This window comes from Dama dama, chromosome 1 (genome assembly GCF_033118175.1).
Source record: "Dama dama isolate Ldn47 chromosome 1, ASM3311817v1, whole genome shotgun sequence".
Lineage (NCBI taxonomy): Eukaryota > Metazoa > Chordata > Mammalia > Artiodactyla > Cervidae > Dama > Dama dama.
Genome location: NC_083681.1, coordinates 63,321,652 through 63,382,599, shown reverse-complemented (window position 1 = coordinate 63,382,599; position 60,948 = coordinate 63,321,652). Strand labels below are relative to the sequence as shown.

General features: G+C 38.8%; 1 protein-coding gene across 1 annotated transcript; it reads right to left on the bottom strand.

The window, feature by feature from the left end:
- Nucleotides 1-267: 267 nt before the first annotated feature.
- CAPRIN1 (cell cycle associated protein 1) lies at nt 268-35,976 on the bottom strand. Its single transcript, XM_061151723.1, has 19 exons — nt 35,796-35,976; nt 35,020-35,229; nt 22,286-22,348; nt 22,090-22,176; nt 19,486-19,724; nt 19,319-19,401; nt 16,654-16,791; nt 15,372-15,424; nt 15,208-15,294; nt 13,992-14,147; nt 13,800-13,908; nt 11,861-11,922; nt 11,288-11,398; nt 10,944-11,093; nt 9,734-9,884; nt 5,647-5,841; nt 5,056-5,159; nt 4,600-4,663; nt 268-3,062 (listed from the first exon to the last, which is right to left on the bottom strand). Exons 2-19 carry the CDS (start codon nt 35,227-35,229, stop codon nt 2,998-3,000), a joined length of 2,127 nt encoding a protein of 708 aa, XP_061007706.1. The 5' UTR covers nt 35,796-35,976; the 3' UTR covers nt 268-2,997.
- Nucleotides 35,977-60,948: the final 24,972 nt, after the last annotated feature.

Sequence of the window (60,948 nt, the reverse complement as noted above, 5' to 3'; positions counted from 1 at the left end):
TGATGGGTTTTAACTTTGTGCTTACCTGTATCCCATTCCCCCCAAGATATATTATTGAAAATATAATGAACAATATAAATCTCCTAAGACATTTAGGAGGCTGAATATTCAACTACTTTCTACATTTTATGAACTGCTTGTTAACAGAACATCTGTTAATTAACCTTCTGAGAATAAATACACATTCTCATGTCTCTAAGTGACGTCTCCCACATCACGGAGTCATATATATACATAGGAGGTTAAAGAACAGCAGAAGCTAGCTGATTAAAAATACTTAACAGGTTTTGTTTTAATATTACAAGAACGATGATCAGAAAACCTCTTTCAATAATATTCTTTAGGGATATTAAGATCTGAAAATAAAACTGCCCTAGCCAAGGTAATCAATGACACTGTACCTTAAAGCTTTAAAACAGAAGTCTCATTATCCACATGAGATGATTGATACTGTGCATTTAAATGAAAGTACTTTATATATGGCATCTTGCTATACCAAGCCACAATGCCACATGTGACAACCATCTCTTTTCAACTCTGCTAGAATATGCATTCGCCCACCCAAGGCCTCCTGCAGGGAGGACAAGCATCAAGCATCCACAAATTATACAGAACACTTAGTACCAAGACTCGGATCTTAATGGGACTTTTTAAAAAGTTCTCTGTCCCATAGAGAGGCGCTCCTTTAAAAAATATAGTCTGAATTGAGGCATAAAAGTTTTAGATTTAGACTACAATGGTAGAATGCCAAAAAAAAAAAGGTATAATATGTCAAAAAGAACAAACGATTCTTTTAAAAACATACATAGAAATAATAAACCTACTAATACCTTTACACATTCATGACATCTGTACTAATGCATAGAAGTTTGAAACCTAGAAAGCATTTCTCCCCCATCCCATCTCTGAACTGATTCAGAGAGATCACTGTATAAAGAACTTATTTCAATTTTGACTTTAAATGTCATGAAATTATTTTCTACACAGATAGCAAAGTTAGTTTTATATATAGAAAGATTGTAAGCACACATCATCTAGGGATTACCCAGTAAACCACAAATATTTTATCTATCCGCCTAAAATAAAGCAAACATATGGTTGTGGTACATCCCAGGCAGATGTCATTTAAAGCACACAAGGCGAGGTGCTAGCAGTAGAAATACTTATTTGCAAAAGTAAATAGATAACCCTTCCAATATGATGTACCACAACCACACATGAGAAAAGTCAAGAACTTCTTTTATTTTAAAATAAACATTGAAGTTTCCCCCCTTCCCCACCACCCTACAAAACTTTTGAATGTGGAATGTTCAATAGCCTATCCATTTTAGAAGGTTACAAAACCAGCAAAAACTCCAGTTGTCTAATGATGAATGTTTGAGAATAGTTTTATGGGATTAAGTAGCTGAGCACCTACTGGAAAAAGTCTTTAGCTAAAGGCTGAAAACTAAATTCAATTTCTGCACAGAAAATACCATTAACTTAGTAGCCTTTGCTTAATGTAAGGTGGGATTAATTCCCCATGAAGTCAAAGTGGGATACAACAAGCAGCATTAAGTTCATAGGCACACAGAACTAGTGCTCCAACTGCTAGCACAAATTTCAACATCGTACATAAATTACTAAACTGTCCATTATCATCAGACTTGGGACTCTCCCTATACATTTATGGGAGGGAATCACCACTTTGAATATAAATACCTCCATGTGAAACAGATAATTCAGTTAGGGTTAGACAAAAGATAAGTGCAAGTACTGTAGAAATAGCTGCTGGAGATAACCATAAAATTTGTAACACTAAACTGCATGGGATGAACCACATAAGCTGCTAACTGTTGAACACCAGTGTTTCAAGATACAACTTTTATAAACATGTTTTATTTGTTTGCTTATACCATCAGAAGTGAAACTATTGACTGTCATTTCCCTAAAATAGGGAAATCAATCTAAAACACATACTGGTGCTTTTCAAAAGATAGCAATTTAAAAGGGTGGCAGCAGCAGGCATTTGATGTCTTTTTCTTTTAAAAACTTTCAGGCTGCAGGAAAAACATGTGACCAAGAGTGTTACGATTATCCATTAGATTTTCATCAGTACCTGTACCAATTTAGGTGACAATACAGCAAGATCCAAGGATTAGTGACAGACAATGTACGTCATAAGGAATGATATATACTACCAATCCTTACAAAAGTCATTGTCAAAGAACTGTTAAGTGTTCAAAAGGTATCTAAATATTTCACATTAAGTACAGAAGCGGCCATCCAGATTATATCCCTTAATTGTTGCATATTTTTCAAAAAGTGCCAATCAAAGCCTAGTTTTGCATTTTGGCTTTGTCTTATACAGTATCAGCTGTTAAAAAGCAATTTACATGTGTCTTAAACCACAGTCATCTGGCCAGAGGATGAATAGTGCCGTGTCAAAGCCTAAGGCTGGTACCCAGCCTTGTATGTGTGATTAAGGGCCCATGCATAATTTGGTATGCATCTAAATGTTCAGTGCTCCAATTTAACCGGAAAAGGTGTGAAATGCATTTGTTCTGCCGAACCACACTCCACTCCTTCCATCTTCCTTTCAAGGGAAATATTTTAGTTTTGTCAGTTACCATTGAATGACTCTAGGGCTGATTTGTAGATTTTATCCAATGTCAGAAGTCAATCTTGCTTTATCCAAGCCACTTCAAATAACTATGGAGATATCACCCCATTAAAGTATATTGTGTTTTACTCCTAAGCAAGGGTGAGGAATCTGAGTATCATGTGCAAGGCTCAAGATGACGCTTAGGACAGAACATGCAGAGTAAAAATAGTTTCCTTCCATATCCAGGTAATATAAAGCTGACAATTGTAGTCCTGTCTTTATGGGATGAAAACAGTCCCTTTACAATAAGTTTCCTGAAAGGGAGAACAAATAGATAATAACTCTTCTGGTAACATATTATGGTACACTGGCCAGTGTGTTTTTGGCGATTAAACATAATCCTGTGAATCAGATTAATTCACTTGCTGAGTGTTCATTTGCGGCATCCCTCTGTTGGGTCTTGGGGGCCCTCCACGACCTAGAAGACAAAAATGGCATTTGGTTTTTCTTTCAAATATAATTTGTTTTGCCTTCAAGCAGATTTTCATCTGAAGTCAAGAAGCATGTGGGCAGCTTGTCACCACATTATTAGGTTTAAGAGGTCAATTCTTCAGTGTTCAAGTTTCACCTGTCCTGGAAGTTGTCATGCGCAAATTTGCTCATGTTCTCTAGTTAAAAGAAGAGTAGAGCTAATGGAGTATTCCACCAGTACTCATTCATTCATTCATTCAACAAGTATTTATTGAGTGCCTACTATGTGCCAGGCACTGTCATCAGGCGTTGGAAATAGATACAGCAGTAAAGACAGACAAAGTAACCTGCTCTCATGGAGCTTACATTCTAGTGTACACTCTAGCTTACATTTCAGTAGTAACATCATACTATCAAAATTAATAAAAGCACCAGAATGAAAAACAGACCTTATTACCTAAACTGTTATAAAGAAACTACATAACATTCAAAATTGTATAATGACTTGTAACAGATAAAGTAACTTTTTACATGCTGTTAAAACAGATTTTTAGCTACCAGTCAACTCAACTTTCATTGAATATGCTACAAGGTGAGAAAGAACATAACCCACATTCACATGCAAATATCCTTTGATACTTCAAGTCAGTAATTCCCAAGTGATCCATAATTAAAAAAAAAAAAAATGCACCTTTTTTGCTGGCCAGTTTCTACTAGCATTGAAATTAAAGAATTTTGTAATTCCTCCTTAATATACATTTGTATACATATTATGGCCAATATCTAGAGGAAATCAATTCAACTTCCCTCAAATCAGAGAACCATTTAGAACTTCAGATCATATGAAATGCTACCTCTAATTGTTACACAGATTGACTTTCTACCCAAATAGGAAGTAGTTTTCCTATATTAAGAGACAAAACAAAAAAACTCTTAAAACCTGTAATTTTTAAGTATAGTTCTGCAAGTTGGTTATGAATTTGGAGGCTTTGTTTTAAAAGTCAGAAATAATGACATTTATATCCATAATAGTGGTCCAAAAGGCATTGAAATTTCAATTTTTTCTATCACTTCTAAATGGTTCTCTAAATGTAACTATGGCTTATCCGGCCATTAAAGGGTTTCTGGCCCTAAAATATAATAAGCATGTTTCAAAAATGAAAGAGGAATAATAAATTTATATAAATGTTCAATCTCATTCCAAAAATGTCTTACAAAAATGTTTCAATAAGTACTTCCTAAAAACATTTAGCAGGTTTTAGGACCTGAAAAATAATTTGCAGTTGGAAAAACACTTTCTGAGGAGGAGAAATGTTCTAGTTTTCAAGACAGTTTATATAGTAACAGGGATAATCATTCAAAAAATTAAATTTGGGTTCAAGATAAGTTTTAGAAACAGAGCATTTCATTTAATCCCTAGCAACAACTCTGGAAATGATAAATGTACTCCTAACATGTAACCTACATGCAGACTATGAACAGCTCTTCCAAGGCCAGAACAGAAGCTCCACTTAGGAGCTAGGATCACCACCACAAAATATTACCTCGTGGGGCTCCCCGTGGTCCACTCTGCCCAGAGCCTCGCTTGAAATTCTGCTGATATCCATCCTAAAAGACAAGCTCGTTAGTACTGAAGAAAAGGTAATTTTTAAAGCTTACTCTATTCCTACAGTCTTTTATAGAATACAAAATTGTTATTCTTTTAGACATTTAAACATAGCATTGCCACATGATATTCTGTAATAGTACTTCTCTTATTTTCAAGATCAGTGAGATACACTTCTTTGCTCATAAAAATCATTGTCTATCAAACTCTATTAAATGAATCCCTACATTGAGTGCTAAGAAAAGCAAAAGTCATCATTCTCCACAAAGAGGTATCTTGTACAGAGGTTCAAAATTAGCCCCAAATTACTTACTCTAGTTCGTCAAGCAACTACATTAGTCCCTTTCATTGCGGTACTTAGGTCAGATTTATATTTTTAAACAATTTCACCTACCCGCTGATAGCCAGAGTAGTCCCGGGGAGCACTGAACTGAGACTGTGTATAACCACTGTTTGGAGTGTTAGTAGAGAATGAAGGGCGGTAACCATCATATCCTCCTAAAATGTAGGACAAGAAGAAAAAAATAAAATTTTTTTTCGTTATCTTCTTAAGGAGTTTTTACCTTCTCACTACTGACCAAGGAAGAACTGAAAAATTGTAAGCCATGCTAGTTATTCAAACTAATTTCTAATTTCTTATCCTGATCTAATTTGTCTCTATTGCCTTAGAAGATGAAATAGTTACCCATCCTTGCATACATACACACAGAAAACAAGAAATCTCCCTAAGGTCTCATAATTTATAGAAAGCACTATCCTTTACAGGACAGTGGCAGATATGGGTTTAATACATACAAAATAGTCCCAATTCTGCCGATTTAAATAACTCTTATCAACACATACCAAAAAAAAAAAAAAGTTTACACTGTACATATGAAGCTAATGCAGAGAGATACAATTTTTTCATAAAAAACATGACATATTTCTATATACTGTGCAAATCAGAAAAGAATATGAACTTTCTTTTGGGGGTTTTCGTCTTTACCTCTGAATCCATTAGCAGGTCCTCTGTATCCATTCATCAAGCCTCGAGCACCACGGGAACCTCCACGAGACACACCACGACTGTTGTAATAGGGCTGACTGCTACGTGGAAATCCAGTGTTCTGCTGAGGAGGCTGCTGGTGGTTACCAGTCACTTGATGGGGCTGGTCCTGGGAACCATGGTAAGTGCCAACCACTATAACAGAAAGAAAAAAAATACATATATACATGTGTATACACACACACACACACACAGCTCATTACAATTTGCCTGATTTCTATATGCTTTCTCGCTTAAGAAATGTCTTTAAAAAAAAAATGAAATGTCTTACACAGTCTCCTCAAAGTTTAATTCTGTCCTTAAATTTTCATATTAATAACAGAGAAAACTGCACATTAATGAAATCCCTGTCTTGCTCCTACCCCTGTACTGCTGCTAAATCACTTCAGTCGTGCTAAGAGAATGAAGTTCTCCAACAATAATTCCAAATCTCTGAGAGCACACATGGTGTGAAAGCACACCATTCTATCCTTCCAAATGACTTGAAAGGCTGTATTATTTAAACATCTTCTGAGAGGCACCTCTGTGTAGCACAAATGACTTACAATCATCAAAAGATTTTATGTACTGAAATATTTAAGATTCTGTACCATTTAATTATTTCTTTTCATTATAAACCTCCCATTGCTAGTTTTCTTATTCCTCTAAATTTCCCTTGATATTTGTTAAAACATACAAAACCATACCTTCCCATAGCTAAGCAGCTATACTCAGCAGAGTATAAATAAATCAGCAGAGGCCTTCAACATATACCTTGTCATAGTACATTTCAAGTATTTTTAATGCACAGCCAATTTAGAAAAGAATTAAATAGTACTCACACTGGCACTTAACCCCCAGAAGTGAAGGTTCTACAAGGTCCATACTATTATACCTTAGATCCCTCCTCCTTCCACAATGGGGAGAAGCCTAAAATCTAGAAACCTTCAAAAATAAAATAGCAAGGTACATTCCTGGTATTACCCCAATGTTCATAATTCACAACAGAGAAAAAACAATGCTAATAGTAACTTTGTGAAATAAGGAAGGGATAGACCAAAGGAAGGCCCATACTCCAGGAAGAAAAATAGCAGCCTCCAGGCAGCCCAAATCTTGTATGTTTGGGCAGAGAGAAAAGGTAGTGTGAGTCTTGAAAATTTCTCTGACCTACTTTGTATCTTCAAGAAATCCATCATGTTTATGAGTTCTTAGAATGCTATTTTGCAACAAAAAAACTAGAGAATGCCTAGTAAGAAAAGGTTCTTTTTTGAACTATGTAATGGATCAAATACACTAAGCACAATGTGATCTTTCTATATCAATTATCTTTTACTATATTCTCAAAACATAAAGCAAATGTCACAAGTACCAGTAACATTTTCTATCTGTAAAGATTCACTCAGGAAATTCCCTGGCAATCCAGTGGTTAGGACGCGGGTTTGACCCCTAGAGTAGGGGAACTAAGATCCCGCCATGCCACATGGTGTGGCCAAAAAAAATTTTTTTTTTTTTTTAAATAAAAGGATTCATTCATACGCAAGTAGAAAATGGTCAGAAGAAGTGAATTTTCGACTTTTTTTGTAAGAACTGTATTATCCTTGGTCAAATCTCACTGCAAGAAACTCAAAGCAGAATAATTAAAGTGTGATCTTTATTTTAAAGGTCCTAGTTAAGTGCACATAAAGCATAAGCATACACTTTTAGTCCATTTAAAAAAAAATCAAATATCCTTGCAGATCTTTTTTTCATGTCGTTCCTGATGAGATACTAATTCAAAACTTCTGCAATGATGGGGGACTTTCCTGGTGGTCCAATGGCTAAGACACCACGCTCCAAATGTTGGGGGCCAGGGTTCAACCCCTGGTCAGGGAACTGGATCCAACATGTTGCCACTAAAGATCCACATGCCACAGCTAAGACCTGGTGTGGCCAAATAAATATTAAAAAACAAAAAACTTCTAATGGGATACACTGACTTATTCAACAAGTATCGTTTAACGCCCTCAACATGCCAAGCCAGGTCCTAGACACAAGGGATGAGATAGTTTCCAACACATAATCCTTGCCCATAAGGAACTTTTAATAGTAGGAAATAATAAGTGAATAAAATATACATACAAGTGAAAACATCTATGTGTTTCAGGTAATAAGAGATTAAGGAAAACACCAAGTAGGGTAAGTGAATGACTAAAGTAAGCACTTTATATCTGGACAAGGCAATGAAGGCAGGTAGGTCTCTGTGAGGTGGTATCTGAGCACAGGCTTAAAAGTCACAAAGCAAGCTATGCAAACATCAGTGAAAGAAAGTTTCAAGCAAAAAGAAAACAAAGCATAAAGGACTTTTTCTTTACATTAAAGAAAGAAGAGAGTTTGTGTCTGTGACTGGGCACATGATAAAGAAAGCAGGACATACAACAGGATCAAGGTAGGGGGCTAGATCATGGATCTCGTAAACTAAGGTAAAGACTGCGTTTCTTTTCTAAACATAATTGAAAGTCACTGGGAGGCTCTGAACAGGAAGAGAGACATCTGATTTACATTTTAAAATCACTCTAGCTACTGTGTGGAAAACAGACTGGGCTAACTAACGTAAAGGAAAAGTCAAGGGAGAGAGTTGCAATATTCTAGGTAAGAGTTGATGGCAGCCTAGATTGCAGTGGGTAGTGTGGCTGTATTTGAGCAAAGCATATGGGCTGATTTATTTTTTATTGAAAATATCAGGAAATGTTTTGAAGTCAATTTTCATTAATAACATATATTTTGACATGGTAAAAAAAAGATTATCTAGCACCAATGCTTCACAGTCAATTAGTGAGGTTGAGTAGAATATAAGATAGCTTGAACTCAATCGGCACAAAAGGTAAAACTAACCAAATCAAATGATAAATCAATTTATCAATATGATAAATCACATATTGGTAATTCTCGTAATATTTCAAACTGTTTCATTATTAGATAAGTTATGGTGATCTGCAGTCAACAATCTTTGATGTTACAACTCAAGTGAGGTCTTGGAGGATGGTTAGCAATCTGGGACAATAAAGTATTTTTTAATTAAGGCATGTACACTGTTTTTTTAGGCATGATGCTATTACTGCACACTTAATAGACTATAGTATCTATGGTGTTAAGAGAATTTTTATATGTACTAGGAGATCAAAACATTCATATGACTCACTTTATTAAGGTATTTGCTTTATTGCAGTGGTCTGGAACCAAACCTGCAATCTCCTCAAGGTATGCCTTTACGTGGCACTGAATAATTAAAGGAGCCTGAGAATGAGAAGTCCAATTTTATCATTCAGAAGCAGAGACTGCGTAACTGCCAAATTTCTATCAGACTATGGTTGATTCAAATTCTACTGATTAGTGATGCTAACTACCACAGGGATATGTAAGAAAAATTATTGTTGACCCAAGTCTGTCAAGAATCAGACAATTAAGAGTTACTCACATCAGTCAAGTTTACTAGTCTGTTGTGGGTTTCTAATTAAATCTCTAATTATTTGAATTTAATAACCAAAGACCTAAAAAAATATATTTATGTCTTACAAATATTAAGAAACCTACTATTGTGAGAGATATGGTAACCGGCCAAGTTATGACCTTATTTGCTGGCAAGGACTTTGTTTTAACCTAGTCTACTAAATGTAGCCTCACCATGCCTTTACTGCTTAACTTTGTATAACTGACTTGCTGCCAGATATCATGCTACCAGGCTTCAATTAATTAGCAATTAAAACCAAAGTTGATCATGATTCAAATAACAAGTTTAATTCCACTAAAATCACCAATGAAATAGGCTATTATGAAAACTCACTAACCGAAGGAAAATGGGCATATAGTCTCCAAAACCTGCACATAATTCACATACAGCAAATATGGACTTGATTGTACTCAGAATCAGCAATGAAAAATTAATTTGTTTTGGACTACTACCAAAATAAAAACTCTTGGTCACTGCCACCCTAAAGTCCAAACTCGCCTAACAGTGTCAATCACTGCAGTGGAAAGCAAGTAGCCAATGAGGCGACCCTGGTTTTCCTACCTGTTTGAAGCTGTTCTTGCTGAAGCTCTGTTTGTTCTACTTGGTGAGGCTGACTGGAAAAGCTCTGGTTATAACTAGTCTGGTACTGATTTTGCTGTTTTAAAGTTTCTGGTTCATTAACAGGAGGAACTGGGGCATTCATATTGAACACCTATAAGTAAATAAAGTAAATGATTAGTTCTTCCCTTTATGCTAATCATTTTCCTACTTTTAACATGGCAGATCTTAATACTGGTTTTAAATGAGATGTAAACAAACATCACAAGTCTCAAGGCATTTATTTCTCTCTCTCTCACACACACACGTTCTTCAGTTCACACACACCATGTAGCACTTTTTAGCAGAGTATAAACAGATTAAAAATCTGAGAAGACACAGGATCAGAATCCTTGGAAATGCTATTATAAATGAGAAATCTTAAAAGATGCAAACCCCTGATAGACTATCACTTAGATAAATTAAATCTATGAACTTTAAGTTGAATATTTTATTATATTTTAATCGAAAATTAGTATTTTAAGCATTTAACTCTATGAATTTTCCTGTGAGCACTGTTTTAGCTATATTCCATTGATCACAGTATTTTCATTATTTTCTAGAAATCCTACAATTTAAGAGATGCTCACTGAAGAACCATAGTATCATAACATCTATTACTCTGAGATATAATTCAGTAAATTAAAAGGTTCAGTAAACATGACAAAGTGTAAACAACTGATCTCTAGGTAATGCTCTATGCTGTGTGTGTGCTCCACCGTGTCCGACTCTCTGGGACCCAATGAACTGTAGCCCACCAGGCTCCTATCCATGGAATTTTCCAAGCAAGAATACTGGAGTGAGTTGCCATTTCCTTCTTCAGAGGATCTTTCTGACTCAGGGATCGAACCCACACATCTTCTGTATTGGGGGGCAGATTCTTTACTACTGTGCCACAAGGGAAGACCAATGATATATATCCGTCTACTTTTTTCAAATTTAAAATTCTGTTACTTTAAAGGGTGAAACTACAAAACAAGATGTAGGCACATAACTCCTAAGATTCAAGTTTATCTCTGTGAACAGAAAAAAATGAGTTTTATGTTCAATTAAACATACTCTAAAGTTAGAGTAGATGCAGACTCAAGCACAAAGTTAAAGACTTTTTGCTGAGACTCTACCATGAAGATAGTACACACCAGGCACTTAATGTCAGTTTACTTAATCTGCTTACCGTTTGCATGGATTGGAATGGAGCTGCATTTACATTGATTCCACTGCTATGTAAAGGTTTGCTTGTCCCAGCCTGGAACACTTGAGGCTGAGAAGCAGCAGGAAGGGATGATGATGCTGTAGTCTGGTCTGTATTTAAAGAGATCGTTGCCTAAACACAGAGTGAATAGATGCACTTTAATGGTAAACTAAGACCCATACATATAAACTCAACTATTTTATGAAATAAAAATAATATCATGAATGCATTAGGTCCAAAACAAAGAGATACCGCATTAACAGTTATTTGCCTCCACCCAATTCAAGTGCCTCATCAAGTTTATATGACCTAGTAACACAACTTGCCTGAATCTGGTCAATCGGTTCCTTTTGTGGTCGTTGCTCAGTAGCATGAGAAGGTTGGTACAAGGGTTGAGATGCTGTATATCCTTCATTTGTGGATGAAACTAAAGGAACCTAACAAAGAAGTAAAGAAATCAAAGCTTCATTCTGTTATAAACCAACTTCATTACATACAGGGCTAAGAAATAGATATTCATGTTAAAGAGACTATAAAATCTAGCAACTGGAAAAATACATACATTATTAAAGCTCAAAGTTAATAAACCCAAACCCAGTTACAAAGTTCCCGACAAATGTACATAATATCTACACTAAATTTTAAAATTATGAAATCTAAACTATGTCTTCTCAAACTCTGTTTCAAATTTTAAAACTTCATTAAAATTAAAAACCACAAGGATTAACAAATAAATTGTTTTTATTAGTTCATTAAAAGAAAAATAAATGTAAACATGGAAATAAAAGTTGATAGCTACTCATGCCAGACTTGACACTGATCAAACTCACACCTAGTTTTCATAGGCTAGCTAAGAACAGATTAAAAACAAAAACTGCAAAAATATTTATCAGTCTTACCTGTGTAGCTTCTGGTTGTACAGAAACTTGATTAGGTTGAGCAAGTCTAGATTCAGAATGAACTGTAAAATTGACCAAAAAAATACTGTCATACAAAATCAAATTTCTTCAGAGATGTATAAATACCTTTTACTTAAGTCTCTAAAGTCAATTTTCTATAGCCAAATCCTAAATAAACTATTTAGCAATTATGAAAGTAAATGGGGAAGTACAGGAAGGATTTTAGCTTTCAAGTGAGCATTTTCAATTAACTGATACTCATTATTAATCAACTGCTACATGCCTTTCACTTTTTTTTGCAGTGTTAGTGAAATAATACTAACAAATGGGTGTAGAGCAGAATAAAAATCAATGCTAGAATTATCCCTGAAAAAGAGCTTTTTAAAGCAGTTAACTACAAAGGAGCATTACTCTTAGTCAAAACTTTGAGACAGATAATATTCAGAAATATTTTAACTATCAACTTTCAATATAATTTCAAATGCTTCCACTGGAAAAAATAAAAATTTATCTTTAAAAAGCCTATATTCAATTCAGTGTGCATGTTACTGTCAACTTTCATCATTCTTCCACTAATCTTCCAAATCATGGTTAAACAGATAATCAAAAATACAGTATCTTTGGTTAGTCATTTGGAAATCATCCATTTTCACTGGAGAGTCTAGTTAACTTACCATCACCTGAAAATCTAAGTAGCTTTACAGGTTACATCAGTGGTGCACGTGTTGACTGACGTAGCTAAGAAAACTATGTATTTTCTTCCTCTGGTAGAGCTCAAAAAGTAAACACTAGTAACTTTGTGAGTCCCTGATCTGTTTTCTAACTCTTGGTAGAGATATGAGCTCCCCTTCATTTAGAAAAATCCTAACTTACCATTTTAACTGTGTTCATTAAACATGCTTTTACCAGCAACTCCTTTTATAACATTTAAGATTAACATTAAATGTGTTACCTCCATGTTCCATTTTTATGCTCTTAATGCTGACATATTGTAGGAAAAAAACAAGACTCAAAATTACTAACAGTCTTTAAGAGATGCTCCCCTTAACCCAATACGAAAGCACCAACCCTATTTATTGTGCTGCTGTTTCAAATAATGGTGTAAGACTAGTGAGAAACAGAAACTTCAGCTGTCTTCTAGTCCATCTCTTCCACTTTCCTCTTAAGCATTTCCTTACCCACTCACTACTCCATCTCATTTTTAAGTAATGAAATGTTCAAAAATCCTTCTAAAAAGCTGCAATCATCCTTCAGAGAAAGACACCTATCTTTTTTCCTAGATTAATTTTTAAAAAATAATTTGATCTTTCCTTTTTCCAAATATAGCTAACATTTTTTTGGTCATGCAGCATGTGGGATCCTAGTTCCCTCACAAGGGATCAAACCCGCACCCCTTTTAATTGGGTACATAGTCTTAACCACTAGACCACCAGGGAAGTCCATTCCTAGGTTAATTTTGAAATTTAAAAAGCCAAGCAAAACTTCATCACACCAAAAAAAAAAACCCCAACCAGGTATAACACAACTATAGTTGTACAAGTCAGAATGTGGCTGCTATAAGGCAAGGGAAGAGGTAGTAACTAGTGACTACAAGGGAACACAAGTAGGCTTCTGAGATATTAATAATGTTCCACTTCTGGGTGCTGGTGAGTTCAACTTTGTAAAACCTCATCACACTTTAAATTTGCATGTACGTTTCTGTATGTCCATATGCCAATAAAGTTATCAAAAAAAAAAAAAAAAAATCCACCACTAATAACGATGGAACTACATTTATGGTTCGTATTATAGGAAAAAAAGAGTTAACACTTCTTACCAAATTAAAACATTCAAATCTGAAAGTAAAACATTAAAAATAAAAAGATTAATTTTCACAAACTTTACATAACCTAAAAACACTAGTTCTGTATTTCTCACATAAACATGGATCACTACCAACCTGGAGGGCAAACCAGCTGGGGTATGTCCATGTTCTGCGCTGGATTCATCGGCTGTGCAGATACAATGGCAGGATCAAGTGTCTGGTTTTCAAAATCCAGCATTGAATCCTAGGATGTAATGCAATTTATATTTAGGTAGGATATAATGTAATTAAGTTAATGTAAACAACCAGTGTCTGACGAGTACCTACCTGTATGAAGTTATAGGGCCCCTGCATTTGTGCCATAAGGTCCTGTACTCGCTGTCTTCTCACGAGGGGATCAGCCTGAGCCACTGGGGTCAAAGAGTGGGGTTCCGGTACTGAAGGAGATGCAGCCTGAGGCTGCTGCTGGAGTGAGTTTACCACCTAAAGCAGAAGAGGAGGACAGGTTGGTAGAATGACAGAGCTCCATCCATTACCATCATGACTGGTCCCCAAATTACACATACCATGTATATACTATAAACAGAATAACAGATTTGAATGTAGTCAACCTGACCAAATTAAGTCCAAGTTAACATTCTGATCAATGCTCTCACTTCTACAGTGTTCACAATTCCACAGGGCTGCCACATATTAATAGCATTTCAGGTTTACCTTGTAAATGGCTTTAGAAAAAAAAAAGACTACTGTGTCTATGTCCTAAAACCAAGTATTTTGCTTAAACTGTTAAGCCTTCTACAGTAAGTAAACCTATATACCTATATCAATTATATATCTATCTCAGTACCTGATATATACCAAGCATTCAAGAAAATGTTAGCTATTATCATTAAACTGTGAGCTCCTATCATTTCACTCTCCACCAGTACCATAGGATCAAGCTCTATCACACTTTGTCTAAATTGCTACAGAAGCCAAATTTCACTCTACCTATCCTAATAATTTCTCCTAATTATTGTTTTAAGTAATTCCCTGCTCTAAGAAATCTCACTAATTTTTATTACTACAAATTTACATATTTCTCTGCCTGGCTGTTAAGCCTGGGCAAGTCACAACCTTAGTTCCTTTATAAGCAATACTGAGCTAACAGAACCTGGTACTCAACAGCATCTGGGTAAAGGAAGAGTCTGAAATGACACTTCAATGTATCCCCTGTCAGGCAGTCTTTCCGAAGGCTATCCATGCAGGAGACCAGATTTTCACAGTGCAACCTGATTAACAAGTTGTGTACTTTAATAGATTGAGCATGTAAACTACATAGATATTTGTATATTTTCTTGCACTTGGAACAGTAAAGTGGTGATTATATTAAATACCCACAGAAACAAATCACCTTTTAAACAGAACAGTCTTATATAATGAGTTTGTTGTTATAATAAATGTACTTTTAATGCAAATTACTTGAAAATCTAAATTTGTTCTTAGGAGAGATAAAAAGTACTAATTAAAGACAAAAAACAAGCTTCTAACAGAGAACTCTTACCTCAACAGTTTCAACTGTCCATTCATCTACCTGCTCCTTTTCACCACTGCTGAACTGTGTTTCTGCCATAAATTGTCTATTTACATACTGCAAAGCAAAGTAAATGTTTGAGACCTCTGTTTGAAAGACAGAAAGAAAAAGCTAGCATAAAACAAAAATCATACCTCTGTTGATTCAACCTCGTTTTGTTCAGTGTATTCTTCCGCTGGCTCAGGTTCTAAAAGGTTAAAAAATGATACAAAAGAGTGTAAAATATATTTTTTAAAGTTAACAATTCATTTAAATCCACTTCCCCATCATATAATCTGAATTTACAAAGTTATAGTTACTAGTAAGTTTCTGTATTTTATTACTCTTACAATAGTAGAAAACATTTTTTTTACCATGTATTCCAGGCTTACTTCAGTTTCAACAGTAATTATTCTGGATCAAATATAATACCAATAAAACAGCATCCTAGTCTCCACACTAATCTACTTGGTAAAAGTGGTGGTGGTGGGCTGGGAAAGACTACTTGGGAATTTACTGGCAGTCCAGTGGTTAGGACTCAGTGCTTTCACTGCCAGGGCCCAGGTTCAATCCCTGCTCAGGGAACCAAGGTATTGCAAGCCCCTTCCCCACAAACAGAAACACAGATAAAACTCTGACTTAAATTGCTTTTTGTGGATCTGCAACCGTAAATTCCACCAATCTGCAATGGTCCTGTCTAGTTTCAACCTAATAGCTAACACCTGTAAGAAATGCTTACCATTGTATACATATTACTTCCTAAATGAAGAACCTGAGGTACAGAAGTTCAGTAAGTTGCCCAGGTTTTACATCATTAACACGTGTGGTAGCCAAGATTTTATCCAGGCAATCTGATTCTAGAATCCATGCTTTTACCCAGCACAAAACTAATACTCCTTAGATAATGCTTCCAACAGTACTCAAAATTTTATTCATCAACTTATCATAAAAGTCCTCATAGTAACTGTTTACCTACATATTAGTGATACACTAGGTGCTAGAATAGATCTCTGGTGCCTGAGAAATTTTAACTCTCCAGCATAGAAAACAACAACAACAAAACCTCATACCATTCTCCTTAAATACTGGCATGGTAATAAGCCACAATAAATGAGCACCATCAGTCAAAAATCTACTTGAAAAGCCATATATACAATAGTTGCCCCCTTATGCATATTCCAACCGAGCAATAATGCAACAAGAGAAAGACGTTTGTAACAGCGATAAAGGTCAGTAAGATAAGTCAGTAAGATAAGTAGCTGATATTTAATACCTCTGGGAATTACTCTTAATGTGTTTCGTCAATATTTGGTCATGCTTCAAGTTTCTCTAAAAATCTAAGTGTACAAATGTAACTAAATAAATGTCTAGCTTGAACCCGTGGCAAAGGAAAAACCAAGACCCTGAACTAAAGTTCAGAGCCACCTGAGTACTCACCAGCTTCAGCTACCTGGTCTTCAACTGTAGGTGCTGAGGCTGCCTCCTCTTCCTCACACAGACCGTTCTGGTGGTTGTGGGTGCTGTCAAAGTAGTTTGACTGGAAAACACGCTCAACAATTTCCTTTAGAGCTTTATCTAAAAACACATTATGAATTATAATCTTAGACTATCTGACTTAAAAGATTAAACATTCTACAAGATATATCAGTGAAAAAAAAAACCCATCAAATGTTACTTAAAAAATTAAAACATTAAATTCCAAAAGAAATTACAGAACAAAAGAGAACAAGCAATTATTTGTATTAAATTTTAAGTATTTTAATTAGTCCAAAAAAAAGTCCAAAATAAAATCATTTGTTCTTTCAATAAGCATATATCTACCACCTAACTACATGTTATGCAATGTAGTAGGCACTAGCACTACAGAAAGGTATGTAAAAGACATACTATCTGCCCTCCCGATTATCATTTATTCATTCAATATGCATTTATTTTGCACCTAACTATATGTTAAAAAGTGTACCAGGCACTGGGGCTACAGAAAGGTTATGTGAAACACGTAGTATTTGCCTTCCCTAAGCTAACAGTCCAATGGAGAAGAGCTCTCAACTACTCACAAAAACAGTACAGTAACATCTGTGAAAAGAGCTACATGCACTGGACCTCATCAAGCAGAAACCATGAGAAGCTTTTCTGGTCTAAGGATTACAAGAGCTGAGATCTGAAAGATGAGTAGCAGAGAGGAAGAAAGTATTTCAAGGCAGAGGCAACAGCATTTACAAAGCCCTGTACAAAGAAGGGTGCCAAATACAAGTCAATTTACGTATGCATTGAGGCTGAAGCAAAGGAAATAAGGAAAAAGCCTAAGGAAAGATAAGTCTCAAGACTGTTAAGGGCCAGAATCTACAAGGTCTTACAAACTATATATATGAAAAATAAAACCTTTAAAAGATTCTAAAAAGGGATGTATGGTGAATTCAGGTGAGAGACAGCATTACAGAAGAGAAGAAGAAAAGTAGAGAAAGTAGTAGATTAAAAAGATATTTAAAAGGCAAATACATTTGTCAGAACTTGGTACATAAAGGTGTCAGGGCAGCAGGTGCAGGTCTATGTCGGGAGTTAATTTCCTGGCCTTGTATAATAAATGTAGATCAAGAACTACTAATAGGTAACTATACAGAAAAATCAAACTTCAGAGACATTACATCAAAGGAGTATAAAATTAATCCTATACTCCTTTGATATAAAACTATTGGGGATTTCCTGGACATACAGTGGATAGGACTATGTACTCTCACTACCAAAGGCATGGGTTCAATCCCTGGTGGGGAACTAAAATCCCACAAGATGCACAGCATGGCCAAATAAACTATTTAACAATTTTTTGAATGCTGAACAGAACACTTCATGTGTTCTCTCTCCCTCTCCTTCAGAATCTCCTGCCTCAGAGCTGTTTTTAAAAACTTATGAAAGCTGAATGCAAAAAGAACACACTCAATTTGAGTAAATTACACCTTTCTATTAACTATAAAGGTGCTACATTCCTAAGATTCAAGAACGAGGCTAGGTAGAAAATAACATCAAAACAAGTGACAGGCTTAGACTTTAACCCTTATTACTCAACAGAGTTCATGAAAATTTTATCAGACATGACCTAAAGCTACTTTTGAATCTAACAAATTTACACCCATGTCAATTACTTTCTAATCAAACTTTAAGTGGGGAATTCAGTACATATTTGTAGCAGAACTAAATCAAGAAGTTTTTTTTTTTAAACCAAGAAATACAAACACAGGCCAACAAATCAAGAAAATGGATTTCTTACATGAAAAGATACACAAGGATTGGCTCCTCATATTTGATTTACCCATTTCCTTAAAGCAAATACACTCCAAATTATATCATACAGTTTTGCCAAAAAAATCTTTTCATTTCTTTTCAATCATAATAGCTAAAAACAAGGCATACAGATACTTTTGCCTTAGTATGTTCAAAAATCCACTTCCATAAATCAACATTAAAAACAGCTAACAATCCAGTCTCTTTTACTAAGTGGTTAAAATCTAAAATTCCTAATTTACTGAAGTAGTATAACTTAAAAATACCCTTAAAAAAAAAAAAACCCTGCATTTTTACAGTTAAGGTGCTCACATATAGAATGTTGGTCTAGCTAATTAGCTTTTTCAAAATACAAAAAAAAGAATATCCGAAATTAGCAGAAGTCTAAGAAAAAATTTAAAAAAGACTAAAGCAATGACCATGAATAGAATGCATGGGGTGGAGTAAATGTTTTTCACAAGATTTCATCCATAAGGCAAAACCAGTCCCCATTTAACACCAAAAACAATGAAAGCCAATTTGGTGTTAATCTGTCCCCCTGAAACAGAATAAGTTAAGAACAAAACCATGTTAATTTAGGACTCCCATCTTTACCAATTTCTGGTTGTTTGATGCTGATGTTTTGATTTACACATACACAAAAAATTGCAAAAAATAAATAAAAACATACAAAAAGGAAACAAACCAAAAAAGTAAAAAAGTAAACAGTGGATAAATATTACTTACATATTTCTAAAGTTTTCTTCAATTAACATTACTTTTAAATAGGAAATTAAACTTTAAAGGTTCTTAGTCACAAAATCAAGTTGTCAGTGATACTCACAAGTTGTTCCACATACAGGTTTTTCCTTTCCTTCTAGCAAGTCCCACAGGTGAATGGAGGCATGTTCATACTGCTCATTCAACCTAATAATAATAAAACATCTGGTTAATTACTTTTCAGTTGTCAACTCAACACAACATTTCAAAGTTTCTATTTTACCACTTTACCTCAAGCTCATGTCTCGTTCAGGGTCTGCTAATTTGTAGAACTCATCTAACAACGACAATTCCTCTTCAGACAATATTGGCACTCCATTCAAACCCTGCTTCAGGTCAGTTCTCACTTCATCATCTCCCAGTTTGTCCAAAACATACTGCAGCTCAAGTACTGTTTTTAAACGTTTCTGTTCAGCTTCCTCTCTCATAAGCTGCTCCCGACGTGCTGTCTTCTTTATTGTTTTCTGAATCTGCATAAAGACATAAACATAAGACATAGAAGTAAATTTTATAAAAATTCCTTTACTTCAGTTTCAGGTCCAAAGTAAATAAGACACATTTCACTCACTGAGTTAGATGTGACTCTGACATACAAAAGAATGACTCCCAACTTTAACTGTTTTAAGTAGTTATTTATTAGAAATTCAAAACACATCTTTTCCTAGAAGGTATTATGGAAATGGTACCAATGAAACAAATATTTGCTTCAAAATAATCTAGTAGACAGGGAATGAGGAAGTAAGTGTGAGTATAGGTAAAATATAATTGCTCATGAAACAATGCTAACTGTAGAAGCTAAATATAAGGTATATATTTAAATGTAATTTAAATATAAGGTATATATATATATATATATATAAGGTATAGGTAAATATAAGTTCATTATAATCTTTACTTCTTAAAATTTTCCATAATAAAAAGTATAAAAACTCAAAAGTTTCATTAAGGTTCAGAGTCAATTTTAAAAAAGAAACCCTACCACAGCCACAATTAAAAAAAATTTTTTATGTCTATCTATCTTTAATAAAAAATGGTTCAAAATTCTAATTTCAATTGCCTACTACTGACTTAAAAGGAGATGTCAAACCCACTACTACTCTCTTATCCCAAATAATCCACCACTTCCATTCTAGGAACAAAGGCAGGAATGAGAAAATAAGTTGAGAAAGCAAAAGAAGTATGACAATAAAGAAAACCACTTTGGATGAAATGAGAAGTTCAAGTAGGGAAGAACATGAAGACTAGAAAAGGTAGGTTTGAACTAGGTTAAAGAAGCTCTTGAATACAAAACAAAAAACATGTTTAATAACTGTGGAAAATGCAACAAAGGATCAGAGTTAAAATGAAAGACGGCCAACGAAGTTAAAGGCCCAGTGAAAAGTTCCTTTTTTAACCAGTGTTAAAAAGTGAAAGGAAGATACAAGTACCTTCATTTACACTGTGACAGTAGCTTCAGAAATAGATTTTCTATATTAAATTGTATATGGTAATTCTACAACTCATTTAAAAAAAAAAAATTAGAAACAAGAAGTTGGGCAGGGTTCTTCAGGCCTGAGGCTCCGACCTAAGCTAAATGGAACAAATCCCTACTTGGATGTAAATCAAATAACCCCTACTCCATTTTCAGGAATATCATCAATATTTCCCACCTTCAATCAAATTTAATAAGTAACAATAATTAGTGCATAAACCGTTACACTTCAAATACTGTTCTAAGCACAACCCTATAATGAGGTAGGCATTGTATTATTATTATTTTTTACAGGTTAGAAAACTGAAGCAATGTGACAGCCTTGTCCCTCTCTTTTTCTCCCTTTCCTTTCTAAACTACTGGCTCTTTCTCTGGAAAACCTTGACTGATACAGGTATAGGAAAGTTAAGTAATCCTTTCTCTAAAGTCTTACAACTATTAAGTAAAAGTGGCAGAATCAGGATTCAAAGAGGCAGCTTGGTTCCAGAATCAGAACTTTTCCTCTATGTACTACATTGTCTCTTATCACATGATACACTGTTTATTTCAACAAATCAGAGGCAAGTTTATATTTCAAAGTTGTTGCAAGTCTTTCTCCAAGGAGCCAACACTAATTCAGAAGGATATTAACTTTCTGGTCTCAACTCTCAAGGAAGTATTTGACTTTGTTCGTATTTAATTTTTATCCTGTTCCCAAAGACTTTGGTCACATCAAAAGATGCTGGGGAAAAACACAACCCCTTCATTGGATCAAGAGCTGAAACAAGTGCAACATATCAACTGGCCACATACCTTAAGATCCCTAATGGAGAAAGTAGTAACCAATTATATAAACAAGCCTCTTTATATTCTGATAGGTAACAGTATTGTAAGATAGTCCTGAGGCATAAATGAATACATGGAAGATAAAAGTCTACCACATTTACATAACCATCTCTTGGTATCCAAGGGGACTCAACTCCAGGACACACTTCTCCACACCTCATGGATGCCAAAGTATCTACAGATGTTCCAAGTACCTTACAGTACACCTTCTGTATCTGTGGATTCAACCAACCTAGGATATCAATCCTGTGATCCAGACCCCTGCAGATACAGAGGCTGACTGTATATAATTACACAGATAATTTTTTAAACCAATGATACATGTCCATCATATATGAAACTCAGTCCTTTTAAAGGGCATCTTCCAGGTGTTACATTAAACTTTACAGAATTGTAAAGTAACATATATAATTGGATCCAATCCTCTCCACCTTGCAGAGAACTTATCAACAGTAATGCAAAAACTAAAACTCAAAAAATACAACAAAATTTTCTGCCTTCATAATATTTTATAAACATATATGCCACCTTTTACTTACATCTTGGCTTAACGCCATGAAACTCCTCTGTAATTCTTTTGCGAACTCCAAGTTATTTGTGACTTCCTGGTACTTAGATACGGCATCCTAAAATAACAAAAAGAAAATACAACTTTTACTGGAAACACAAAGAAACACAAAATTAATCTTATTAAAGTAAGTTACATAAAATCTAAATAAAATATAACATCTTTACCAGCTGATCTTGATTAAGCCTTTCCCCTTTGTTCATTCGTTCCTGATAATCATCAAGCTTGCCCTATATGAAAAGAAAAAAATAATTATATTCCATACTGGAAGTATATACCAGCTTAACAATGCTCAAATAACAAACCCAAATAATTCTCCAAGTTTGTCTGAAATCTTGCCCTACACATACTTTTTACATACTTTTTAGATAAACTACATTTAAGTTAGTATGTAAAATAGCATTAGTTTTTGAGTTTAAAAAATGAATTTAAATATCCCAGCCATGCTCATACCAAATATTGTATTATAAGTCAATGATAAGTTACTGTTTATTTTAAAAATTATTTTAATTAAAATTACTTTACAATGTTATGATGATTTTTGCCATACATCAACATAAATCAGCCACAGGTATACATGTGTTCCCCCCATCCTTGGGTTTCTCAAAAAAGATGTGCATCAGATAGCCCAAGCACATGATACCATCCACATGGGTGACAGCCACAGTTCAATGAGGATTCCCCTTACACTCAAGGGACCCAATCAGGTACCTTATTTTACTAAGTGTTAAATTTTTGTTCCTCCCTTCCTCACCAAAGAATTCATGTACGTAGTGTATTTGCTTTTCTGAATAAACACATGTGCATACTGTCTTTGATGTGCCCCACTCATTCCCTTTAAAAACGAAGTAACTTCAAGCTATCATATCACTTAGAGTCTCAGTACACTAGTTAACAGCTTTGCTCTTGTTATTTTCTCACAAACGTTAACTAAATGAGCAAGAGTGGGGGAAGAAAATTAAGCCTCTGGTTTAAGATCATTCTCCCATCCCTCCACCCCACCCCCCAACGTTGGAGGTTTCCTAGGCTACTATTCTTAAATTTTAAAAACTCCCCCACAAACATACTCAGGTAATAAGGTATAGTCAAAAATTCAGTTATTGTTTTTAGGGTCAGAGGAGAAATAAATAGAAATCTAAATTAAGGAAGAAAAATTTTAAATAATCACAACAAATTACAAACATATAGTTATTCCTTACCCTCGGGAACAGTAAAAAAAAAAAAAAAAAAAAGAAGAAGAAATCAAGAAAACAGATACAAATTAAAGTTCTGATAAAACTCAGAGGCACAGAAACAAGCTTAAAAGCAATGTTAGAAAGTTGTTTTCAAATGATCCATTTTGTCTGTACCAGAAACAGTATTCAACTTTCATAATCATTTTACCTTAAATTAAAAAGTTTATCACACTTTAGATATACTGAAGGTAAATAAAATCAGTACAATCATTAAAACATTAATGGGTGATGAAACTATTCAATCTTACTTAGGTGAACTATTTACAAAACAGTAAGCCTGCAAGGCTTCCCTGGTGGCCCAGTGGTTATTAAGAATCCACCTTGCAATGCAAGAGATACCAGTTCGATCTCTGGTCCAGAAAGATCCCACATGCCCCAGGGCAATCAGGCCTATGCACCACAACTACTGAACCTGCACCCTAGAGCCTATGCTCTGCAACAGGAGAAGCCCACACACCACAATCAAGGGGCAGCCTCTGCTCTCAACAACTGAGGAAAGCCCGCTCTCCAGAACTAGAGAAAGGCCCTGCACAGCAATGAAGACCCAGCACAGCCAAAAATACATTTATAATAATCAAAACATTAAATATATACATTAAAAAAATAAGCCTCTAACTAAATTCATATAAAATTCAAGTCTAGAATTACACTGTCACCAATTTGAGATTTTCTTTAGTAATCAGACGAAAGACTACTAATACATGTCCATGTATTACCTAAAAAATCTGACACTTTAGGAAAGTGAACCATATTATTCTGAATTTCTTCCAACCATGAGAGACTTTGTGGTACTTGCTCTGTTTAAAAAGAAAGCTTAGTCTTTAAGTAAACGAATCAAGATTTTTACACTGATACGGTACATCTAACCCCATAAGAAAGAAGCTAAACTGCCTCAAACACTGAGGATGAACAAAGACAGCTCATGTTTTTAAAAGGACAAGCTACTTTTAAAAAATAAAAAACTAAACAAGTTAAAGATTTGCTTTTAATTATGATTTATAATGTAATAATAGCATTATAATCTCTATTCCAGTACTTAGAAATATACAAATAGAAAACACGCAAACAGGAGTGCCTGAAATTTAGTGCCAGTACACAGTAAAAATTCTAGCAACCAGGCAAAAGAAAAACTGCTGTTAGCTTATACCTTACATTTTCTCCCCCTTTTAATGGCATTATACATTTTTCAAGAAAACTGTTGCTAAATCAGGACATTAGCACACAATGAAAGTTCTACAAATCCACAGGGGATGGTTTTACATACTTAGCGTTACCATTAAATGTCTGGAGAACTTAAAAAACTCCTAAAAACTGTGTATGTGTGTGTTTATGTACACATACACATAAAGATTTTTTTAAAGTGTTAAGAAAGGTACCTGAGTGGTAGAATTACAGGTAGAATCTTTTCCTTTTGTTTTGTACACTTATTTTGCAAAGACATAGCTTATATAATAGTGATAAAATTAAAATTTTGTGCTACACATAAATGTTAAGATTGTCAGATTTCAGGATACTGTCAGAACTTTCACCTACAATAATCCTTGAGTATGCATCTATATTATCCTAGGATGAGGTATCTTATGGTAGAAAAGCTCCAATTTTCTACACAATAGGAAATTTGCTCTTCATCCAACCCCAAGATGTACGTCAGATTACATTTTCTAAAGACAACTCACGTTGTCCTATGTGACCTTGGCACTTCTCATTAAAAACTAGTCTAATTTAAAGAAAAAAAAACTAGTCTAATTCCTCTGCCATAGTACTGGGCGGGCTTCAACCAAGAGACAGTGGAAATGATCCTATGTGACTTCCAGGGTTGAGTCATAACAGCAACGCATCTCTGCCCTGTTTGCTGGTCACTAAAACCAATCATGTTTGGAGCCCTGAGCCACCATTTAACAAGTCCAATAACCCTGGGGTTGCCATGCTATGAGGAAGAGGAAGCTGAGCTATGGAGAGAGGTCTCAAATAAGAATTCCGATCAGCAGTTCTAGCGTTAGGTCATCCGAGCCCAGGCATCAGACCTGTGAGTAAACAAGGCTGAGTCTTCCCAGCGAGACCCCAGGTATCACAGAGCAGGTCAACCCCACTGTACGCCCTGAATCCCTAACAACATCATCTGTGTGCATGATGAAATGAGGTGCCAGAGTAATCTGTCACACAGCAGTAACTGGACGGTTAAGAGGTCAATGAAAAGAGAAAGCAGCTACTATGTGAAACTTGGCTTCATGGTACACAAATTCTTGAAATACTGTCACCCACAAAATCTCTGTGTAGCCAAAATAAAGATCTATGCATTAAATACAAGTAGAAAAATTGCCCACTTGGGGTTAAAATTTGCAGTACAAACTAAGATCATTACATAAATAAGGATTTGCTTGTCAAACTGATGGGTCCAACATAAACCCCCACAAAAACAGTGGCAAAAATAGGAAAAAGTACTTCAGACAAACACAGCTTTTTTATTCCCTAAGCTTGAAGACCGTTTCTAACATACAGTGTTACAGACAAATTTGTTAAATATTCGTATCATCCACATAAAATGAATATTAAGTTTTTTTCCCAGCAGAATGGAGTTGTTTTTCTAGCATCATATATCTTCGTCAGAAAGCCTACCACAATACTGATGATATAACTGAAACCTGCCCTCTTAGAGTCTATCGTGAAAATTCAATTCAGGGTTCCTTTTTCAACTGAGCATCCCTAATGTTATTAAAAATTCCTTTATAGCACCACATATGAGCAAGATGGGGCAGTGGTAAAGAATTTGCCTGCCAGTGTAGGAGACATAAGAGATGGAGGTTTGATCCCTGGGTTGGGAAGATCCCCTGGAATAGGAAAATGGCAACCCACTCCAGTATTCTTGCCTGGAAAATTCCATGGACAGAGAGGACTACAGCCCACGGGGTTGCAACAAGTTGGACACAACCGAGTGACTGAGCACAGGACACACAAGCAAGATAAAAAAATCGGGCCATTTTCCAGGTTAGTCATAACCAGAATCTCTAAAGCAGAACCATGCAATCAGACACTACCCAGTACATGTCAAGACAATACTGTCTTGTAGTACCAAGAAACCAGTCCCACTCTCCTGTTTCTTTGTTGTCTATAACAGTTCAGAGTATTTGTTATGACAGGCATTCAAATTTAAAGTATCACAGAGGCACTAGTATCAATCACATTTCATCTAAATGGAAACTGAAAGGGCAATTAAATAACTTGCCTAAGGTCATATATGAGATGAGTTGGTGATGAGACAGGGAAGTCTGATGTGTTGCAGTCCATGGAGTCACAAAGTCGGACACAACCGAGCGACTGAACTGAAATGAACTGAAGGTCACCTATCCCAGAAAAATCACTTGTGCCTCAGCACTGTATTTCCACTCTATTCCAGCTATTGCTACACTTCATTTCTGCCCTCCTGCTGCTGTCTTCCTCCTTTCTCCAGAATTGCAGTACACCCAGATCTTCCATTCTCCCCAAAGATTTTTTTCATCACCAAAGCTACTTTATCTAAACAACTTTTAAAAATTCACTACACGCTACAGGGGTATGTGCTAAGTCGCTCAGTCGTGTTAGACTCTGTGTAACGCTATGGACTGTAGTCCCCCAGGCTCCTCTGTCCATGAGGATTCTCCAAGCGAGAATACTGGAGTGGGTTGCCATGCCCTCTTCCAGGGGATCTTCACAAGCCAGTAATCGAACCTGCATCTCTTATGTCTCCTGAATTGGCAGGTGGGTTCTTTACAACCAGCGTCACCTGGGAAGCTATGAGGGTGGCATAAGATAAATATTCAAAATGACTGTTCTCCAGAGATTCCCTTCCTTCCTGTTATAGCCAACAAATTCCATAAGTGAATAACTGGGGGAAAAAATGACAGTTAAACAGGAATAGCAAAAGAAATGAGAGACTCAAAAAACCACTAATATTTCAACCAGACAACTGTGGTGGTGGCCGTTTAGTCACTAAGTCATGTCCATCTCTTGCGACCCCATGGACTGTGGCCTGCCAGGTCCCTCTGTCCATGGGATTCTCCAGGCAAGAACACTGGAGTGGGTTGCCATTCCCTTCTCCAGATCTTCCCAACCCAGAAATCGAACCCGGATCTCCTGCATTACAGGCAGATTCTTTACCAACTAGACAACTATAAACAGTCACAACAAGAAAAATTAGCAGAGACAACATCTTTAGCTTGACTATCTATGAAACTATGTAACTCTTGTTCTCAATTAAGGAAATCTCTTAAGCTGTGGAAGAATACTTAAAAATGAAGCCTAAAATAACAAAAATAGTAGCAACACCTAGCTATATCTCAAATTACTTTCTCTCCAGACCAAATAAATCACTTCTGTAGTACTGAAAGAACCTGTAGAATGACAATGTAAATACAGCAAGACAAAGATTTCTTTTCCTTTCATCTTTCCATAATCTTCAGTGGCCCTTTCTAGACATTTCAAGTACCCAAACCCTGCATTCCTGTTCTTCATCTAGAAACATGAGTTCTGACTTTGCCCACATAGTGGTAGGCAGCTGACTGCCTCCAACAAATGTTCCTCAATTAAACTGAGACTGAGTTGCTAGTAAATTCATAGCAGACAGGAAAGGCGTCAAGAATCAAGTTCCTTCAATTTTTAAAAGGAGGGTAGAGAACATAGAATACAATCCATAGATGATTCATAGCAGCTCTCTTCAAATGCTAGAAGCCTTCACATGTTGCAGCAGTCTGAGCTGTTACAGAAAACAAAATATTTAACAGTGGTGTCAGGGATGTAACTCCAACATCATGAACTTAAGAGATGTCCAAAAAGGAAACAGACTTGCACTGAGAAATGAGCATTCCACCAGGCCCTAGAAAACTGATTAATACAGAAGCTTACTGAGTATCAAGACTGCAGGATTCCTGAACACTAAAAAAGGATGCTCAATCAGTTGTTATCTACTGTCCCATTGGAAGATAATTTTTTAGGCAGGTAATTAACCAGGAGTTATAGTTTGACAAGATTTTTGTCCAACTTCCCTTGTGGCTCAGCTGGTAAAGAATCTGCCTGCAATGCAGCAGACCTGGGTTCTATCCCTGGGATGCGAAGATCCCCTGGAGAAGGGAAAGGCTACCCACTCCAATATTCTGGCCTAGAGAATTCCATGGACTGTATAGTCCACCAGGTTGCACAGAGTCGGACGCGACTGAGCAACTTTCACTTTCACTTGTTCAACTGGAGAAAAAAAAGACAATCCTGTAAAAACTTCCTTGTCCATGGCAATAATTATGTAGTTAAATCTGAATGAAAGAAAGCACCTAACCTTAGTAAGAATATGAAAAAATTTAGAGTTCCAACATCACCTACTTTGAATTATATTCTTATAGTCTAAAGCTTATGAACTTGAAAAGCAAATGATCCAGAAAAACCAGAAACCATTGACCAGAGATAATCTTAACAAGTGTCTTTTGAAGTATTAGTTGCTTTAGCCAAACTACTCAGTAGGATGAGTTGGTACAACTAAATGGTTTATATACTCTTGCTGGGACTTCAATTATTGATAAAAAGATGTGAACCGTTAATTCATTTAAAATGGAGACCAAAGATTTTTTTCCCCCCAATAATTAGTATATTTCAGCTATCTCTATGTTTGGATAAAAGTATTAAGGGGAACGCAAGGAAATTTCTAATAATCTACAATGGTTCAAATGCCAAAAATCATCTGTCCTTCCTAAGACTATTAACAGATCTTGCTTACACTACCTAGATTTTAAGATAGGAGTTTTCCGACTGCTTACTCATCAACTCCACTCACTTTAAAAAAAAAAAAAATCCTTCAGGAAAAAAACCCAATTAAAAAAAAAAACGGTGCAAGTAAAAAAGCATTTTCCTCCTCACGGATTAATCCATTTTAACAGGATTTTACTGATGAAATTACAAGTATTGCTATGTAATGATTTAGTCAATCTAGCAAGTATTTATTTAGCATACGCCATGTGCAAGGCACATAGTAGTAATAGTCTCTGCCCTCCAGCAGTTTACTACCTATTAGAAAAATGCATAAGGTGAGAACATAAGACAATATAAAAATGCAAAAAAAGTGTACAGACAATGGGTAGCACAAGAAGTTAAAGGACAGATTGCATGGTCAAGAAGCACACCTTATCCTTTCCTCAGAAATACCAACTGAGCAGAGGCTCAATAAGGTCTCTGTCATCTGTGTTTTTACACCCATACTATTATCAACTAAAGCGCTAGTATATAGCTAGTGGGAGAAATAAAAAGATAAGAAGTCAAGCACGTTACAATTTCAACTCTGACTGACTTTCTCTTCTGCTACTCCTCTCATTTTCCTCTACTGCATACATACTATTCATTTCCTCCCCCAAAAGGGACAAATTATTACAAAAAAAATCTAGAAACTTGGAATATGAGAATTAAGCTGTAAATATTGACACATCTCCTACTTCTCTCTGCTGGTATTGCTATCCCCAGATTTTCTGGCCTATAACATACCAAGCTTGAGTGTGCGAGTCGCTCAGTCATGCCCGACTCTTTGCGACCCCATGGACTGCAGCTCACCAGGCTCCTGTGTCCATGAAATTTTCCAGGCAATGATACTGGAGTGGGTTGCCATTTCCTTCTCCAGGGGATCTTCCCAACCCAGGGATCAAACCCAGGTCTCCTGCACTGCAGGCGGATTCTTTACCAACTGAGCTACAAGCGAAGCCCCACCAAGCCTGAGTAGAGACTAGCAAATGTGCATCTGTGGCTTAACTAAGCATGAAGAGAAACTTTAAATGGAACTTCACCTGCACTGCTAGTCGCTAGAGGCCATTACCTAGACAGCCTACAAACACAAATTAAGCAATGAGATGTTACTATATAGGTCTACAGAAGAAAAAAAAACCCTTTTTCTTTTGCTTTCACCTTTTTCAAATAGAGGAACTCTAAATAAAAGTATGGGGCGGGGGGGCACTTCTCTGGCAATCCAGTGTAGACTCCATGATCCCAAATCAAGGGGAAAGGGTTCTATCCCATTGGGAACTAAGATTTGGCATGTCACAGTGTGGCCAAAAAATAAATTAAAATTTTTAAAATAATAATAAAGTTCAGTTATTTGAAATAAAAGGCTTGGTTCCACAGGATCAGCTGTAACTTGAAAAATTACACTATTTCGCAAAGCATTACAAATTCTAATTACCCCTCTAAAACATTACAAGAGACCTTGGAATCCACCTATTTCAACCTGGGTCATTTTACACGAGCATCTTCATTTCTTCCTCTGTAAAATGAACTAGAATAAATTCTAAAATGGCTCTAAGCTCTTTAACATATTTCAAGGATTCTGTAACAGTATGATAATAAAATTAAGACTACACTGTTGTAAGTTTAAACTTTTGCAAATATTAATTTTTTTAAAGATGTAGTACTAGGTTAGTCCTCATCTAGTTCTAAACGTAAACTAAGAAATTACATAAAATTATGACAGACTGTACACTTAATCTCTAACTCAGACAAAATTTATACTGATATAAATATCTGATACAAATATTCTGATACAAACATACGAATTATCCTAGAGTAAAATATGGCCAGCTTAAAACAACACATTCTTATTAGCATACTTAGAATTCTACTCTCATTCCAGAAAAACGTATTTGCGTCATCACATGAGATAATTCACATCATTTTCTTTTCAAACTCAATTTTTAAATACTTTTCTATGTCACAAACTCACAGAGCACACCCAGACAAGCAGAGGGAAACAAACTAGGCATTATACTTTTTCTTCTGTGACAAGGTGAAGCAAAACAAAGTAATCTTGCTCTCTGCATTGCAGAGGAATAGTCCATGCAACCAATGGAAAAACTAGCACTTCAGAGATTTTAACTGTCAAGAAAAACTTCAGATGTTATCCCCAAGAAAAGGGTTTGCTTATACAAGTTATAAACATTTTTATTTTAAAAGACTGAGAATTCTGTACAACACCTGCACTGAAAATCCGTAAGAGAGGCACACTGAATTGCTCTGTGAAGAAACGTTACCCTAACAATAAGCAATCCTTTTTTCAGAATAATATGAACTGCAAAGAAACAGAACAAAAAGACTTTAGGAGGTATGAAGAACAGTATACTTGTCTATCACTTCTGGTCATATTGGTTAAAAACTGCCAGGTCATTTTGCTAGACAACACTGATTAATCTTTCATCTACCAAAATCACTACTGTCTAAACTTTCTACACTTGCAATGGAGTATAACAATTTTAAATGTCATCTATTAAAACATACTTTATCCTATCTCAAAAATGATTACCTGTTACCATATAAAAGAGCTCTCCCTTGAATTAAAGCGGCTTCCCTGGTAGTTCAGTTGGTAAAGAATATGCCTGCAATGCAGGAGACCAGGGTTCAATCCCTGGGTCTGGAAGATCCCCTGAAGGAAATGGCAACCCACTCCAGTATTCTTGCCTGGAAAATCTTATGGACAGAGGAGCCTAGCAGGCTACAGTCCATGAGGTCGCAAGGGTTGTACACAACTTAGCGACTAAACCCACCACCTTGAGTTAAAATTAAGATTTGGTTTCAAAATATCATCTTGCATAGCCTAGGGCCCGGTTCTATGCCAATTGATGAACTAGATAATCACTCAGTTCATTGTTACTTGTACTGTAATCAGTTGAAAGATTGGCAAATGAAATTTGGCCTGATTCTGTTTATTATAGCTGCGTTTCTTCTCTTTGCTGAACACTCACATAGTTTAAAAGCCCAAATTTCAAAAAAACCACCAGGCCACTTAGTTGCATTACATAACAGGATCATATTTCATCAAAGTTAAGTATGCATTCTCACTAAACAGATGCTTTGCTTCCCTCTAAATAATTTTATTTTTTCATTGAAGGACAATACAATTATTTCAATTCTCTCTGTCTTGTGGTATTACCTATCAAGCAATAATTTTTATCGGGATACTTAATTTCAGAATCCCTGGAAAAAAGACATTTTGTCCAGAAGGCACCTATGAAAAGGTCAAAACTAAAATACAATTCATATATAACTTGCTAAAGAAACTGAAGTAAAAAGATTGAAAACTGATTTGTAAAGTAAATCCTACTTTAGGTGTATTAGAAACACTATTAAAAAATGGATCCTAGTTAAATCCATTCATACAGTAATATCTAGATATAGAAAAATTTCTATTTAAACTAGAAACTAGATGTGATTATAGAGGAAAACCCAAATGCTCCGAGTTTCTCAAAAATTAAAACCTACAGTTTTAATAGTAAGTCACAACACTGGTACTACCAACTCAACTATTTAACAAGCAGGTAGCTCAGTCTGTGAGTTATCAAAAAGCCTCACCTAACTGAAATTTGACCTTTCTGCTACCTAGCACCCTAACACTGGGAAGACAGGGGAAAAAGACAAGAAAGGCATTTGTTGCTCTGTGTACTGTACTAAATCTCCATCATTACAAGGGAATTTTTCACTACTTACTAGCCTTGTCTATGGTTTCTATAATAATAACTACATTATTTTCTCCTTTATAATTGGGGGGAAGGGGGTAGGCAATGTACAGTACTACAAACCTATACACATGAAAAGACCTGTCACAGTTCAGGCCCTTATAGGGTTCATAAAACTAGCTTACTAATTTTTTCAGATACACTTGAACACCAGAATCCAACTTACCTCACAACCAAGTTACCTGGTAATCAGTGCATGACTTTATATTATAAAAATGTCTTTCAAGAATCATTTTTCAGTCATTAAAACATAGACATATTAAGATGTCTACACTTTACCTCATTAATATTGTTCTTCATTCCGGTATTAAATACCAGACTGACACGGTTAGTTACTGAATTAAGAGGTTTTTATAATGTAGCTAAGTCTCAATTTCAAATACAGTTAACAAAGATGGCAGACTCAGAGGACACTGGTCTTGAGCATGCTTATCACATACTTGAATGTAGCTCCTTAACAACAAAAATGCTTTTGTTGCTTTGGTAGCACTGATAAATTCAGTTTATAATTTCAAGCAGTGATAATAAATTCACACTTACTTAATCAAAATAAAGGATCAGCAAAAGGTAGAAATCCACAACTAGCACATCTCTCAATTTCAAATAAAGTTCAAGTAAATTTCCAAACACAGAAGACAGAATTTAAAAACTCTAAAAATGCTTTAAAACTCCCCCGAAAATGTAAAATGAATCATTAAACAAGCGATCAAAATAATTAATGCCTAAATATAACCAGTTTTCAAGTTATTTCCCACAGCCCAAATTTTAGCCAAGTAGTTACCATTACATCTTAACACTATTTGGTGGCTGGCAAAATAAACATTTTAAAGTGACTTCTTCAAAATTCAAGATGTTACAATATATGTTTTACTAGAGGCAGATAAACAGAAGCTACTAAAGCAAGTTATTTCCTTTTTAAGGTAAAAGGCAAAAGTTTGCATAATAGTCACAGATGTAACTACCCCATTTTTTTGAACTACTGATTTGTTTTCCCTTTCCACCTCCAATCTTACTGAAGGCTGAATTATTCATTCTACTAAGACCCTTTCTCTACACGTATACACAAACACACAGGCGCACATACACACGTGTCCCTCTAAACAGAGCTGGCACAGTCCTGCGCTGAAACGAAATAAAACAAAAGACCAACTTGAAGATAAACCTCAGTGTGACCTAGGAATGGTTAAATATTCAATCCGAAATTTGTGGGTGTGGCTCGATTTTTCTTTTGGAGGGAGGACCGAGGGAGGCCAGTCGGGCGACTGCCTGGTCTCTGCCCTCCCCCTCTTTCGCTTTGTGCTCACAATGCAGCTCCCGTACAGCGCTTCCCTCTCCCCGCAGCCGCCGCCATGTTAGACGCGCTCTCCATGTGCCCAGAGACCTAGCGAGCCCCTCCGTCCAACCCGGACCCACCCCCCGCGAGTGTCGGCCCGTGCAGTCTCCCTCCCAGCCCTCTCCAGGGCGTCCCCAAGGGGCAAGGAGCGGCTGCAGAAAATCATCTCCGGGTCGCGTGAAGCGTGAGGCTCGGGGGGACACCCGGACAATTGAAACAAAGGAGGAAGGGGCGCCCGTCAGAGAGGGGCGGGGGTAGCAAATCCAAGGCCTGCCTGAGAGGAGCCTGAGGGAGAGGCAACTCTCGTTTAAGAACCCCAAACACTTCCCTCCCGAGGGAGCAGAGGGGCCGCTGCGCAGGCCTCAAGTACACGGTAACCAACCGGACAAGCCCTAAGGCTCCAGGACGTAGGCCGTCCCGACTCCACGAGGCAGTCGGTTGGGCCCTGAACGCCCCCCGCCCCAGGACCTCTTCCTTTCCCCCCGCTGACCCCCGTCACAGAAAAAGGGCTTCCGCCACCGAGAGCAGAGCATCACAGTTAAATGCCTGGACACGGGACAGGCCCCCACCCTCAAACAACCCAGTCGCCGAGGCCGGAGGCCTGGCCCCCGCGGGAGGACGGTAATAAAGAGGCCTGGGGGCCAGCGCCGCGTCCGCGTCAGCTGACAAGCACCTCCCCGCGGAGCCCGTTTTCTGGGCTCGAAGCTCCGCTTGACTGCGGAGGCCGGGCTTGGGCGAAGGGGAAGAATCCGAGATCGGGAGGGTAAAGCCTGCGGCAAGTCAGGGTCCGAGCACCAAACCCTCCCTTCCCCGCCAGCTCCTGGCACCTTCTTCTTCTCCAGGTTCCGAAGTTTCTTGTCGATCACCCCGAGAATCTGCTTCATGGCCTCGGTCTGGACAGCCCCGGTGCCGGACGTGGGGTGTTGAGAAGCCGGCGCGGCGGCCCCGGCCCCCGCCTCATTCCCGGAGGAGCCCGACGGCGGTGGCGGTCCAGACGACTTGCTGCCGCTTCCGCTGTGGCTGGTGGCCGAAGGCATCTTGAGACCGTGAAGAGAGAGAAGAAAAAGCGGGAGGAAGGACAAGAGCGGCGAGTCAGTCGGCGGACGGGGCGAGACGCGGGACAAAACGCGCAGCGGGCGGGAGCCTGCGCGAGTGGGTGGGGGTGGGGACCGCCGGCGCGCGCCGCCGGGGCAGGAAGGGGCCGCGGGCGCGCGCGCCACCCGCCAGCAGGGCGCCCGGACGGGCCTCGCACCGCCCCCCGCCCCGCCCCTCCCCCGCGCGAGCCACCGGCTCGGCCTACCGGCCCCGGGGCACCTAGACTCGCGCCGGGGGCGGGGCCTCGCAACGCCGGCCGCCAACGGCCAGAGCAACGGTCCCCACCGGTGAGGGCCGGCCCTCGCCTCCCTGCGAGAAGGGAGGGAAGAGAAAGGTCGGGGCTGAGAGGTGGAGTAGGGTGGAGAAGGGCACTGGAAATGACCGGGGGTGGGGGTGGGGAAGAGGAGACTTGAGGAGCAAGCCCCTCGCGCAGGTCCAGACGATCCGGAGGTAAAGGACACTCGGGGCAGCGGCCCGCTTCCCCTTCAGCGCCCGGGGTGGCGCTCACCGTGCGCGCGCGGAGGCCGCTGGAGATCCCGAGTGGGCGGCTGAGGGGACAAGGGTGGCGGTGCGTTCCGAGCAGTGTCGTGCGCTCCGTGGGCACAGGCTGCTGCGCCCTGTCCCCGCTGCACCGAGAGCCGCTGCTAGTGAGGCGGAGAGCCGGGAGCGGGAGGGACTTAGTCAGCCAGCCCTCTGGGGCGGAGGGGGCGGGAGAAGCGGCGGCCGGGGACCTTCGCGGCCGCTCGGGCTGCCCGGCGCGAACGCCTGCGAGAAAGGGCACCCCTGGCCTCCCGCCCGCCCTGCCCGAGGCCCTGGCCTGAGGGGGTGGCCGCCCGGTACAGATGGACAGGGCCCCGGGGAGGCTGTTGGAGCGGTAGCTTGAGTTTGGGGCGAAATCGAAGCTAGGGTCCTTCAGGCGAAGTTGCTGGACGTCCAAACTGGAACAATAGGTGTCAAGCAGCTGTATCTGGAGCTGGCAACTGCCCCACGGAGAGCCCTCTTGCGGGGGGGTTGGGGGGGGAGAAAAGGGTTTCTGCAAGTAAGGGGTGTGTGGGGTGGGTGGTGCAATCCCAGCTTCTAGAATTCCTTTATATGCAGAGCAGGCAAACCCACACCTCAAAAGGTCTAAAGAGAAGTTGCCGCTTCCCCTACAACACAATCACCTGGTAACCTAGGAGTTCTCTGTAGAACGCGCTGGAAATGAGCAAGATGGATGGTTTCAAGTTATAAAACTCTGGACTCGTGTTACAAATAATCTTCGGCTATCTTAAGATGACATGTACCCAATAGGCCTGAGTATTATGAATCAGACTTTTTTCGTTTTTTTTTTTTTTTAGATTTACCTAAAACTTTTAAGCGAATGTTAAATGAACATGAGATTTTTTTCCTCCTTGGAATAAGGTTGTGGACGGTGAACAAAAGAAAGACGAAATGCTGGAGGAAAACGTATTAAAAGGAATATAAGCAGTGGAAAATTCAGCAACACAGTGTATGACAACAGTAAATGACTCAGTTTATTATTTAAATTCCAAGAAAAGAATTTAGGAAAGGATGCTACCAAACCCACTGTTTACTGGGGAATAAAATGAGTAATACTGGTTGGCAACATGTATCCTGAGGGAGCCTGGAGAAGCAGCAGCCTACATCCTCAGGATATTCCAGTTAGTTGCAGTCTGTTGTCTATTCATTCAGATGTTTATAGGGCACCTTACTATGCGTTAGGAACTCTTTAACGCTAGGGATTTTAAACAATTTCTGTGTGCATGGAGCTTCATTCTAAGGAGAAGATAAGTAAATATATATCAGAGTGAAGAGGTAGAGAAAAAAAAGCTGGTCAGGAAAAGCATTAGTGACATTTGAGCCAAGACTGAAGGAAAAAGGTCACTCACTCATCTTGGAGGAAGAATATTCCAGGTGGAGGGAAAACCATGTGCCAGGATCTGAGATGGGAATGTGCTTGGTGGGTTCAAGGAACAGCAAGGAGGCCAGAATGGCAAGAGCAGAGCAGGAGATGAGGTCGAAGATGTAAAAGAGAGCCAGCAGGTGAAGCCTGATAGACCACTGAAGCACTTTGGCTTTTGCTGAATGAAATGGGGAGTCACCGTGTGCATAGTCCTAAACGAGAGTAACCTAATCAACCTGGGTTTTCAAGAAACCCTCTTGCTGCTATATAAAGAATTTACAGTAAATGTGAGAAGTGAGAGGGAGGATGGAGCAAGAGCAGAGGCTGGGAGCCCAATTAAGAGGCTGTTGAAATAATCCAGCCCAGAGACGGTGGTGGTCAAGGTCAGGGTGTTACAGTAAAGGTGGTGACAAGTGGTTGGATGCTTTATAAATACATTGTGATAGCAGAACCAAAAGGATTTGCTAACTCATTAGGTGTGAGTGAAGTCAAAGTTGACCTGAGGTTATTTAAGACTTAAGCACAGAATTGTGCTTGGCTCTAATCTAAACACTATGCTAAGGGCTAAAAAGGAAGATTAGCTTTTAGCTTCTTGGCAGCAATTAATGTCCTCAGCCTGACCACTATCAATATCAAAATATCAGGCCCCACCCCAAATCTGCTGAGGTAATCTGCATTTTAACAAGCTTCTCAACCAATTTGTGTGCCCAGTGAAATCTAAAAGTTTTTTATTGCTTTATTAGAACTTGATTGTTGTCTTTAAGATCAGACATGAACTACTAGACAAATTCTTCCCAAACCTATAAAATCAAAAACTTAAGGTAAAACCCAGCAATCTCTGCCCTCTGGGTGATTCTGATACCTGCTCAAGTGTGAGAACCAGTGATTTGGTGACCTTTGGTGATTCAGGTTTGAGCTGAAGAGGTCTTGTGATTATGTGTTAAGAAGGAAAGGCCTAAAAAAAAAAAAAAAGAAGGAAAGGCTTTTTTTGCCTTTCTTTGGCACATTATGAAATAGCAGTTACTGAAACATGAAGAGACTGGTCAGTTAAATTAGGTTTCAAGAAAAGAGAAAGTGGATTGTTGAAAGGGAGGATAGATGACAACACATGGTAAAGACTCTGATTTGGGGATTCATCTCAGCCCACAGGAAATCATGATAGGCTAAGTTGTTATACTGCAGTAACAGTTCTAAAAGCTGTGACTTAAAATAGGGATCTGCAAACTATAGTCCCTGAACCAAGTGGCCCTCGGTCTGCTTTTGTAAATAGTTTGGGGAGGTGGGGGACACAGCCACATCCATTCTTGTACATATTTTTTTACGGCCTCTCATGCCACAGAGCAGCAGATTAGAGGAATAATAGAGACATTATGACGTGCAAAACCTAAAATACTGTCTCATCCTTTACAGAAGAACTTTGCCAAACTCTTAAAACAAATGACACATACCCGTCATGGTTCAGCAGAGGGCTCTGCCCACAGCACTCAGATTCAAGTTGATAGAGAAACCATTAGTGTTGCTAATTACTATGCCAGGAGGAGAAAGAGCTTGAGGGTTCCAGAGAGGTAGACATGTCCTGCGTGCTCACACCTCATTAGCTAAGAAGAGTCACATGACCCCATCCAACCAAGAGATGCTGTCCTCAGTTCATTTCAGTCATGTCCGACTCTTTGCGACCCCATGAATTGCAGCACGCCAGGCCTCCCTGTCCATCACCAGCTCCCAGAGTTTACTCAAACTCATGTCCATCGAGTCGGTGATGCCATCCAGCCATCTCATCCTCTGTCATCCCCTTCTCCTCCTGCCCCCAATCCCTCCCAGCATCAGGGTCTTTTCCAGTGAGTCAACTCTTTGCATGAGGTGGCCAAAGTATTGGAGTTTCAGCCTCAGCATCAGTCCTTCCAATGAACACCCAGGACTGATCTCCTTTAGGATGGACTGGTTGGATCTCCTTGCAGTCCAAGGGACTCTCAATAGTCTTCTCCAACACCACAGTTCAAAAGCATCAATTTTTTAGCGCTCAGCTTTCTTCACAATCCAACTCTCACATCCATACATGACCACTGGAAAAACCATAGCCTTGACTAAATGGTCCCTTGTTGGCAAAGGAATGTCTCTGCTTTTTAATATGCTATCTAGGTTGGTCATAACTTTCCTTCCAAGGAGTAAGCGTCTTAATTTCATGGCTGCAGTCACCATCTGCAGTGATTTTGGAGCCCCAAAAAATAGTCTGACACTGTTTCCAGGGTTTCCCCTTCTATTTCCCATGAAGTGATGGGACCAGATGCCGTGATCTTAGTTTTCTGAATGTTGAGCTTTAAGCCAACTTTTCACTCTCCTCTTTCTCATCAAGAGGCTTTTTAGTTCCTTTTCACTTTCTGCCATAAGGGTGGTGTCATCTGCATATCTGAGGTTATTGATAGTTCTCCTGGCAATCTTGATTCCAGCTTGTGCTTCTTCCAGTCCAGCATTTCTCATGATGTACTCTGCATATAAGTTAAATGAGCAGGGTGACAATATACAGCCTTGTATATATACTCCTTTTCCTATTTGGAACCAGTCTGTTGTTCCATGTCCAGTTCTGTTGCTTCATGACCTGCATATAGGTTTCTCAAGAGGTGGGTCAGGTGGTCTGGTATTCCCATCTCTTTCAGAATTTTCCACAGTTTATTGTGATCCACACAGTCAAAGGCATAGTCAATAAAGCAGAAATAGATGTTTTTCTGATGCTATCTTATCAGATGCCTAAAAGGAAGCCAGGTGAACCAGAAATACTTGGTAGACATACATAGCTGTTGTTTTCTCACCTCCAACAGTGTTATCCCAGTCCCATATCCTTGGTTTTCTGACATTCTTATAGTTGTTTATTCAGGTCAGTAGGTCCAGAAAGACCAACAAATTTAAGACAAAGCAGTATCTTTAACCTCTGCTCATCCCAAAGCCACCATCCCAGCAAAGCAAATTTGTCTATATCCCACCTGACAAAAAGGCAACTGAAGCTACGTTTATGTGAATTTTTAATACTTTCTCTTTTTGCCTTTTCTTCTGCTGAAAAGCCACGTGGTACCTGGAGTTATAGTATCACTGAAGAAATAGGAAAATTAAAGGATTTTCCCAGTAAGCCAGAATATGTCTATAAATGGAAAATACTTTCTCCAAAAACCCAGTATTAAAGTTATACCCAGTATTAATATGTTTTAAAAACACAAATCTCCCAAGTTGGAGTTCATTTGTTTAATTCATTAGACAATAGCACTCTGACATCTCCACAGTCTAGTGAAGTGAAAATTGAACCACTTACCCTGATCACTTTGGCAAAATTGTTCAGCTGCTTCAACTCACATCACCCAATAAGCTAATGTTTCAAGCTTATTTGTTGCAGAAGAGAACTTTTGTCTGAATTATTTTAACTGATTTTCTGTGTCAAGTTGACAGAAACCTGGCCAAGTGTGAACCACCCTGCTCACACAGCTAGGATTCTTATTTTTCAATCATTTTATTACAAGTCAGCAGTAGACATTTCTATCATAATTTTTCCAGTACATTCTTTTTTTATGATAATATGTCTCTGTCCCTGAACTCTGAGCTTTTCAACGGAAGAAAACAGTTGTTTTTCATCTCTGTACCTACAGAAGCAATAACATGCCTAGCACAAATATCTTGTCAATAAGTATTGCCTACTAGTATGTCGTCGTATCACTGCAACCCTGCTACCACTGGCCCATACTGCTCCTTTCCCTGTTCTATTGTAATCATCTTCTTTTCCACTTACATTTTCTGATGTCCACTTTTTCTTAATTGTAAATGTTATGCTTCGAAATATGCTTCTTATTTAACAGAGGTACAATATGTCCAGAATAGTTTTTTCAGATTTCACAAAATAGTGGTGTTTCTTCCTGAACTCTCCTAGAAGTGACGCACTTTTCAACATAAAAGCAAAAATACTTTGACCACAGGCATTAAAATGTTCTATATGGCTACTTAAGTGAATTGTACCTTCTTTTAACTTGATGTTTCTATTTCAGTGGTTCTCAACTTGTGGTGATATTGCCCCCCTAAAGATATTTGGCAGGGAGGCTGGAGGAGGGATCGGGATGGGGAACACATGTAAATCCATGGCTGATTCATGTCAATGTATGGCAAAAACCACTACAATATTGTAATTAACCTCCAACTAATAAAAATAAATGGAAAAAAATAAAAAATAAAACATTGAGCTATGAAAAGATTCCATTTAAAAAAAATAAAAAAATGTGGCTACTGGAAAACCTAAAAAAAAAAAAAAATAGATATTTGGCAATGTCTGGAGTATTTATGAGTTGTCACAGCTTGAGGGGGAGGTGCCACTGACACCTAGCAGGTGGAGGCCAAGGATGCTTCTAAATGTCCCGCAGTATTATCAAAGTCCAAATGCCAATAATGGGGAGGTTGGCAACTCTGTTCTATTTTATGAGACTAAAACTGCAGTCATTTTCCCAGTGCTTTTCAAGTAAAAATATTGAGATGACATTGGCAGAAAAAAAATCCTTAGAAAGTGTGAAAGGATGTAACACTAAACTGGGAACAGAAAATCACCTTGAGTCCTAGCAATTGATGCATAATCATGGTCTCTTTCAGGCTATATATATATAGATATATGTACATATATTCATTTCACCGTCTAATATTGATACATACATATATTCATTTCACCCTCTAATATTGATACATACAATATTTGAACAATAATCTAAGAAAAAGAATTTCCTTCACAGTGACAACTGCCACACAAACTTTAGAAGGAATATAACTATGTCTCAAAGTTACTAAGAGAATATAAGTATAGAATAAAGGTACTTTATTCAAGATAGTTTCTACAACTGGTCAGGATATGTATTATTCAAGAATAACTTTCGCATCTAAAAAAACAGCTGCTACATTAATGGTTTACCTTTCAGGTGTTAATAACTTTTTTTTTTTTAATCTTGAGAGTCAAAGAACTTGACTAAAAGATTTCCTAAACATTAAGTCACTAAATTAAAGATATGAAAAAGGTCCTAAAAAGGTATAGGTCCTGTGTTACTTTTTTTTTTAAACTGTAGAATTTTCCAGTGAGTGTCAACTTTGCAAAGGGGAGAGTTCTGGAAGCCCCACCCCCACCCTAAATCTCCTGCTTTGTGCGATGTTTCTCAAAGGGAGCAAGGCCGACCACCTTCAGAATCACCAGGGTCACTTGTGAGCTTGAAGACAGCTGGACTCCACCCCAGAAAGTACATCTTTATTCCAAAATCTAAGACTTAGGGGTATGTATTTTAAAAATCAAATTCCCCTTTGCACATTCAAGTTTGTGAATTGAAGTGGGGCACTTATTTTCACACAAAAAAATGTTTCATAACATTTCATAAACATTCAAACAAAAATACCTCTATTCATGACATCCTCTTATCTTTCTTGCCAGGAAGTGCTGTGAGGATCTCTTATGTAGGGTGTTGTTGGCAATCCCCAGAAACAATGAAAAGCACCACAAATTCTATTCAGGAGCAATTGGATTCCAAGATTGGAGAGAAAATGTTGAGGAAACATTCACTGGAGAGAATCCAGAGTGGTGAATGGACTGCTCAGGGTTAAGGGAAAGGGAGGTGACTCAGCAAATCTATACTGCCTACTACTGTATACTATACTGAAAGGCTGCTGCCTAAGAAAAGGGGGGCACGATTTAGTGGCACTACAGCGCGGGCTGTGCTTCAGAGTCACTGGGAGGACTTCGTAACACTGGGCTCATGGGGCCCCACCCCCACAGTGTCAGAAGCCTGGTGCAGATGTGGGACAGGCCCATGATTTTCATTTCTAACAAGTCCTCTAGTGCTGCTGCTGTGGGTCTAGAAACCACATTTCAAGAAGCACAGGATTAGAGGAATTTTTTCTTTAGAGATTGGAGCAAGGAAAAACTAGGGGAGAAGAAATTTTTAAAAGTCATCAAGGATGACAGTAATAGATTCTAATATATTAGAATATCACAGTTTCTGCTGCTGTTTGTATTTTCCTCTTTAAGAGGTCAGAAGAGAAGAAAATAGATGTTGCAAGAAAAGAATCTAAAAAAGAGTGGTTATCTGTATAACTGTTTTGCTTTGCTGTATACCTGAAACTAACACAACATTATAAATCAACTATACTCCAATAAAGTCTTTTTAAAATAATTTTTTTTTAATGTTAAATAGATGGGGATATTGGACAGGTTTGTCAAACTCCATTAAGCCATTGTTCCAGAGGACACTGAGGGAAGGAGCCAGCCCCTCCTTTGCCTACGCTGCTCTTGTATAAACCAAATGCTGCTTGTTACCCTGTCCTACTACAAGATCACATTCCTTGGCATTCTTCTGGGATAGAATTGGTGACACTTCATGAATGCAGTATTAACATCCACATAAAGAAAAAAGACACCAGGACTTTCTTGGTGGTACAGTGAATAAGAATCCCCCTGCTGATGCAAGGGACACGGGTTTGATTCCTGTTCTGGGAAGATTCCACATGCCTCAGAGCAACTGAAGCCCAGCACCTCAACTACTGGAGCCTGTACATTGTAAGGCCCATGAGCCACAACTGCTAAAGCCCATGGACCCTGTGCTCTGCAACAAAGAGTAGCCACCGCAATGAGAAGCCCAAGTACCACAACAAAAACCCAGCACAACTAAAAATTAATTAGTAATTAAAAACGTAGCCACCAACAAAAGAAAGGCACTAGTGCTTTAGGATTCCAGGCTGGGTTGATGAGAGAAAAAGGAGAGGTGTTAATGTGAAAAGAAATATGTTTGTGCAACATCTTCAAAAGAGGAAAAATACAAATCATAAATATATTTTTAAACTTTTTTTAAATTACAGAAGTTTATACAAATAAGTAAAATATGCAAAAAAATTTAACTTTAATGTGTTGTATAGTAGTTTTATTGAGATATAATTAAAACACCATAAAGTTCACCCTGTTAAAGTGTACCATTCAGTAGTTTTTTTTTGTGTATTCACAGGGTAATGCAATCATCATCATTATCCAATTTTAATATATTTGTATCACTCTAAAGGTAGTATGTACTCATAAGTGATAATTCCCCATTTTCCCTTCCTCTAGCCCCTGGCTACTACTAATTTCTGTTTCTATGGATGTGCCTCTTTGGGATATTCTATACAGATGGGACCATACAATGTTGGTGGGGCTTCTCAGGTGGTGCTGGGCTTCCTTGGTGGCTCTGCTGGTAAAGAATCCGCCTACAATGCGGGTGACCTGGGTTCAATCCCAGGGTTGGGAAGATCCCCTGGAGAAGGGAAAGGCTACCCACTCCAGTATTCTCGCTTTGAGAATTCCATGGACTATATAGCCCACGGGGTCACAGAGTAGAACATGACTGAGCGACTTTCACTTTCCCAGGTGGTGCTAGTAGTAAAGAACCTGCCTGCCAATATAGGAGAACTAAGAGACACTGGTTCGATCTCTGGGTTGGGAAGATCCCTTGGAGGAGGAAATGGCAGCCCACTCCAGTATCCTTGCCTGGAAAAGCCCATGGACAGAGAAGCCTGGCAGGCTACAGTCCATGGGGTTGCAAAGAGTCGGACATGACTAAAGTGACTTAGCACACATACAGTATGCAGCCTTGTGTCTCATTTATTTCACTTAGCACAATATTTTCAAGATTCATTCATGTTGTAGCATGTATTTCATTCCTTTTAATGGCTGAATGATTTTCCATTGTATGTACGTATAACAGTTTAACCACTCATTAGCTGATGCACATTTGGCTTATTTCCACTCTTTGGTTATTATGAATAATGCTGCTGTGAACATTCACATACAAGTTTTTATGTGAACATACTTTCAGTTCTCTAGGTATATACGTAGAGTACAATTTCTGGGTCTTCTGGTAACTCTACCTTTAATTCTCTGTGCAATTACCAAACTGATTTCCAAAGCAGCCACACTATTTTACACTCTTATCAGTCTGGTATGAAATTTTCAATTTCTCCAATCCTCGCCAATATTAGCTCTCATCCATCTTTTTTATTATAGTCATCCTAGTGAATGTGTCTCAGTGAGAAGTGGTATCTCGTTGTGGGTTTGATTTGCTTCACTGGGTATCTTTAAACAAGAATAGCTCCTTCCCTGCTTTGGTTGGCTTGGATTTTGCCAGAAAGCAGGGAAAATACAATTGTATTTCAAGCTGTCTTTTAACTTTGTGTTTAGAACTGTCACAGTTCTGGTATATACATTCCTGGTCAATGCTATAAAGTACCTAGCTAGGAAATCCTTGAGAAAGTACCAGAAGAATAGCACTGGCAGTGAATGTACACTCAAACGTATGATGATTAGCACTTGACTTAAATTTAGGCAGGGTAGATGGATGGTTACCTAAAAAGCTTGATTTTGGCATTTGAAAGTCTTCTCAGATCCTTATTACTTCTCAGAAAACAGTGTAATCACTCAGGAAACACTTCCTTAGTACCTTGTGTGTGCCAGAAACTGTCCATGTTAACACATAATGCTGAATGAGACGTAGTCTCATGGCCTCCAGTAAAGTAGGATTGAAAAGGATAGAGAGAAAAAAAGGGGTGAATAGACAGACATATAAAGAAATAAAAGTGTAATATATCTCATGGTACTACCACACTTTCACTAAAGTGGCTAAAATTTGGAAACTGAAATGGATGAATAATGGTGAGAATGTAAAGAAACTGGAACTCTTATACACTGTTAACAGGAACATACATTGAGCTCACCATTTTAGAACAGTATTTGGCAGTGTCTCTCAATGCTGCATATTCACATACCCTTTAATGGAGAAATTTCACTTTTTGACATACACCTAATAGAAATGCATATATATGGTAACTGAAAGACATGATCAAGAATGTTCAGAGCAACATTGTTCTTAGTTACTAAAAATGGTAGCAATTCAAATGTCCATCAGTATTGAAAAAGGGCACATAAGTGGTATATTCATACAAAGAAATACTATACAGCCCTGAAAATCAACAAGCCACCTCCATTAGAAACAACATGGACCAGTCTAACATCCAGAATGTTGAATTAAGGAAACTAGATACAAGAGTATGAGACTTTTTGAAATGGGCACGCTAATTTGTGATGAAAAGAAATCAGAACAGCGGTTATATTTGGGGTTAGGTAATGACTAGGATGAAACAAAAGAGGGGCTTTGGGGGTCCTGGAAATGTTCTATTTCTTGATCATAGGTGTAGTTACACAGGTAAAATTCACTTTGTAAAAATTATTGAGCTGCTACACGTTTATGGTTTGATCACTTCTGCAGGTATGTTATATAGCATAAAAAATGTCTCCTTAAAATATTTCAGGTTTTTATGATCAAAAATATAGGCAAAACTGGATGCCTGTATATGAAAGAGAGGTGGCTCATAACTGGAATTGGTTAACTCTTTGTAGGAGAGAACCAGGGAAGGCTCTCTGGAGATGTTGCCGGAGCTGGATTTTGAAAGATAAATTTTACAAGCAGACAAAAGTTGATAAAGGAAAGAGGAAAGACATTGCAAAGAGACTGACATACTCAAAAGCACAGTTCAGTTCGGTCGCTCAGTCGTGTCTGACTCTTTGCGACCCCACGAACCGCAGCACACCAGGCCTCCCTGTCCGTCACCAACTCCCGGAGTCCACCCAAACCCATGTCCATTGAGTTGGTGATGCCATCCAACCATCTCATCCTCTGTCATCCCCTTCTCCTGCCTTCAATCTTTCCCAGCATCAGGGTCTTTTCAAATGAGTCAGCTCTTCGCATCAGGTGGCGGAAGTATTGGAGTTTCAGCTTCAACATCAGCCCTTGCAATGAACACTCAGGACTGATCTCCTTTAGGATGGACTGGTTGGATCTCCTTGCAATCCAAGGGACTCTCAAGAGTCTTCTCCAACACCATAGTTCAAAAGCATCAATTCTTCTGTGCTCAGCTTTCTTTATAGTCCAACTCTCACACCCATACATGACCACTGGAAAAACCATAGCCTTGACTAGACGAACCTTTGCTCAAAAGCACATGGAGGCATAAAGTCATATAGCATGTTTTAGGAATCATAGCAGTTCTATATCGTTGGAGTAGAATTGGGGAGAGATTGCGGGGGGGAGACACAGATGATAAGACTGGCCAGGTCATGAAAAAACTTTTTCATCTCAGCTAAACAACTTGAGCTCAAACTGTAGTTCTTAGCTTTCCTATGGAAATAAAGCCCCCTGAAGTTCTGATTAAAATGAACCATCTCATTGGGAAAATGCACACATAAAATATGCATATAATCCACAGTTCCTCTGATGCCCATTCATTTGGACTTCCACTTCATGCTTCTCAGATTAAGAATCCTATCCTTGCAATTGGCACTGGGTGTTAATTTAAAAGTTTTAAAGAGAACAGAGCTGGGATCATTCATACTTTTGAAAGATCAGTGAATGCAGCATGGAGGTTGGATTGAAAGTTGAGACAGGGTGACCTGTAGGAACTGATTAGGAGGTAAGAGAATAAAGGCTTGAACTAAAACAATGTCAGAGTTGAATTCTAAGGATATTCATAGAATCATCAAGGAAGGATTAGTGGCTGATTAGATGTGAGGAGTTAAGGAAGTGATAGCTTCTGGGATTCTCCTGTGAGTTAGTCATCAGACAGCTTACCAAAGACGGGAACTAGAAGGTGACAGGAACATTTTTGTTAAAAATGAGTTTCTTGGTGATCACTTTGAAAGGTATAGAAATATTGACTCACTAATGTTATATATAAGAATGAGTGTGGTGTTGCAGGTCAACTATATTGCAAAAATAAACTTGTAGAAAAAGACTTCAAGGGACTTCCCTGGTAGTCCAGTGGTTAAGACTCCATGCTTTCAATGCAGGGGACATGAGTTCAATCCCTGGTTAGGAAACTAAGATCCTACATGCCTCACAGCACAGCTGAAAAAAAGGAAAAGAAAAAGTCATCAAATTTGTGGTTACCAGAAGCAGAGAGTTGAAGGGAGGGGGAATTTTTTGAAGGCAGTCAAAAGGTACAAGTTATAACTACTAGGGATGTAATGTACAGTATGATAAACATAATTAACACTTACTGTATGTTACCCATAAAAGAGAGTAAATCCTAAGAATCTTCATCACAAGGAAAGAAATTTGTCTTCTATTTCTTTAATTTTGTGTCTATATGAGATGGTGGTTATTCACTTAAATCATCATTTCATGATGTATGTAAGCCAACTCATTAAGCTGTACACTTTAAACTTATACAGTATTTCTCAGAAATAAGTAGACCCTTAAACTAATTCCTTAGCTTCAAGTGCATTCTGATTAGCATTGGACAGACATCACACTGCCAGCCTCTGGTGACACCCTTTGCATTTAGGCCTTAAATGTTATAGGAGTAAACTTGGGCAGGAACAAATCAATTTGCATACACTAATTCACAAAGGCATTAAGGTTTTGCCCCGGGGAAATGTAAGCAATTTCTGACACCTACCAGCACCCCTAACCCATGTTTGTGAAGAAATCAGCTGTGTGAGGGAAGAGCTTGAACGCTTGAGTCCCAGGCCCACCATGGCATTATGCTGTTATAGATGAATATAACACTTGGAAAGAAAGATATTTTCCCCTGTTTCCAGAACTGAAATACTGTTGAACCTAGATCATCAAAATACTCTCTTTTCCTAAATAAGGCTTACCTTATTTGGTGGACATTTGAGCCTGGTCACTGTAGATCATGCAGCAAATGATAAGGACTACACAAGGACAGAGGGCCAGTGGAGTCTGGTGTTTTACTGACAGTCACAGCAGTCAAAAAGAATATGAGCAGGATGAGACAAGTGCTCGGGCCTGGTGCACTGGGAAGACCCAGAGGAATCGGGTGGAGAGGGAGGTGGGAGGGGGGATCGGGATGGGGAATACATGTAAATCCATGGCTGATTCATGTCAATGTATGACAAAACCCACTGAAATGTTGTGAAGTAATTAGCCTCCAACTAATAAAAAAATAAAATAAAATAAAGCAGTAAAGGGAAGGAATCTCTTTCTCAAAAAAAAAGAAAGAATAAGAGCAGGGCTTCCCTGGTGGCTTAGTGGTAAAGAATCCACCTGCCAATGCAGGAGACATGGGTTTGATCCCTGGTCCAGAAAGGTCCCACATGCCACAGAGCAACTAAGCCTGTGTAACACAACTGTGCCGGTGCTCTAGAGCCCCAAGAGCCCACAACTACCGAACCCATGCACCGCAACTACTGAAGCCCACGTGCCCTAGACCCCCATGGTCCTCAACAAGAGAAGCCACCACAAGGAGAAGCCCATGCGCTGCAACTAGAGTAGGCCATGCTCACCGCAACTAGAGAAAAGCCCCCACACAGCATCAAAGATCCAGCACAGCCATAAATAAATAAATAAAATTTGAAAAAAGAATATGATCCAGTTTTCTAGTTCCATTTCTTAAGACAATCTGAACCTTTGGAATGTGAAGTTATCACACAAGGACGACACGTTGAAGGCTCCCAGTCACCTGATTTGAACATGAAGAGGAATGTGACCTTATTTTGAACCCTAGGGAAGTGAAACAGGATATATAGGTTTAATCAGATTTGCATTTTTAAAAGATCCCTCTGGCTGTTTTATAGAAAATGGATTTTGGAGGGAGGCAAATATGGATATAGGAATACAAGAGGCCACTTTAATCAGTGAGGCAAGAGGTGATCATGGCTTGAACCAGAGACTGGTAGTGGATAAAGGAGGAATGGATTTAATAAATATTCCATGTATCTTAGAGGGTGAACAAATAGAATGTGGTAATTGATGGAATATGAGGGGGTGGTGAGGGAGAGAGAAAAGTCACAGATGACTCCTAGGTTTCTGCTTTGTGCAACTAGGTGGATGTAGAACCATCTCTGCAGAAGGACCAGATGGGAAACTAGAAGACAAAAAGTTCAATTTTGTACATTTCACTTGTAGGCTTTATGAGACACCAAATGACTTGCTAAGCACATATTTAAGTTAGGTCTGGAGATTGGAGGAGAGGTCTTAGTTAAATGTTTAATGTAGGGTTCATTCATGTACAGATATTAATTGAAGTCCTGAGGTAAGGATAAGTGAGATCTATTGAGAAAGAAAAGAAAATCCAGGACAATACCAACATTTAAAGATGATGTATCATGGCTAAAGAATACAATCTATGCTCTTTCCCACCAGAAATACTATAAACTTGTAGAAGTAAGACAAAGTCAGTGTTATTCTCCTATTTCTTAAAGCTTGATGACTCCACAGCTTGCCACTGCATGAGAGAAAAGGAAGGTTAAATCGTTGTGAAATTGACCATTCATGTGGATATTATCATTAGAATAAAGGAGGCCTGAATGATCAGAATGACAAACATGATTTTTTAGAAATTTCAACCAGTCAGGATGGTCATCATCAAAAATCTACAAACAGTAAATGCTGGAGAGGGTATGGAGAAAAGGGAACTCTTTTACACTGCTGGTGGGAATGTAAATTGATACAGCCAATATGGAGAACAGTATTAAAGTTCTTCTAAAAACTAAAAACAGAACTACCGCGTGACCCAGCAATCCCATTCCTGGGCATATACCTGGAGAAAACCATAATTCAAAAAGATTCATGCCCTCCAATGCTCATTGCAGCACTATTTACAATAGCTGGGACATGAAAGCAACTAAATTTCTATCAGTGGAGGAATGGATAAAGAAGTTGTGGCACACATATACAATGGAATGTTACTTGGCCATAAAAAGGAACAAAACTGTGTCATTTGCAGAGATATGGATAGACCTTGAGACTGTTATACAGAATGAAGTGAGTCAGAAAGAGAAAAACAAATATTAAACGTTAATGCATGTATGTGGAATCTAGAAAAATGGTATAGATGATCTTATTTGTAAAGAAGAAATAGAGACACATATGTAGAGAAAAACATATGGACACCAGAGGGGAAGGGGGATGGGATGAATTGGGAGACTGGGGTTGACATATATACACTACTATGTATAAAATAATGAGAACCTACTGTATAGCATAGGGAACTCTACTCAGTGCTCTATGGTAACCCAAACGTGAAGAAAGTCCCTCAAAGAGGGGATACATACACACATATGGGCTTCCCGGTGGCTCAGACAGTCAAGAATCTGCCTACAATGCAGGAGACCTGGGTTCGATCCCTGGGTCAGGAAGATTCCCTGGAGAAGGGAATGGCTACCCACTCCAGTATTCTTGCCTGGAGAAGTCCATAGACAGAGGAGAATGGCGGGCTACAGTCCATGGGGTCAAAAAGAGTTGACCAGACACGATTGAATGACTAACATATATAAATCATATGGCTGATTCACTTTGCCATACAGCAGAAAATGACTCAGCAGTGTAAAGCAACCATACTCCAATAAAAATAGATAAATAAAGGTGATGTCAACAAGGAAAGTCAAAATAGGAAACTGAGAGGTACAGGAAGAAAACCAGGAGAATGTAGCATCACAGAAATCAAAGGAAGAGATTGTTGTACACAGCTGACTGTGCTAAATAATTCTAAACAGTGAAGATGGAGTCTGAAAAACGTGTTTTTAACTTGGATGAGTTTTTTTTTTTTTTTTAATGTTTAACAACTGGTGTGGCTGGGCACAAACCAAGGAGAATGCCTATTAGCCTGACACAGGAGTTGGGTAAGGAGACCCTTTCTGGGCCTGGCATTAACCTCTTCGTTATTAGATGATGATAACTAAGGGGAAGGGTCTGAGTGAGAAGAGTGGAAATATTGGGGTGGAGTTGGGGTGGAAGCTCTTTATAAAACTGATACAAATTATTCCAATAATTTAATCTGAAATATAGGCATACTTGTGTGACAAGGCTGAATGCTCTCTATTGTTTTAGCAGCAAGAGCTCATTGGGGACCCTGATGAGAGATTTTCAGAAGAATGGTGGGAATCAAAGCCAGGTTCAAGCAGGTTAGGAAAGTAAGGTGCAACTGCAGTTAGCAGCCCATGCACTAGAGAGTAGTCCCCGCTTGCTGCAACTAAGAGAAAGCCCATGTGCAGCAATGAAGACCCAGTGCAGCCAAAAATAAATAAATAAATTTATTTTAAAAATTAAAAAAAAAACGTAAGGTGATTGTGGGATAGACAGAGTACATGTTCTAAGATGCTTGGCTTTGAGATAGACTAGTGGCTGGTGGTCGAAGTGTATTGGGAAATTATTTACTTTTGACATTCTGGCTGACAAGTCTTCATGAATGCCATTCACAGGTTGAAGGAAAGGCTACAGTTAGGAGAAGAAAAAAAAAAGAAGGAAAGGCTACAGTTAGAAGAAGGGATACCAATTTAGTACGAATAGAAGGAAATAATTTTATAGATATGGTAGCCACAAATTGAAGGAATTTTTGCATGATAGATTCTTTTTCTTTTTTCGGATGGAGCATGATAGATTCTTTTACCACACCCCCTCCCCACCATGAAGCAGAAAGTGAGGGCTAATTGCTGAGAATGAGGGGAGAGGTAAGATATCAGAAATTTAATAAAGGTAGGTAAATGAGTTGGGGGTGCTTTAGGAATTTGCTTTATAAATTTCCAGGGGATATGGATGATGCTAGTTCAGGGTCTGCACTTTCAGAGAGAAGTACAGAGAAAACACATGGGTACTGTTGAGTCCTGCCCCAGGCCACAGGTGCAAGGCCTTGCACCAAGGCCACAGAAGAGGAATCCAGAACCAAGGACACCTCCAAAGCTGACTGAATTCCTTTGTAACCGTTGCCAAAAACCCTCTGATAATCACTAACAAGCTTCCTGACTCCCAATTAGGCAAAGATGCCCACTCCAGTAAGCACCCTAGAGTGCCCCAACCAATCACCTAATGCCAACCTTGAAGCAGGAATTTTCTTTGTCTTGAGGCTATAAAAATTGACTACTAACTCACAAAGATGGTCAACTCTCCCTGGTCTGTCAGGAGACTGCACTTGCAGTGCCCACATTATCTCTGCCCTTTGTTTTTAATTAACTCACTCCCTTCTGAAATGCCCTATGTCTGGTAATTCTTTTCCAACCCACGCTGTGACTGCCTCAACAGTTACCTCCACAGTTGAACACCTTTATCTCCCAGTTGGACCACAGTGACATTCCCATCACTATGTCCCAGCTACATCCATGCTTTCCCCACAGTGTATTTTCTACACAGTATTTTTTTCAAAGAAAAGTCAGACTATTTTGATCAGCTGCTTAAAACTTTTCAGTGGTTTCTTTGGACAAATCAAGTCCCAAGTCCTCATCTGGGTCTACAATGCTTTCATGATGTGGCCTCTGGATGTCTTTCCAAACTCACCTTCTACTCTTCTCTGCATTCCAGGCAGGCTGTCCTCTTGCTCTTCTTCTGACAGGCAAGGCACACTCTCACTGCAAGGTCTTTGCACCTGGTCTTCTTGAGAATGTCCTCCCTTGCCATGGTTCTCACCTCACTGCAATTCTCTGCTCAAAAGCCACTTCTTTGGTGGTTCTTTTCCAGACCGTTGCATCTAAAATAGCACTGCCCTTCCACTCTCTGCCCTCCTATCCTCATTGCTTTCTGTCCCCTTTCTCAGCACTTATATTTCCTTGAAGCACTTGTCATGATCTAATGTGCATCAAACCTCTGTACGTCTATTTTCTGCTACCACCAGCACCACCCACCCCCCCACCCCCGCCCCGCAGGATATAAATTCCACAAGGTCAGGGCCATGATCTGTCTTGTTCATTTTGCATCTTCAGTGTCTATAAAAGCACCTGTCACAAAGTGGATGCTTATTCAATATGTGATGTATTGATGTTTGATGTCAACCACATTGGGTTTGACCAGAGTAGTGATAAAAGGTCAAAAAAACAAAGCAAGTGAAGATAATCACAAGAGACTGATTGCAGTGATAGGCCATCCAGTCAAAGCTGGGTAAGGAACCAAGGAGTTGACAACGTAAAGAGAGTTAAAGGGGAGTTTTTGGGCTGAGGTATCCCAAAGAGGTTGGAGACTGATCATAATGGAAACACCTGACCAAGCAAACTGTAACGCAAGAATCTGTGGTTGGGGAATGGGATGCTTATATTTGTGATGTGAGAGGGAAAGCAATTTCAAAGTGCAAAGGTTCTCAATGTAACTGTGGAAATCAACAGTAGAGGACAAAGGAGAAGGTCTTTGGCAATTAGATGGTCAAGAAATTGAGGGGCTTGGATGTTAGCCATCACTATGGACTTTGAAGTGGCCCAGACTGAACCTGGTACAAAAGACTTGAATGATGAGGAGGGGACAGGTGGATTAACAACAGTGGATGAGCCTCAAAGGAATAGGAGATTTTACAAGAGGGTGACGGGGAGAAGGAGGACAAGGGCCTGTCCCAGGGTAAACAGATATTTGTTTGATCCACCATCACAGAGGGCTGCTCTAGAAGGGAGCAGGTTTCAACTGATGCCAGGAGATATGGAGAACATTCCTGGAACCTGTAGTAGCTACAGGGGGATTTTCTGATCACAGGGCAGATGCTCCAGAGGGCACATTGAAGAGTTGGGGTGGGGAGGTGTGTATTAGAACAGTGGGGAACCAATACAGGAACAAGGAAATAGGGAGGATTATGGGGGTGATGGCATAGTGCAGTCATTCTCAAACTTTCCAGTGCATCAGAATCAGGGGGAGGGCTTGTTAAAACACAGATTGCCAGGCTTCACTCCCACAGTTTCTGATTGAGTAGCTGAGAATTTGTACTACAAGTTCCCAGCTGGTGTGGCTATTTTGATCCAAGGACCACACTCTCAGACAATGGATATAATGGAAGACCAGTCACTAATGTGGCAGTGAAAACAGGAGTAAAAGTGCAGAGTAGATTAGTCCCAGCCATCTCCCAGAGGATGTCAGGTTCTGATCGAATGCACAAAGGGCTTGGTGCCACACACTCTAGATGGTATCAACTTGACACCGGTGACCTTAACACATTCAGCATGGGGGCAGTATGAGGATCTGGTCTTCATTCAAATGATGTCAGCTTAGTTCCAGAGAATATACTATGGAGCCCAGAGATATATTTTGGAGCAACTGCCTCAGGAGCCTAGCACAGAGCAGTGCTACCTAATGAATTAAAGGAGATTTATACTACATCCCGGAGAAGGCAATGGTACCCCACTCCAGTATTCTTGCCTGGAGAATCCCATGGACCAAGGAGCCTGGTGGGCTGCAGTCCATGGGGTCGCTGAGAGTCAGACACGACTGAACGACTTCCCTTTCACTTTCACTTTCATGCATTGGAGAAGGCAATGGCAACCCACTCCAGTGTTCTTGCCTGGAGAATCCCAGGGACAGGGGAGCCTGGTGGGCTGCCGTCTATGGGGTCGCAGCTAAGTCACAGCTGAAGTGACTTAGCAGCAGCAGTACTACATCCAGTAGAATTAGAGGCTGGCCTAAAGCTGCATCCCAGCGGAATTGTTGGGGCTTTGAATGTGAAGTCTCAGCAGTGGCTGAATCAGGCGTCTGGCTCCACTAAGAAGCAGTGAGATTGCCTGAACAACCAAGAACTACTGATAACTCTGAGGTCTCAGACTTCACAAGCTGGATTATATAAGTGTAGTCACAATTACACCAGTAACTGTAATCTTGATGCTCCAAGACCTTACCTAATTGATTGGCAGGGACCCAAATAGTTTCTAATGTTTTCCCTGAAACCATCTGAGAAGGATTGGAGAAGTGATGTTTGGAATATTCATATAAGAATAACCTAAAAAAAAAAAAAAAAAAAAGAATAACCTCATTGACACTTGAATTCTAGCAACACCTTTGAACCTAAACTCCAGAATCTCCAAGCTCCAAACCCTAACTTATTAATAGTTGATATGAAGATGGTATAGTATTTCCCCCTCTCTCCTAATGCTTGTGAAGTTCCCAGGGAAAATCACACATGTCTGTGAATCACTCTTGGCCATCATTTGCTGCTAGCCAGCCGGTAGAGGGAAAAGTCATGTGAGTTCTTTCAGACTGAAACACTGGAGTGTGAGTCAAACTAATGCTGAAAGTTCAGTCTGAGCACAGTGCAGGAAGAAAAAGGAGTGATATTTTGAGCCCAACCAAGTCTCTGGGGATGGAGGGTAGAATCCCCCATTTCTGACACCAGTGTTCTAAAGGGGAACAAAAACCTCCATGGGGTCTTTAGAGGAGACTGATGACCCAAAGTTACACTAACTTAGCCTGTTAATCTCCATGAAAAGAGAAAAAGTAAGCTCACTTCTGTAACTTCTCCAGACAAGACTGGATTTGTATTGGGCCCTCCCTTCCCTTTGATTGGCTATGGGAAAGAAAGGGGACACTCCCGAGTACCTTTGTATACTCTGGCTCCAGGCAAGGGCAGGACAAGCCCTTGCAGAGGCAAGGACCTACCAGGAAGTAAAATATCTGTTTGGTAAGTCTTTTTTTCCCTGTCTGATAACTCTTTAAAAGGTCTGAAGTGTGCCCGGTACCCTCTGGGCATGATAAAGTTAACTGGAAATGAGGGCAACTAAGCATTCTGGCAACAGAATTTGACTTTGCTCCCAGAGGTTCTCCACCGTGGCGTCTAGGGGATTGGAAATCCGTTCACTCAAATTAATATTTATGAGCACACATCACAATCACCAGGAGTATTTTTTCCCCCAAAATCACACACCTTAATGAGTTTGCTTTGCATAGTCCTTCAGAGGCTGCTTTTTCCTTTTTGTTGTTGTTCAGTCTCTAAGTCTTGTCCGACTCTGTGACTCCATGGACTGCTGCACACCAGGCTTCCCTGACCTTCATGGTCTCCCAGACATGGCTCAAACTCATGTCCATTGAGTTGATGATGCCATTCAACCATCTCATCCTCTGTCACCCTCTGTTTATACATTATACCTGAAATTTAGGTAACATAAAAAAGATGTGATGGTACTTGTATAGGTCTACATGTCAAACTGAGTTGTTTTCCCCAAGTTCCAGGTAACCTCCTCTAATCATTGTTTTTTTTTTTTCTCTTTAAGATTTTTGATGTGGACCATTTTCAAAGTCTTAATTAAATTTGCTACAATATTGCTTCTGTTTTCCGTTTTGGTTTATTTGGCTACAAGGGACATGAGATCCTAGCTCCCAGAGAAGGGATCAAACCTGCACCCTCTTCATTGGAAGCCGAAGTCCCAACCACTGGACAGCCAGGGAAGTCCTTGAACAGGATTTCTTAATAAATTTTCTTTAGAAATCATTAATGAAGAATTATAAATTTTAAGGAAATAATTAAAAAATATGCCCTGAGTAAAATCAAGTACTTTCTTAGACTTAAAAAAGAAATGTAGTATGAAGTATTGCTAGTCTAATTCTGATTGAAAGGCCTAAGTAGAAATAATCATGGCTACCAGATATTGGCCACTTAACTATACCCAAACACTTCATGTGTTTTCACTTACTCTTCACAATAATTTAGCAAGGTGGGTGTTCTTTTACCAATATGAGAAAATGGAGAATCAGAGAGTTTAATGACTTCTCTAAGATCTACAGTTAGGCTTCCCAGGTGGCTCAGTGGCAGAGAATCTGCCTGCTAGCGCAGGAGACAATGGAGACCAAGTTCAATCCCTGAGTTGGGAAGATCCCCTGGAGTAGGAAATGACAAACCACTCCAGTATTCTTGCCTGGAGGACCCCGTGGACTGAGGAGCCTGGCAGGCTACAGTCCAAGGCGTGACACAGAATCAGACATGACTGAACACTCAGGCAAGATCTAGAGCTATAATTTAGGTCAGAGTAACTGAGGCTTTGTCTGATGTTGTGCCTAAAATTTAGAGAGCAAGAAAACAGTTCTTTTACAACACTATATATTTTAAAGTACTTCTTTCTTTAGGAAACATTATATTTCTGTACTTCTGGCTTTGGTAGCAAGCTCCCCTGTATGCTGGGACATTATTGTTTGGCAATCTACCAAGATTTGTCTATGTGAGTACCTTCATTCCCATTCTACTAAGAGTGAATGTCCTGGGGACTTGCCAGGGGGTCCAGTGGCTAAGAAAGACTCCATGCTCCCAATGTAGGTGGCCTGGGTTTGTTCCCTGATCAGGGAACTAGATCCCACATGCTGCAACTAAGACCAGGTACAGCCAAATAAATAAATAATTAAAAAAAAATTTTTTTTTTAAAGAGTGAATATCTTGCCCTTTGCCATGGTGCTGGATTTCAATCCCAACTTCATGTTGGTCTTAAAGATCAAGTTTTTCCTCCTTCTCTTTCTTTTCTTTCTCTTTCCTCCTTCCCTCTTCCTTCTCAGAGTCAAACTTGTGCTACATCTCTAGAAAAAGAATCTCACCTGACACAAAAACTTTACTCAGAGCCAAAAACCTTGGGGGACTTGGGTCATTAGCACAGCTTGGCTTCTGAAGCTTTGCAGCTGAAAGCCAGACTGACCTGCTGGAGCCTCAAATTTCCTACATTTGCTCCTGCATGCTATTTGCTCACTCAGTTAAAACTGAAACTGTGGGGCTCCTGAGCGCAGAAACCTTTCTATCTTTCTTGTTTGTAGGAAACAGACTTCAGCCTACGTGACCTTCCCTGGGTTCCAAAGGGCAGATTCGAACAGTTGCTAGTTGGGGAAGGGAGGGGATACTGAGCAGCCAAGAAACCACCTGAGGCAAGATTAAAGGAACCAGAGAAGAACCGTCAAGATTAGGAGAACCTGAGACTAGATGAAAGGTGTATAGGCCCTCAAGCTTATCAGCAACCCCACCCTTGAACCTTGAATCCCACCCTGAAAACTCATCAAATCCTCCCAGGTTGGGACACAAAGTTTTTGAGGGGCACCAGCCTGCTGTGCCCCCTCTGCCTGGCAAAGCAGTAAAGCTATTACTTTCTACCTCACCCCAAACTCTGCCTCCAAGAATCGATTCAGCACCAGTGCACAGAGGCCAAGTTTTCCATCAAAACTGGCCCTATGTGTGGAGAAGTCTCTCCTCAACACTGTTGCCATGGGGCTAGGCCTGCTGAAACTTTGACAGGGCAGAGTCAGGGCCAGGGCTGCTGGTCTTTATCCCCAAGGTGCTCTAGGCCAAGATCACCCTGAATTCCCTATGCCACAGCCACTCAGCGTCATCCACACCGTCATTCTCTTAAAGACTGCTTCTTTAGGAGGGCAAGTCAGGGCCTTCTCATGGACCCAGTATCTTCGTTTTCCTTTGCATGACACACAAGCGAGTCCACTGGTTCAGGGTCTTTCTTTCCTCATGGAGAATTTTATTGCTGTGATTTTTTCTTTTTTTCCTATCACAAGAACCCAAGGATTACCTAAGTACACCCTAGTATATATATATATATTTTAACCCTCTGGTAGATTTTAATGACTTCCAATGTCAGACTCAAAGAATTGAGGATTTGAACTTTTTGCAGAAGACTGCAAATTCAGTAAGGTATATTGAGATGCGGTAAGCCCCAGGGTGCTGTTGAATTATCAACAACCAGTTCTCTGGAGGAAAGTGTGTGACTGCATGTGTCTATGTTATATACATACATACATATTTTTATTGCTATTTTTAAGGCTATAAAAGGCTAGAACACAACCTATAAATGAGATATAATACTTATTTTAAATTCTATATAACAATGATTATCACAAAATGCTCTGGATTTTTACCTAAATCTTACAGCCACAGCCAACCACTGGTTGCTGCTGACAAGTACAGTTTCAACATGAATATTGGTAAATATTTTCCTTCACATGAACTGGTAAGATGAAAACAAAACAAAAAAGATGTGTGTCAGGACTTCTCTTATTAATCATGTCGATAACATGACTAACATCTTTACTGAATGAGACAATGGTTTTACACTGGAAGAATATTTCTTCAATTCTTTTTGGGCTAGTCACAGTGTAATGGTTACAGACATCACACACTTTGAAATTTAAACTGTGTTACTAACATTTGTTCCCTTACTACCTTAAGTCTAGATAATTGACAAAACAATAAATCAAACCCTGATTTATAGTGTTTGCTGATTTCCATGGTGTATATACTCCCACCATGGCCAATTATAATCTAACGAGATGTTACTTTGTGCAGAGTTGGAAAAGGATGCACCATAAAACATCAAAATTATAAATTATTTCTACCATTACAGATACAATAGATGGAAATAACCTCAAGAAAATAGGTAACATTAAAATATGTAAATAATTTGAAAATAAAGTGTTTTGAGTATTTATTATTTCTGTTTTAAATACAATGTATTTAATGGTAAGTTTAAATAATTTAATTTAAAAAAATGATTCTTAATAGTGATTGTTTAACCACATGTTTGCAAATTTCCTGTAAATTTAACAGTCAGCTCTAAAAGTGGGTACAAATTGGTTTCTCCAACAGACCACTGGGTAAGTCAAATCAGTAACAACACATTTAGTATTGTGGCTTTCAGTCATTAGGATCCCATGTACATTTCCTATTTAGAGTGTCTATAATGACAACTGATGCTGTCCTTATGAAGTGTTTTTAGCTCTCCACTTCAGAGCAGAGAAATATGGTAAAGATTGTACTTTCTCGCCTTTTTGGAATTTGAGGTGGCCAAGTAACTTGTTTAGCAAAGCAAATGTGAGCAGAAATAATGTGACACCAATGTGTCACGTTGGTGTGACAGCTTTAAGAACTAGGACACAATTTGCCACTTTCTGTCACTCTGCTACCAGCAACACTCCATTTAGTGACTTCTCCATCAGCCTGTGTCCAAGAGTGAGGAAGGAGGGCCTGGAGCAGACCCCTCAGTCAACACAAAGTAAACATG

What these genes read in the sequence shown, in the direction of transcription:
- CAPRIN1 (XM_061151723.1), bottom strand. Translation starts at nt 35,229, where the DNA reads ATGCCTTCGGCCACCAGCCACAGCGGAAGCGGCAGCAAGTCGTCTGGA. An exon ending in GGAACCTGGAGAAGAAGAAG is followed by an intron (nt 22,349 to 35,019) that starts GTGCCAGGAGCT and finishes CTTTTCATATAG; the next exon opens with GGCAAGCTTGATGATTATCA. An exon ending in CATTCCAATCCATGCAAACG is followed by an intron (nt 9,885 to 10,943) that starts GTAAGCAGATTA and finishes ATTTACTTATAG; the next exon opens with GTGTTCAATATGAATGCCCC.